The sequence below is a fragment of the Vicia villosa genome, linkage group LG2 (genome assembly GCF_029867415.1).
Source record: "Vicia villosa cultivar HV-30 ecotype Madison, WI linkage group LG2, Vvil1.0, whole genome shotgun sequence".
NCBI classification, from domain to species: Eukaryota; Viridiplantae; Streptophyta; class Magnoliopsida; order Fabales; family Fabaceae; genus Vicia; species Vicia villosa.
In genome coordinates this window covers 136,414,809-136,486,317 of record NC_081181.1, presented here as the reverse complement: position 1 = coordinate 136,486,317, position 71,509 = coordinate 136,414,809, and the positions used below count along the sequence as shown (strand labels likewise).

At 34.0% G+C, this 71,509-nt stretch overlaps 2 protein-coding genes and 1 pseudogene across 2 annotated transcripts; 1 reads left to right on the top strand and 2 right to left on the bottom strand.

Moving 5' to 3' along the window:
- Positions 1–16,318: 16,318 nt before the first annotated feature.
- Positions 16,319–17,252, bottom strand: LOC131650117 (uncharacterized). The gene is made up of 2 exons (XM_058919848.1): positions 17,041–17,252; positions 16,319–16,751 (listed from the first exon to the last, which is right to left on the bottom strand). Exons 1-2 carry the CDS (start codon positions 17,250–17,252, stop codon positions 16,319–16,321), a joined length of 645 nt encoding a protein of 214 aa, XP_058775831.1.
- A 1,343-nt stretch (positions 17,253–18,595) lies between these two features.
- Positions 18,596–19,789, bottom strand: LOC131650116 (uncharacterized). Its single transcript, XM_058919847.1, has one exon. The coding sequence runs from the start codon at positions 19,787–19,789 to the stop codon at positions 18,596–18,598; it is 1,194 nt and encodes a 397-aa protein (XP_058775830.1).
- Positions 19,790–34,917: 15,128 nt separating this feature from the next.
- LOC131650115 (uncharacterized) lies at positions 34,918–37,978 on the top strand (annotated as a pseudogene).
- The last annotated feature ends 33,531 nt before the right edge of the window (positions 37,979–71,509 follow it).

Here is a 71,509-nt window from a genome sequence, read left to right as displayed (position 1 = left end):
TCCACAATTTGTTATCTGTTGTATGAGGTTGTATCTTCCTCACATAGGATCTCAGATGTAGTTTCGGGCAAGAAACTCCATCATATTTTGCAAAGACAAGAACTTTGAATTTTGGAGGGATAACAACATCCGAGATGAGCCCCAGATCATTGAAATCTAAGCCAGGTACTTTTTGTATCTCCATAGCTTTCATACGGTCTTCCAGCTTTTGGTATTTGTCATCATCCGGTTCGTCCCCAGAATGATCATCTTCTTCATTTGAAGAGAGAGGGGGTTTAGCAGAACCCTGGTTGCTTTGATTGTCTTCTTGTTCACCATCACCGACTGTTTCAGGGATCGGTGGCTTTTTGAACTTTTTGACTGGGATTTTGATCTTCCTTTTCAGGTGACTCACGCCTACAGATCCTTTGGGATTCTTTTTCTTCTTGATTATCAGGGCTTTCAGTTCTTGCTGCCCCTTTGCCAGTTCCAGAATTGCCACTTGAACTTGGGCATTCTGTTCTTCGAGATTCTTGATGCTTGTCTCAGATTCCATCTCTTCTGACTGAAATAAACAACGAGGAGATGAGAAATCCGTCATGAGAACCTGCTATGCAATGTGTATGATTGGATGTAATGTATATGTATGAAATGTATATGCAATGTATATGAATGCAATGTATGCAATGCATGAAATGAAATGTGCGTGCAATGTTTCAAGGATCTTAGAGTTTAGATTTGTTAAAGAAGAAACAAACGTTAGTTAATCAATTTATTTTTTTTTTCTTTGCCTCATTTGGGCTTACAAGACAGAAATAAAATAAATGATTCTTCAGGTCTCCCTTGGACGCTTTCTCTTTGCCCCCAGGAATGTGTTGATCTGCCGTTCTTCTTGAAGCTGTCCGGTGAGCTCCAATATCCGTCTCTCATAGTCCTGACAGTGTGCTTTGAAGGTGTCTCTTTCCTCTTTGAGTTGAACCCAAGATTTTTGCAACTCTTCTAGGTCAGTTGGCATATCCGGGTGTAGAATAACTTGAGGTTCGTATCCTTCGACCTCTGGCTCAATAGTCACAGGTAGAATAGCGGGATATGGCATAATGAGTTTCTGAGCATGAGTGCGGACCCATCTGAGGTAAGGTTCCATAGGGATAGAATTCCATTGCCCCAAAGTTTTGCTTTCTATTCTATAGACACTGTCCCATGCATGTATGAACCTTCGTCGGTGTCTATGAGAATCATTCTCGTAATCAAACACAATGCCACAGATAATCATGTCATGAGGACCGTTGCTCCTTGCATATCCGAATTGGCGTAGAGCTAAAGAGGGATTGTAAGTGATGCCTCCTTTGATGCCAAGGAGTGGCACATTAGGGTACTCTCCACAATGATCAATGATAGTAATGTCTCTTTGAAAGAAGTTGTTCCACCGGATATCTGAATGAGACAAAGACATAATCCTGCGAGACCATTGCATTCTTTGTTCATTTCTCAACACTGATCGGGGAAGATGAAATGTAAACCACCTAGCCAGTAGTGGTATACAGCACATGAGAGTTCCTCGTTTCTTCATGGTACGAGTGTGTAGAGAATGTAGAATGTCTCCCAGTAATGTTGGTACCCGGGTTACGGATTAGGAAAAGGTTGATGATGTGTACACTTATGAACTGGTCGGGATTAGGGAATAAAACCAACCCATAGATCAAAAGTGCCATAACTTCCTCAAAAGATGGATAACTTTTGTTTTCTAGCAGTAGTCGAGCTTTTTCCAATAAGAACTTGGCAAGCAAACCCTTAACTCCACTCTTTGTTTCCCAATTGGACTCGATTTCTGCTTTTCGCAGATGTAAAGCAGCAGCAATGACTTCAGGTTTTGGAATCCTTTCTAAACCAGTGAAAGGTAATTGATTTCGAACAGGCAATCCCATTAGTTCAGAGAATTCTTCCAAAGTGGGTACCAACTGGTAATCAGGAAAGGTGAAGCAATGATGTTCTGGGTCAAAGAACTGGAACAGGACCCGTATCATGTCTTCTTCAAATTTTGAGGTAACCAAATGGAGTAAGTGACCATGCCTTTCGGTGAATTGAACATTCCTGGGGAATCCTGACACTAAGTCTTTTAGCTCAGATGGTACCGTTGAGATGTTGATTCGGATGTAATCTCGGGTGGCGGGAGCCATTACCTGCAAAAACAAAGGTAAACTCTTTGATCCTTGAAGTGTTTTGTGAGAAAATGATATGCTTATGATGCAAACATGTGGCACACAAAAACAAATCAAACAATAGCCTTAGGTTTAAAGGCTTGCATGGAGCTGATAGGTGATACCCTCCCCACTGAAGTTGAGTTGGTTAAAACCTGTCCTAGAATAGCATTCGGGTTCTATGATCCTTGGAAGTAACATCTCAATACGGCGCTCGAGCGGCCGATCAAAATATTCCTCGAGGATAACTAACTTCGATCAATTTCAAAGCTAGCCACTTAATAGGCCACAAGTCAAGTTCAACTAAAAAGGTTCTAAGACAAATTAGTGTTTAATGACATTTCGGAAGCCTAATATACTCCTTGATCGTTTTCAAGGGACATCAGTATAAACCAAAGTATCACACTAACGATGACTACCAGATCAACCGTATCGGTACATGCCGTACAGTTTCCTTGGTCTATTGTCATATACTTAAGGTATCTCGAGATTCGGGTTAGAATCTTTCACACAAGCAAAATACCCAAACAAACCTTTGAAAAATAGAGCAATCAAGTCAAACAATTGAAAACATCGAAGTAATCTATTCTCTTAAGGTAACCCCTTTTGAAAACATTTTGTTTTTGAAAGTATGTCCCCAGCAGAGTCGCCAGTTCTGTGGACCTCCGTTTTTTCTCGGGCCATACCTCTGAGCTGTAGAGATACGTGAACTGACTCTTTTTTATCGCTTATGGTTTCGCATTTTTTTGAAAATTCACAGAGTCGCCACCGACCTTTTATTTTATCCAATTAAGGAAAGGTTTATAAAAGAAACAGAAAAAAGACCTTTAAGAAATTCTGGGTAAGGGGGTAGGTTATACAAAGGGAAGGTGTTAGCACCCTTTGTATCCATGGGCTCTTAAGTTTGCTTAGCTCACTTGTTTTTCGATCATTTTTCAATTGCTTTAGAATGCTCATATGTGGTTTCAAATACCTTTGTAAATTGAATCTGTAATGATCCTTGTGCGGATGTATACAAAAATTTTTGTTTATCTTTCGAAAGATGTTTTGAAAAGAACGTTAACTTTGTAATGATCCGTGTTTGGATGTATACAAAATATTGTCTTTTTGGAAAGTTTTGTTTTGAAAAACAATAGTGTATGAGAATTTTGTTTGTTTTGATTTGAGCAAGCAAACTAGGAGGTCTACCCTGAGTTGTAAGGTCTTTATCCTGATTTCCTTTAAAAATCTATCCTTTCACCGGATACAAACAAAAGGTTCGATTTTGTACTCGAAACAGTGGAATTTTGACTTTGATTTTGAAAAGAATGAGAAGGGATTACCTTAAGAGGTGCAAGTGTGATTGTGTTTGGATTCAGATATTTTATCTTTGAAGTTAGTGATCTAACGGTTCAATTTTATCTTTGACATACACGCAGTTTATATTTGCTGGAAATTAAAATGCGGAAATGTAAAGTGCGGAAAGTAAATCTACGCTATTACATCGATTGTGCAGGAAATGTAAACTAGCCTATTTACATGAATTTGACATCCTATACATTTATCTAGGAATTTAAATTGCAAGAAAAATAAAAGGCATGTTTTTGGATTTTTTTTATGATTGATTTTAATTATAATTAATGCATGATTAATTAAATTAAAATGAGAAAAAAAATGAAAATAAAAATTTAAACCTAGAAATTAAGTTCAAAATATGTACAAAATATTTGTCAATTAATTTTAAAACAAAACTAATTTTTTGGAATTTTTGAAATTGATTTGAAATTGATTAAGCTAATTAAAACATAATTATGCAAATAATTATACAAATAATTAAAACTTAAAGAAAAAATTATCCTAAATATGTACAAAATTAGTTTATAACATATAAACAATATTTAATATAAAGAACAATTTTTTTTATGATTTTTTGATTGGTTCGAATAATTAAAAAGCAAATATATAAATATATACTAATTAATTATGCAAAATATTGAAATTTTGAAGAAAAATAAAATATTTTTATTTCAGAAAATAATATATTATTTTAGAAACTTAAAAATATTTTTTGTGTATTTTTTGGATTTTTAAAACTATTTTTAATTAATTTTGCAAATAAATTAAAATAAAATAGAAAAATAAATAAAGCAGTGATCATGTGTGGTAATTTATGATGGGTTATGGTGTGGCTGCGTTTTTTTGATGCGTTAGATCAGATTACTAGGAGATCTTGTGGCTCAGATTTAAAGTAACATGATGCACATGGATAGAGGGACAACATGTGATCATGCTGATTTTGAGAGTCCAACGTGGGACCCACGTGCAGTTGACCAACGAATGAGAGGGAGTAAATCTGCCACGCGTGCTGGTCAAAGATTCCACCTTACTATTCATCTTCTTCTTCATATTACCTGCGGATTTTGCTGCAGATTTACCTGCGGATTTTCCTGCGGATTTTTCTTTCTTTTTCCATGCTTTTGAACGACCTACAAAATGAAAATAAAAAAGAACAAAGGCCACCCAGATCACCTAATTGGACCCTTCTGAACATGATAGCGTCGTTAGTTTTTCCATTTGAAGCTTGTATCATGGAGAACGAAAGCTTCACATGTTTGAAGCTCAAAAATGGTGGAGCTTCAAAACCACGTTAAAGCTTGCATGTGATCACTCAAACCTACTCTATATCATGCCATGAGTCCATGCAAGTGGTTAGTTTTCATTTTAATCAAGCATGCATAGGAAAATGAAAGTTATATGTGTATGTTCATGAAAAACACCATACATATGTTACGACTCTCATGGGACCACACAAAGAGTTTATTCTTACTCTATATTATTTTAGAAGATAATTGGAAGTGTTTGTTTGTATTGATAATGGTTGGAAACCACAAAATGAAAATTACAAAGTTTTGGAATTTTTTGAGAATTTTTGTGAGTTTCTTTGCTATGCTTTTGTCTATTTCGTGGCCCCTCTGTTGTTGGAGTATGCTAGCCTTTATATAAGCCATGGAGTGCTTAAAAACTAAGCTAAGAAGCCTTAATTGTCTTTGTTGGAATCTTGACTTTTCAAGCTTAAAATTTAAGCCACCATTGCTTGATCTCCACACCTCTTGCCTTAGGCTTTCCTTGCTGCATAATTAAGTCACATGTGGAGGCTTTAGCTTAGAAAATAAGCTATGCCTTATCCTTCCTTTTTTTCCTTTTTTAATTTAATCTTAAATGATAAAATTAAATCAAAAAATGGAGAAAAATGTTATGGGCTTGGTCTTGGTCGTGGGAGGCCCATAATAACATGGAAATGATGTTTGAACCATGAAAACTTGGCCCCATTTGGAAAAAATACATTTTTGAGCAATGTTGATTTCATGCATTTTCCCAAAATTTAGCCAACTTCAACAAGGTGTAAATCCCTCAATTTTTGTCATATGAAGGAGATCTTGCACTTTTTGGAAACCTCAAAGAGTCCTCTAACCAATGCCTTTGGTCTCATGTCAAAATTATTTTTGATGCTCCTTGTGTGTCCTTTTGAAAAAAGTGTCTTTTTGTTGAATTTGAAAATGACCTGTAATGTCTTTGGTCATATTTTTCAAATGGTGAATGCAATGACCATGGGATCAATTGCATGTGAAAGATAATTGAATTTCCTTCAACATGAGCTTTGGTTTGAATTTTTGGGATTAAGGATGAGAGAGTTATGACCAGTCAAAGTTGAGTTGACTTTTCAGGCAAAAACCCTAATTTTGAATCTTAGGGTTTTGTTGATTTTTGATCTTTCCTTGATGAATTATGATCATCCAATGATCAAATGATGAATCCTTTGACAAAATATGGACTTTGACAAAAAATTTCATTTTTGACTGTCTGTTGACTTTTTTGGTCAAACGGGTCGTCTGTTGACTGTTTGAGCTGCTGACGGTGCGTCTGAGTGAATTGAAGTTTGAAAATTTGTATGATGATACTTTGAGATATATGGATGTGCATGAAATCAATTTGAGGTCTCAAAAGCTTGTTTCTCCTGTAAAAACAAGAAAACCCTAGTCAGGGACTGTTTGTGTAGGAGACAATTAAGCGTACCTGATTTTTGTGCAGTGTTGAGTCTCTGCTAATCGCGTGATATTCAGAAGACTTCTAGAACAAAAATCTTGGAATTTTGAATTGTAAAAGATTGATTTGATTGATGGTACAAAACACTGAGAATTGTACTGCCAACAGTTTGGCTGTCAACTGACTGTTCAGGTATTGACGTAGCAGTTAGAGTGAAAAATCAACAGTCAAAGTTAATTTTCTTTTTTGTTGTTTTTGTTTTATGTGAAAAATGAAAGTTTATTTACATGACTTGTTAAAAAACACAGACATAATAGATAACTATTATTTACTGTTACCAGTACAGTCTGAGTTTCCTGATTCTGCGCCTGCAAAAAAATTTTAACTCTGTACCAATTGTGTCAGTACTATTTATCTGTAAATAAATAAAATAGCATGTGTGAAGTAATAAACAGTATTTGGCGTTTGCGTAAGAATAAATTCGACTGCAAGCCAAATTACTGTATAAGAAAAATTCTAAAAACTAAGTATTTCATATGTCAGGATATTTGTTGAAATAAAAATCCATGATTATATGAGACTCTTAATTTTCAGATTGGAGTTTTCTTGAAAAAAGATGCGGCCAAATTTTGGGGTATAACAGTAGTGTTAGAAAATTAGGTTAAAACCCACAAGAGAAAAAATCCCAAATTTTGTCATTTTAGAAATTAGTAACAATAAAATAATAATAATAATTAGTGTAATAATATTGAATAATATTTATAATTAGAATAAATAATAACTATTAGTATAATAATATTTATGTTAATAAATGATAAATTAGACTAAGTTAGTATATTTATTTTGATTAAAAGAGAGTTAGTTAAATAATCAATTAAAATTGATATATTAAACTAATAATTTATAAAAAAAAAAAGATTTAATCTAACAATTTATAATAAACCCAAGTAAAGTCCTATATTTTTTGAAAAAAATATGTATATAAATGTTTTTTAAAAAACATGCATTAATTTATTAGTTATATTTACCCAAAAAATAATAAAAACCTATTAGTTAGTAAAAAATGTATGTTAAAAATGCACAAATAAAAAGCTGATTTTAGTGGGCCAATGTTAAATTGGGTCCACACAAATGTTCCACACACCCCAATTTGAGAATAAACCCCGTGTAAAAATAAATTTAGATGGAAACCGATAGAATAAAAGACAGGGTAAATTTTGGAGTATGACACCATAAAATAGGAGCATTTCCTAGGAATATACACCAGCCAGTAGTAGATTTTCCTGTGTCCGGACATCGTGCCCAATCGGCATCGCTATATGCTTGGAGTTTGATTGATGAATTAATAGGAAAAAATAAACCACGCTTTGGAGTGCCAAGGAGGTATCTAATGATTCGTTGTACCGCTGATAGATGGAAATGTCGTGGATCTTGCATGAACTTACTAACTATGTGTACAGCAAAAGAAATATTTGGGCGAGTGATAGTTACATAGATAAGACCTCCTACTAGTTTGCAATATTGAGTGGGATCATCAAGAAGGTCAACTTCATCTCTTCTATATTTAACATTAACTTCCATGGGAGTGTCTACAGGGACTGCATTTCTGAGTCCAGCTAGCTAGACCAAGTCATGAATATACTTTTGTTGATTTAGAAAAACACCTTCTTGATGATAATGCACCTTTAAACCCAAGAAATAAGTGAGATGGCTTAACTCTTTCATTTGAAAAGTTGAATGCAACAGGTGTTTAATTCTAAAAATACCATCTTGATCAGAACCGGTCACAAAATTTTCATCCACATAGACAAGAAGCACTACGATGCCTTTAGGAGTCCTTTGTAGGAAAAGAGATGGATCATACTGACTTTGATTGAATTCAAACCCAATTAGTGTCGATCAAAATTTTTCAAACCATACTCTTGGTGCCTGTTTCAATCCATATAAAGATCGTTTTAGTTTGCAAACAATATTAGGTGAAGGTGTAGGCATACCATTAGGAAGCTTGATGAAAACTTCCTCCTGAAGATCACTGTGGAGGAATGCATTTTTGACATCCATTTGATGTAGTGGCCAAGCTTGTGACACAATAATGGAAAGAATAGTGTACGACTGTCATCTTGGCAACCGAAGCAAACATCTCATCATAGTCTAGTCTGTATTCTTGCTTATTTCCAAGCACAACTAAACGAGCCTTGTATCTATCTATGGATCCATCCGAATGCAGCTTTATGGAGAACACAAACTTGCTGCCTAAAGGTTTAACAGATGAGGGACATGGCACTATATCCCAAGTTTGATTTTCTTCCAGGGAAAGAAGTTATGTTTCAATAGCTTTCTGCCAATAATCATTCTCTATGGCCTGTTTATAAGATGAAGGAATAGGAATAGAAGATAATGATGCTGTCATGCAATTGAAATACCTTTTCGGGGGTTTTCTGCATGATCTGCATCGTAGAGGAGCTGGTTCTGGTTCTTCTTTTACTAGACTAGCAGCCAAGGAATCTTCTTGAGGGGGGGCATCTCTTGGTTGATTTTGAGTGGCAGTACTACGTATTTTTTAGGTTAAGAGAGGTTAATAAGATTGTTGACCTGAATGAGAGTTAGAAAACAGTGGCAAAATAGAAACTGGAGACGAGACGAGATCATGATGTGATGCAAAAATATATATATTTTCTTGGAAAATGACATTTCTAGATACACGAATCCTACGAAGGTTAGGATCATAACATAGAAAGCCCTTTTGATGAGGAGAATATCCGAGAAAAGCAAATTCAACAGATTGTGCAGTGAGCTTAGTGCGTTCTTGTGGAGTAAGATGGACATAACACACACAACTGAAGATTCGAAGGGTGGAGTAATTTGGTGTGTGACCATATAACCGAATGAAAGGGGATTCATTACCTATTGATGGAGATGGGATTCTTTTATAAGATGGACAGCGGTGGAAAGTGCTTCACACCAAAATCGTGAAGGCACGTGAGACTCCAACAAAAGGGTACGAACAACATCGAGCAAAGGTTTTTTCTTTCCGCTACTCCATTTTGTTATGGAGTTAAGGGGCATGACCTTTGAGATACAATGCCATTGGATTGCGAAAATTCATGAAATGAGTGTGACATGTATTCCCCTCCATAGAGAAATATTTTTACTTTTGATGAAAATTGGGTCTGAACATAAGCATGAAAAAATTTGAAAGCAGAAAAGACTTCGTCTTTTGATCGCAAAAAATAGACCAACGTGAATTGACTATAATCATCAATAAAAGTTACAAAATATTTGTAATTAGCATGAGATATAACTGGTGCCACGCCCCAAGCATCACTGTGGATGATATCAAAAACTTGTGTTACATTAGACTGATGTGTTGGAAAAGGCAAAATTTTACTTTTACCAAGCTTGCAAGGAATAGAATTAAAATTAACAGAATTAAGAGATGGAATTTGTTTATTTCCAAGAAAACTAGATTTTAGCAGGTCATGGAGTACTTTTGTGTTTGGATGTTCAAGATGCTTATGCCACACTTGGTAATCATCTGAGGTTATTTCATCTGGTACTTGGTATTGAGCTTGCTTGATTTGTCAATCCAAAAAATGAGAAATCTACATTGACTTCTTTATGTCAAGTGTTGGCTTCTTATTTGCTTAGATTTTCAAAATCTTCTCCCTTTTTCAAAATCATCTTTTGTTTGTAAAATTCTTTTAAAAACTTTCTTTAAAACATTGTTTGCCCTTTATGGCCCCTTCTTTAAAATCTCTTTTCAAAGTTTAGACATAAATGATTATTTTAGTGGAGATGTAATCCCCCAAAAGGTCTTGATATTAATTGATATGATGGATTCTTTTTCAGTTGAAAGAGCTAGTGACATACTTGTTGATTTATCCAAGTTTAAGCCCTTCTTTCATTTGTAATGCAAAGATTCCATTTGTTCTCATGTTCAAAAATGATTGGCTAAGTTTTCTCTCCTATGATAACCAAGTGTCTATCCTATTTTTAAATCAAAATCTTTTTGTTTCCCTCTTAAGTGGAACTACATTTGCTCTGACTTCTCCGTTGCACTGAGGAGATATGTAGGTACAAGATGTAATGTTTTGCCGAGCATGTTTTAAAACCAACCCCTTTCTTTTGCACACAATTTCTTTTCTTTTAATTTATACAGATTTTCAAAAAGGTTCCTGTGGAGTACCATAGATGTGAGGGGTGCTAATATCTTCCCCTCACATAACTAACCATCGTACCTAAGATTTCTGTTTTTATTAGTTTTGATTTAAAACTTCTTTGGGTTTATTTCGCTATTTTCCTATTTTCTTTGAAAACAATAATGCGCGGTGGCAACTTTCACCAAAATAATGAATCAAGTCAATCAATGGCTTTGATCTCAATTTTTTTCCGTTACAATAGTACAATGAGAAAGTCAGAGTCTTCTTAGTTCGGCGCTTTGTTGGTTGGTTGGTTTTAATTTATGCAACAACAAAAAAGTTGTCTTAGTTTAGAATTAGATGCATGGGACAAAAAAATGAGATTTGATGATTTGAGTGAATTTTTGTTTTGTGAAAAGAAAGACTTTTGATTTTTCGAATGATATAATTAGTGACCTATATACAGATGTGATTTATGAAGAAAAGAAGTTAGTGAAGTATGGACAAGGTATTGTAAATTATTCACAAGTGATTATGATGAGACTATATTAGTTTATTTACAAAATGAATTAATTTCACTAAGAAGACATAAAGATATATTTTTGGAATTAAAACAATACTAAATTAATAAATAAAATAAAAAAGATAAAGGAATGTAGAAAATGAGATGGGTTAGAAGTGAATAAAGTGTAGAAAAGAATATGAACGTGTAAGTCTAGTAAAAGAGGAGAGATATGATTTCAAGCCCAATACTCTAACTTCATCTAACTTCATCTATGGTTGTGGAAAAGTCAACAATACCCTTTTTAATTTTTTGCCATCACATTAAAATTGTGGTTATTTGGTCTTTGCACAATAAAGTTTTTAGTTTTATTATTAAAATAATACAACTCTCATATTTTATCAAACTTACCAAATCTCTCTTCATTCTCTATTTTTTTTCTCTTACATCACTTTTTCACTTCTTTCTTCCACAAAAAAAATCTATTATTGATTTTTTTTTATATATGAAAAATAATATTTATGATCGAATAATTTTTTACTCAAAAATGGTATACGGGAAAAAATTATTCAAAAAATCTATTATTAATCTAAATATTTTTATATACAAAAATTTAATATTGATCCAAATATTTTTGTAAATAATACCTAAATAAAAATAATATTTGTATACGGAAAAAAATCATTTATTTACAAAAAAATTGTATTTATAATTCAAATATTTTTTATTCAAAAATGGTATAGGGGAAAAAATCTACTATTGATCTAAATATTTTTATATACGAAATTTACTATTCATCCAAATATTTTTGTAAATGATACCTAAAATAAAATGAAGTCCGTATACGGGGAAAAATCTATTATTGATCTAAATATTTTTTATATACGAAAAATGTAATTTATGATCCAAATATTTTTTACTCAAAAATGGCATAGGTCAAAAAATCTATTATTGATCTAAATATTTTTATATACGAAAATTTAATATTGATCCAAATATTTTTGTAAATGATACCTAAATAAAAATAATATTTGTACACGGAAAAAAATCAATTATTTACAAAAAAAAATGTATTTATAATTCAAATTTTTTTATTCAAAAATGGTATAGGGAAAAAATTTACTATTGATCTAAATATTTTTATATACGAAATTTACTATTGGTCCAAATATTTTTGTAAACAATACCTAAAATAAAATGAAGTCCGTATACGGGAAAAAAATCTATTATTGATCTAAATATTTTTTATATACGAAAAATGTTATTTATGATCCAAATATTTTTTATTTAAAAATGGCATACGTTAAACATTAGGGTTGAATTTTTTTTATGAGCCCATGAATCTAAATTTTGTTAAATCTTCCCACGACCTTTAAGGTGGTGGTTCCTTTCGGCTAGATGATTCTAGCATGGAGGTTGTGTCTACAAACTTCAACTCAGGTATAGTTTTGCTTCTATGTCTTCTTTGATGACCGGTTGAAGGATTTGTCTAGATACATTATTTATTTAATGTATCTATAAAGAGAATCTTTTCTTATAAATGGGACCAGAAGAAGTATTTATTTTTAATTTCTAATTTAGATAAAGAAAGTTGATATAAAAAATCAACAAATTATTATTTTATGAGTCAATGTAATATGACCTTTCAAAAATGGTCAAAAAGTAGACTTTTATTATTTTTTAGAATGTTTTCATTTAATGTGCTTTTAATATTGTATTACTACCTTCGGTCTCATTTATAAGAAAAGATTCTCTTTTTAGATACATTGAATAAATAATGTATCGGGACAATATGTTGTCTAGATACATTATTTATTTAATATATCTATAAAAGGAATCTTTTCTTATAAATGAGACTAGAGGTAGTATAATATTTAATATTTTTATTTATATTGTATCATACTAATTATAATATTTATTAGAGATTAATTGTGATATACTAACGATGCAAATCCTGTTACATAATTACTGCATCATAATTGTGATATACTAACGATGCAAATCCTGTTACATTGTTACATAATTACTGCATCATAATAATTAAAAAACATAAATATTAATATAAATTAGTTGACAACATAAAATCTTTTTACATTATTGGTGCATTCTAGTTAAATTTTATTAGTTATATTATAACATAATTTTTTTTTATTGTTTTGTTTACAAATACTTGTTTTTTTTTCAAAAATAGCGCATTATTTTTGGAATTTTGTTATCGTAGAATTTATCTAAATTCTATGATTATATTTCCTTATATTATTTGAAATATTACGTCGAAATTAACTTATTCTCATCGTAGAATTTATCTAAATTCTATGACTATGCCATGACTTAAGAAAAATAGAAATAAAAAATATATAGTAATAAAAAAAGAAAAAAATAGGTAAAACATCCATTTTCCTCCTTTATTTTTTGTCGTGTTCCTTGTATTTTTCTTTAGTTTTTTTGTTTAAATAGACGATTTAGCAACTGATTTAAAAAAAAAAAGTTGTCGCTAGTTAGATAAAAAGAATTAAAATAACATATTTTAAAAGTTAGGGAACCAACGTTATAAAAAAATTAAGGGATAAATCTAAACCCAGAATATAATTCAGAGATCAAAATTAAATATTTTATAAAAAAATATAATAATAAAAGAAAAGGTAAAACTTTGACCAATAATATCTTGTTTTTAATTTTCATTTAAAATAAAGTTTTAAATTAGATTCTACGAATTCCTTATACAGATTATTACTATGTTATCTTAATAAAAAAATTATATTTTTATTAACTAACCACAAAAATATCTATACGTTGCATCTGTTGATAAATAGAATACTAGTAAACAATTATAAAAAAAATCCAAGAGTGATAAAAGTTGTTGTCAATATTATGCTGTAAAACACTTCTATCAAAATCAGTGAAAAAATTTTAAATTAACATGATCATATTAAAAAAAAACCATTTTTTATCATTTGAAATAATATATGTAAATTTCACTAGATTAGTGAGAAATTATCACTAACTAAAAGTATAAATAAAACTCAAATAAATATGTTTTTCAAAAGTCTAAATTTATACCATTGTAATACAATTACATAGTTTAAATTATTTTAAATATGATAATATTCTCTTAAATATCACACTATATAGTTTTTTTTTAATAGGCAATGGAATTAAACAAGGAAGTATAAGGGGTATTCTGCCCAAAAACAAAACGGAAAGCTCCTACAATTAAAAACAAACGAGCGGCAGAATATTTCAAATATGAAAATTACAAAGCTCCCCTAACTTATAGAAAGATAAAAGCCAATTAAAAAAAAAGGATTATATCCGACATACACTCAGAGAAACTAAATAACTCATTCTTGAAAATAATCGCATTACGCTTCAACCATAAACACCAAGTCGTGGCTAACCAAATCACCTCCATTATGGTCCTCTTGGACAAGCTCTTCACTTTTTCGCAAAAGAAGAAGAAACTGACAAACTCCTCAAAAGACAACTCTGGAATGTGGCCTATCCAAACAAACACCCTCCTCCAAATACGTGACGTTGCCTCCCATTCACCAAATAAATGTGATAAAGTTTCCTCTTCCGTCAAACACATGACACAAAGTAAGTCATTATTATCCACCAAAATTCCCCTCTTAAACAATTGATCTTTAGTTGCAATTCTTTTATGAATAGAACGCCAACCGAAAAAAAAGAATTTTAGAGGGAACTTTAACCTTCCACAAATTATTCAAAGCTTTAACCAAAGCCGGATTTAGGGGGCCCTGAAAGATTGGCCTTGAAACGATCATAACACGCCTTAACAGAGAACTCACCTGTCGAATTCTGTCTCCAAACAAAAGCATCCAAGGATCCCGCCTTCAGACACCGCTGTTGCAGCAGCAAAAACAAATATTGCATCAGAAAAGTGGGAACAGTGTTGTCAACTGCTAGCATCCGCTGCAGGTCCCACTTCCAGCCCTCAACCTCATAAAACTCGGCTTCAGCAACGCATAACAGGTGGTTGTCATCCGCCTGAAATAGCTCTGGGAAAGCCTCCATGATGGGCTGTTGATCCACCCAACAAGCATACCACAACAGGATATCCTCTCCATTCCCCACACAACAATCTACCGCCCCCGCAAAATGTTTGTCAAGCAAGAGTTCATAATTGTCAAAAAAGTAAAACATCTCTCCACCATATGGAGTCTTTCTTTCCCACCACAGATTTATCACCTATTAAAACCTTAAGTTTCACATTTCAATATCTAGCTTTAAGAATTCCACGCCATACCGCCTCGTTCTCGGATAAAATCCTCCACTTCCACTTGCTAATTAACGTCGCGTTCATGATTTCCACATTTTTTACTCCTAACCCACCTTCCTCTCTAGATTTACAAACGGTGTCCCAACACACCCAACGGATCGTTCTTTTGAGATCTCCCCCACCCCACAGAAAGTTGCTTTAAATTGACGGAATCTCTTTGAGCACCTTCGACGGAGCCTTATAGAAAGATAACGAATATATAGGAATAGCATTAAGCACTGAATTAATCAACACCACTCAACATGCTATGCTAAGGTTCTTTCCTCTCCAAATGGCAACCTCTTTCTTAAAAAAGAAATTAATTCTTTCCACATTGAAAGATTCCTAGGATTGCCACCCACTTTAACACCAAGGAACTTAAACGGTAATTTTCCCACTTTACACGAAAGAAATGTCGACGCTGCCTCTAAAAACCAATCTCCAACATTAATCCCATAAAGATTACTCTTGTGGAAATTTATCCCCAACCCCGACATTAACTCAAAACCCCTAAGAATGGCTTTCATACTCCATAAATTTGCGGTATCTCCCTCTGAAATAATAATAGTGTCATCCGCAAATTGGAGCATATCAACTTCCTCATTAAAATTAACCTTAAACCCCTGGAATTCCCCTATTTCTTTAGCCTTCCTCATTAGAGCCGTGAGGACTTCCATGACCAAAACAAATAAGAAAGGAGACAACGGATCTCCTTGACGAAAACCCTCCTCAACCTTGAAATCCTTAGTTTTATTTTCGTTAATAAGAACGGACATACTATTGGAAAAATTGAAACATTCCATCCATCTCATCCATCTAACACCAAATCCCATTCGGACTAGAACATATCTCACGAAATTCCAACTAACACGATCATAAGCCTTTTCAAAATCAATCTTTAACACCACACAACTTCTTTTATCCCTTTTGGCAAGATCCATCACCTCATTCACAACTAGGACTCCATCCGAAATACATCTACCCAGGACAAAAGTTGTTTCCCTATAACACATTTAATCTAGCCGCCAAGAGTTTTGCAATAATCTTATACAAACTACCAACGAGACAAATCGGCCTAAACTCGGACAATGATTGAGGATTTTTCACTTTAGGGATAAGAGTAATGAAAGAAGAAGTACAAGCTTTCGTAAGCCTTGCCTTCTCAGAAAAATCTGAAACAAGTCTACCAACATCACCTTTAACCACCTCCCAAATTACCTTTGAAAATTTCTAACGAAAAACCATCTGGCCCGGGACTTTTACTATCGTCATAAGCCCACACAGCTTCCCTAACCCCCTCTTCCGTAAACGGTCTCTCTAACCACTCGGCATCACCCCCACTCAAACTATTTAAATTTAAGTTTTCTGGAATAGGTCTCTCACTATTTTCTTCTTTGAAGAAAACTTGAAAGTAGCTAAAAACCTCACTCTTTATGTTTGCAACACCCTCGACCCTACCATTCCTTCCCTCCAAGGATGTAATCGAATTTCTTCTTAGTCTATCCTTAATAGAGTTGTGATAAAATCTTGAATTCTTGTCTCCCTCTTGCAACCAAAGTTGCCTAGATTTCAATTTAAGCATACACTCTTTCACATTTAAACTATTGCAAATATCCTTCGAAACCTCCTGCCTACTTCAAACCAAGACTTCCACATTACCACCAATGTTATCCACCAAAAAATTATCCAACACATTAAGATTTTCCACCTCCTCTTTAACTTTCATATCTATCCACCCAAACACCTCTCTATTCCAATCTCGAAGACGGAATTTCAATTGTCTATGTTTCTCATACAAAGTAAAATCCCCTTACCTTTGACATTCAACTTTCCTCATTCTTCCGAGATAAAAGTCTTGAAACCATCATGTTTGAACCACACATTATTAAACTAAAAGGTTTTGGGCCCCAATCAACTAACCCGATATTCAAACGGATCGGAGCATGATCCGAGATATTTCTATTCTCAATTCTTTGATCCACCACACCCCATTCGTCTAACATCTTTCTCGAAATCAAGAACCTATCAAGTCTACTCATTGCCTTCCCATTATCCTTAAACCAAGTAAACTTTCCTCCAACACAAGGTATGTCCAACAGCCCCATATTCTCTATGAAACCACGAAACTCCATCATTCCTATACTGTTAGTGTAGTGACCTTCCCCGATTCTTTCTTCCCTACACTAAACTTCATTAAAGTCTCTTACAATACACCACTCCTCAATTCCGCTTTTACTCTTCCTATCCAACAAAGAGCTCCATAACAACCTTCTTTCTACCGCACTACACGGAGCATACACATTCACAAGATTATAATAAGCGCCTTTCCAATTTATGTTAATACCGACGCACCCTTTCCCAATAAAGCTATAATTGAGAGACAGAGAATCTCTCCTCCATAGAATAACCATACCTCCCGACGCTCCTGCCGAATTGCAAGTCGTCCACTCCACCTCCTTACTACCCCAAAAAGCCCTTCCTAGAATCTCATTAAAACAAGGTATTTTGGTTTCTTGAATAAAACACACATCAATATTATTGGACTGAATCAAAAATCTAACTCTCTTCCTTTTTGAAGAAATGCCCCCTCCTCTTATATTATATGATAATAAATTCATAGTAACGAATTTGAAACCGTCTTCCTACCCTCCAATCCCTTTTTGTCTTTCAACTCCAAAACTTCTAAAAGTTTAATACTCATACTATCCTCTACGACACTAAAGACCCCCAATTTTGATATAGTGTTCCACAGATTCTTACCCACCTAAGAATTAGAATTTTGCTGCATTCTATTGTTGCAACGCATAATATCTGAATCAGATATAGAAGTGCAAGATAAAGACTCACCATTAGAGATGAAATCACCTTTTGAAGCAACAGCCTCCAAAACAGATCTACTGGTCTTCGTTTTGCTTCCATTCCTAGGCGCTATGCAGGCATAAAAAGAGGAAAAGATATCTCAACATTTCTCCCAAAATCCTTCGTAGGTTTCTTCCTTTTCTATTTGGCCGCTGTATTGGACTTTTCTCAAGAATACTCCTACAGGACAAATCAAAAGATAATGGGCCTAACTGCCCCATATCACCTTCCACCGGTCCATTTAGTTTTTCCAAAAGAAGAACCGCCTCTTCGGTCCCACCCTCCTTAAAATTATCGTACGACAAAATTCATTCCTTGGTCCCATCAGAATGAATACCTCCCTCCTTAAAATTATCTTTTTTACAAAACTCCATCATTGGTCCCACCAGAATGAATACTATCGGGTACACGTACTTTATATCTGTGTACTTGGTTCCAGACACGATATCATTGTTAGGAAAGTCAAAAGTCTCCTTTTTGCCTTTTGGCATCAAAAGCTCATTATTATGTGAAAACTGCACACTGTCACCTATACTTACAGAATGAGAGATCTCCTCCACCCTTTGCCCTACGTGAATAGTCGTTTTCACACTCCATGAATCCTCTAGCGGCTTGTCTACCTCGATATTACCCCTTTCCTAGCTTGAATCCTCCTCATATGAGTAAGCTCCCGCCGGGGGATCATACGATCCGATTCATCTTCTTCCAAGTTTCTCCGCACCGGCACCATTTCCTTTAGCAGGGAAGGGTCTTCTCTCATACTAACAAAGAACGATACTCCGTCGATAACAGCTTTAACTGTTACATTAATCACCTCCTTCCACCCGGATTTGATACATATCCTCGCTTCTTCCATGCTAGAACGGGCCACTGTAAGCTCATCATTTTTAACAAAGGTTCCTCTAGATTCTGCTAGTACTTTGAAGAAGTTTTCTCCCCACGCATGGCACGGAGTGCCCGATATTCTCAACCATAAGAGTCTTACTGAGTCCATATCATTTGGAGCCCAAGGTCTAATGGAACTAAACCACTGCTCCCACCACACTCTCCGCTCATCAATGAAAACCTCCACCTTTCCTAACACCAAGTCTTCAAGGATATAAAGATTAGGTCCCAATACAGTAAGCCTGATAGAGAAAAGACCTTCTTCATGAAAAATCTGCTTGAGATTCATAGCTACCCCAGGATCTTTCATAACTCTTGTACACGCCTTACTATACCGGTTATACTCCTCCTTCTCTGATGAAAAGAACACAGTTTTAACCTCCAACACATCATCACCAATGCTTGGGTTAGCTTTTCGATTATGAAGGACGTCTGCGAAAGATCTTTTGTCCACCCATGCCTTTGAACTTTTTCCTTGAAACTTTCCTCCCTTCACAACATTGGAAACCTCCTTACCAACCTCGTCTTTCTTCCACGAAAGCTGAACGGGATCCTTCACTTGTTTGTGAAACCTTGGCAAGTTTGCAAACAGCTTCCTACCCTCAAGAACCAAACTATCCAATTTGATGGCCAGCAACTTCTCATCCTCCACATTAAAGAACCGCACAAAACCGCACCGCCTCCCACGTTTATCCCATTTTGGAGGGATAACCACTTCATCAATTTCCCCCAACTCCTGGAGTTCAAACAGCAAATCCCTTGCCTTCCATTCGATCCAAAATTTCGTGAAGAAGAAAAATGTTACCACCGCACCCGCCACCTTCCTTCCTCCTCCCGCAACATCCCATTTTTCTTCTACAAACCTCCTATTAAACCTCCTTCCAACCTTCGTCCACCCCTCCCGTTGCTTGAGTATGGACCCCATACCACAAAAAACCTAAGGCGAAGAAGCTAGAGAGAAGAGAGTGTTTCTCTCTCTCTAACATTGTTTTATTATTTAATGGTGAATTTTTAATCCAAGTAATATAATTCAAGTATGACACAAATCAAAAGCAAAAAAAATATCACACTATATAGTTTTTTTAAATAAAATAACTTAATATGACAATTTTAATTTGTATCTTTGTGTAGACAAAAACAATTACACATTTATTTAATCATATTTTAAGAGTCTATAAAATGTAATTTAAAAATACTTTAAAAAATATATTTTAAATTTATGAAATATAATTCAAATTTAATTTATAAGATTTATTTAAAAGAAAATTTTAAATTATATCCTATGAATTCTTTATACAATTATTACTTTATTTTTAATATAAAAAACTAATATATTTTTTATTAACTAATCATAATCATAAAAAGTATGTCTATACGTTGCATATCTGGATAAATTGGAATGCTAGTAAAAAGAGAAAAAAAATTGAAAAGGAAATATGATCAATATTGGTGTCCCGGTTAATAAAAAGAGATTAAAATAATGCAAAGGTAACGCATTGCCGTGTAAATTAGTCTACTATCTAGCCATTAATGAAATATACCACCAGTCTACCAAAAATATCCTTCACTCTTTCAAAATTTACAAAGCAAAAAGGGTTATTTTGTCTTTTCATAATCAAATCAATATTTCAAACAAATGCCCAAGTGACATGTGTATTGACCATTGGATTTTTTCTTTGTCTCACATTTACTTTACATGTTCTTCTCCAATATTTTCACTTACATTTTAATTTGGAATTTTCTTTACCCACCTCCTTACTTTCTTGGTCACCCCTGGTGAAATCTCCAAAATACCCCCTGTTTCGGAAATGTATTTCCGAAAACGTCTTTTTTTTTATGAAAAAAACTGATTTCGGAAATGTACATCCGAAATAATGTTTTTTTTTCAGAAAATGGGTGAATTCGGAAGTGCATCTCCGAATTCACCCCCCCTTGGAAGAATTCGGAAATGTACTTCCGAAATAAGGTCTGGACAGAATAAAAATAACAAACAACTACGATTCAATTTATTTAACGGATGAAGATTACATTGATCACGTTACATAAGATTAAAGTTACATATTGTTAAACACGGGTAGGTGAGGATTAGTCAACACTTTCATAACGTCGGCCCCCGATCTTTGAAGTTTCGCATCCAACTCGATCGGACCCTTCGAAGAAAATCGGTCGAAAGTTGTCCACAAAACCGCTAAATCTTCGTCGTTCTTGATCTCAAAAGGTGTGAACTCAACGTCTCTGTCGTCATTAAGCGATGGTGAACGGTACTCGAGCTTGACAACCTTTCGATTTTCCGGATATTGCAATAGCGTGTTGAGCGACGTTATCAAGTCCGCAAACGGCGAGAAGCGGAATTGGAACGGCATCGGGTAGCCGCTGGTGAAGTAGACGAATGCTAGGTGGGGGTAGGTTTGTGTCATTTGTGTTTTGTGGTGTGAAGAGGATGAAGAAGAGTGTGTTGTATTTATAGACTTATTGGAGCAATAATGGCCAAAAAAACCTTATCCTGCATTCAGTGGAAGTTTCAGAAACGAACTTCCGAAATTGGTCTGAAAACATGTATATTTCGGAAGTTCATTTTCGAATTATGCAGAAACAGAGGTGGATTTTGCATTTTGTGCATTGCATTCTGATTTGTGTTAACAATACCAAAAGCATTCAAAATAAGCATAAAATATGCAATGACAACATAAAACATACTTATATTATATATGTATTGAATCGGTCCAATTTTACATGGTAAACGATAATACATACAAAAAAGACACGTACCGGTCATTACAAACAAAAAACGGCCCGGTAAAAACTAAAATTCGCCGAACCAATCGGTGGCGCCTAAATCTAAAATAGGTATGTTCTTCGACCGCTCTCTATTTTGCTCACGCTCTTGGCTCATCATTTCTTCAAACTCCGCCATTCTTAAAATGAAAGGATCCGGCCAAGTCTCCGCCTCATTTGAATGATGTGCCATCCATTGACAAGAAGTAGCCAGTATAGGACACCCCGGTTTCAAAAAGACTTGCACGAAGTGCCGCGATCTTAGATACCCGATGCATATGATGCGGCTCGACGCATCCAATGGCGGTCGACTATGAAGTGGAAAGAATGTCTCACATAGTCCAAATCTCGTCAAATCGACACACACCCGATCATATGCACTTGCTATTAGATGGCCCATATCGGGGAATGACATCCACTTCGAAATCGGAGCGATACCAGTAAGTGATGGAACAAGTTAATTATGAAGTTTCTCAAAGTTTTCTTGATTTTCATATAGTCGAGCGTAGATGTCCCGATGCGAAGTCAACTCCGAAAGAAGTTCCCGTCGAATCAAAGTGTGATTTTCTTCCCCTTTACCGAGCAAACCCGCAATGGCCCGATATCCACAATTGTCGTTGCCTCCAACATCAACTATGTTATCGATATATTTGTGCATAAAAAGTGGCATCTCATCAATGTAGATAATGGGTGATTTTTTGATCGGCGGTGTGCGAGGTGGCTTCGAAATACGGGCTCCTTTGTTACCACTACACTTGGACTTTGGTGTCGGTGAATCCGGGAACAATGCATCAACATGTTCAAAGTGTGAAGGAGATCGTTTTGTTGATGTGTCTTCTTGTGTATTTTTGGACTTTTTCGGTGCACCTTTCATTTTAACCGGTTGAGATGGCGATTTCAAATCGGTGGTCTCCGGAAATGCAATTTTTCGTAATTGTTCTTTTATGTGCATTTTCATTGTGTCATCCGCTTTAGCAAACTTATCCATTATCACTTCCAACTCGTCGGAGATGGTGATTTTGGAATCATTTTCTTTCGGCGGTTCAAAATCATCAAAACGAAGCTTCTTCCAATGGTCGATTACCTCATCCATGCGTATCGGTGAATTCAACTTCATTTTTTTGAAAGTATACAAGCACATGGAAGGCCGTATGTCTTTCTAATGGTGCACCCACATTTAGAACTATCCGGACCCGTTGTCTCCGCTCGCTTCGCTTCATGAAACATAAAATTCAAACCCGAACGGGATATGTTGTAAATCAATTGGGAGAATAGAATTTGGCCCTTAAACCGATGTTCCATAACCGTCTTGCTCCGACTGAACGATGTTTGAATTTTATTGTGTTGATTTTGGAGCATTTGGTTCACGGTGTCCCATCCCCGACACAAATCTCCCTTGCTATCACCCAACCACCTCTTCAAGACCGCATGTGTGCATTCAACTCGGTTAGTCGTGGTGCAACCAAGATGTCTTACTCGATCCGTCCAAGCACAAACATCTTTTTCCTTTACTTTGTCAAGGATGGTGGATTCGACATAATGACAAAAAGTCTTAATGGAAACGCACAAAGACCTAAAGTGTACCAATTTCTCGATATACACCTCTTCGGAGTGTGCATCTAAAATCTCCCTCCATTCGGCCATAATCCTATCCACCACAACACCGGCTTTGATAACTTTACCGTTTTCATCCGGCCTATCTTTTGTCCCAACCGCGGTTTTGAGCTTACTTCTCACGTTGCAAGTTATGTGATACCGGCAAAGTAATGCGGTCGATGTCGGGAAGACGGTATCGACTGCATTCATCAAAGCATTGTCCCGGTCGGTAACAATGACATTTGGCATAACCTTTTGATCAACCAACAAAGACTTGCATATTTCCAAAGCTCGTGTAAAGTTATCTTCTTTTTTACACTCCAAAAAAGCAAACCCGACCGAATATGTCTTGTCCGTCGAGGTCACACCGACAATCTCTAGAAGAGGAAGCTTATACTTGTTGGTCTTGTACGTCGAATCCATCACAAGAACGGTTGGAAATGTGTTGAACAATTTGATACTTTCGGGATGAGTCCAAAAAATGTCACGCACCGTAACTTTGTCCTCGGACGTTCGGAAGCTTGACATGTATTGGTTATCGCCTAATAGTTTCAAAAGTTGTTGCATTTCCGACCGAGGGCCCATTTTCAAGACTTTAAGATTGTGTCGTTCATTGTAAACTTGCTTGATATTTGAAACGATATCCGGTTTTTTACGCTTCAAATCGGCAAGTATGTTGCGAGGCGCCACTTTGACTATCGTTAAATCCGAAATCACATTCTTCTCTTTGCGGGACAAACGACACGCCATTGGATGCCCGTGTAACTTGGCATCCAAGGCATGATTATGAATTCCATAAATGACGGTTAAACGCCACAAATCATCAACCCTCCGAGTCCCGTGCAACTTAAACGGACACCCACACTTTCTCGATCCCGTGACTTCGTGTTTTAACACCCGGTTTATTTGTACATAACTCCCACCCCGCTCGCAATTCAAAACGACAAAAGCTTTCCGTCTACTATTTCCATTGTCGGACCTTAAAATAACAATTCCAAATCCAAGTTTACTAGCTTCGTTACGAACCCAATCAAGCAATTGTTCACGACTACCGAAGCTCCGATCATTTGTAAATTGTTGTCGTACATCAACCACATTGATCATAGATTTAACGTCGATAACCGGATCGTTATTAACGTTGACAACTTCCGGAACTACTACGTCATCATCGACAACATTGTCCGGATGCACCATACCTAACATATGCAAAAATTAGCAAAATTGGCTAAAACTGTTTTTTTACTGCCAGGGCTTATTTCGGAAGTACATTTCCGAAATTTGTTAGGTAACTTAATTCGGAAATGAACTTACGAACCATCGCAGTTTTCAGCAGAAATTTCTTCAATCAATGTAGTGAAATAGGGGATGAAATGAGAGATGTTTACCTCAAATTGTAGCTTTCTATGTTCCCTTTAACGTGATCAACGGTTTGAAACTTGATTTGGAGACGGAAAATGGATTGAGATTGATTGAGTTTTGGAGAGGGTTTGGAGGAGTTTTGGAGAAAAATGATGAAATAGTGAAGGAGGGAAAATTGTATATGCAGATTTATTTTCGGAAATGAACTTCCGAAATATTACTTGATTGTAAAAAATAACGTATTATTTGAATTTTCATGCATTTCGGAAATGCATCTCCGAAAACACCAATTTTTTGGTGTTTTCAGAAATGCATTTCCGAAGTCTAAAAAAATCTGGAAAAAAAAAACTTCGGAGATGCATCTCCGAAACAGGGGCAAATGGGAGATTTCGCTGGGGGTGACCTCCATAGGGAGGTGGGTAACGAAAAATTCTTTTAATTTTCGACCCTCAATTTTCTTTTTCCTTTTTATTTATTTAAAACATAAATAAATTAATAAATTGAATCTTTCTTAATGGAACGAAAAGGAATACGTAAAAATTCACTCAACCGAAAACATAATTATTTTATGATTATTAAAAAATTATTTTCAAATTTCTACTACGTGTCAATATCAACAAAATATATTTTTCATTTTAGCTAACAATTGTCTTTATTTGAGACACAAAATTCTTATTTTCAAGGTCAAAATTTTTATTTTTCTCACGGGACATTATCAGCAAAATATCTATTCTATTTTAATTAACAATTGTCTTTATTTGAGACACAAAATTCTTATTTTCAAATGTCAATTTTTCTATTTTTATTACGGGACGCTATCAACACGATACCTATTTTATTTTTATAAACAATTCTATATATATATATATATATATATATATATATATATATATATATATATATATATATATATATATATATATATATATATATTCATTACTACATAACATAATTATTTAGCTTTGTTATGATTTTTACAATATCTATCTCAAAATCATATTACATCTTCCTCATTATAACTTTGCACTTGTCTTTAATGTTATGGGACACAACAAGTTAAATCCAGGCAACAAAATATGTATAAATGTTAATTTGCATTTGATAAATAAATTGATCCTTTCAATGATAAAAAAATTTAAATATTAATATGTATTGCAATTTTTTCATTGTAATATGATTGAAAAACCGATTCCTTCTTACTCTCAAGATAATTTATCATTTAAAAGGTGTTGAGTTATCACTCATTTGCACATGTCTTTAATGTTAAAATGTGAATGAAATATTTTATGAAGTGTCATGAGACACAACCAATTTAATTCTAAGCATCTAAACATACAAACTTAACTCTCAATTTACAGTATAATTTTACACTACTAAATAATTTTTACCCGTGCAGACGCACGGGTATATTACTAGTTTTACTCTATATCAATAAAATTATAATATTTTGTCATGTTATATTAGTACATTTAAATTAAAACCTATCAGTATTTTTTATATGTCACTAATTTAGTGGATATTTTTAAATTTATTTTTAATTTAATTTCCTTTTTAATAGGAATCATGGGGTGGTTGTGATATTGAATGGTTGAGAGTCATTCTTACCTTTCTTGTTTTAATATTTTCTTAACATTAAGCATTTTCCTTAAATTATATTCTATGAATTCTTTATACAATTATTACTTTATTTTTAATATAAAAAACAAATATATTTTTTATTAACTAGTCATAAAAAGTCTGTCTATACGTTGCATATCTGGATAAATTGGAATGCTAGTAAAAAAGAAAAAATCAAAAAGGAAATATGACAAATATTGGTGTCCCAGATTAATAAAAAGAGACTAAGGTTTTGTTTGCGAGTTTGGAGGTAATGGGAGGGCTTTGAAAAATATGAAGGATTGAGTGGAAAAAATAGAAAGATTTTGGATATGAGGGTTTTGGAAGGTTTGATTTTATTCATAACACTAAAACCCCCTAATATGGAAAACTCAAAAATTGTATTGAATGAGGGTTTTGGAAGCAGTGCTTTAAAAACCGGACCGGTCATCGAATCGGTGAGGGTACTGGGTCACTGGTTTATCGGCCGAACCACTGGGTCACTGGTCGAACCGCACGACCAAACCGGATTAAACCGGATAACTCGATTGAATAGACCTGTCATTATATATGTATAAAACCGGTCGAACCGGATGATTCAGTCTCTAAAAAAATATAACTAGCTTTTAAATTTTTTAAAAATATCATATCATAAATTCACAATTTCATAACTTAAATTCAAATTTTAAACAAAGGTATCACACATAACAAAATAGTAAAAAATTACAAAGTCTAATTGCAAACAAAGTCTAATTACAACATAATCTAAACAAAGTCTAATTACAACATAATCTAATTGAATAGTTTATAACAAAATAACTCCAATGTGTACCAAATTTAATTCAAAATAGGATCCTCCTAAAAAGAAAATCAAATAAAATTCAATATGTTTATGCTATTTAAGAAAATTTATTAGCAAAGATAACAAATAGACAATAAAGTTTTTAATTTGTCACTAACGAAAAAAACTATGTGAGAATGCTATTTAAGTAATACACTACTAAATATATTTAAAAAAAAATTAAAAAAAAAAAGTTTAAAAGAAATGTTAAAAAAAAGTTTTAAAAAAAATTTTAAAAAAAAGTTTAAAAAAAAACAAAAAAAAAGCAATTAAACCGCCGGTTTTTCCAGTTCTCACCGGTTTGATGGCATATCCGATCCGACTATTGAACCAGACCGATTACCTGGCCGGTTCCCGGTTCGACCAGTCCGACCGGCCGGTCCGGTCCGGTTTTTAAAACACTGTTTGGAAGACTTACATAAATTTTTTAAATATATTTTAGGTTATTATAATATTCTGAAAATTAAAAATATAGTAATAATAATGACTCCTTTATCATTCTAAACAAAATTATTTTTTCAAAATATATCAAATATTTTCCTATATTTTTTTAAAATTTAGTTTTTGGAAGCCCTCTGCTCCAAACTCGCAAACAAAGTCTAAATGTAATACATTGTCGTATAAATTCACCCAACAAAATTATAATATTTTGTCATATCATATCGGTATTTTTAAATTAAAAGTGTAACTTAATTTTATACATATCTCTAATTAATTAGTTGACAATACAAAAATATTTTACAAACTTAGTACATACACTTTTTTCTCTTTATAAAATATATACTTCTTTCTCTTTATAAAATTTATTTCAAAAGTAATAATTTAACTTCCAAACTTCAAAAAATATATTTCAAAATAAATATATTTCAAATTCAATTTCCAAATTTCATTTTAAAGAAAGTTTTAAATTAGATTATATTAATTCTTCATACAGACTATTACTTTATTTATTCAATATAAAAAACAATAATATTTTAAGGTAGCTGACAGTGTAAACTTAACACCGTCAACCAATGAACCAATGAATGATGTGCATTTCACAAAATCATATTCACAAATATATATATGAATACCACAAAATCATCCATGTAAAAGTATAAAGTAACTTAATATTATCATCAATAGTTATCAAATTTTTTCTACATCTCACAACCATTTCCTTGATCACATCATTTTAAAAATATATCTTGATCCTCTTTAACTTTTCTTTATGACTTGAAAACACATTTATAAAATCATATCTTATCTCAATCTTTTTTCTCAAAAATTTACCAAAATCTTTTTTTAATGGGTCAGCCCGAAGCCCGCTTGGCCGGACCCGACCCAGCTCAGCCCATAAAAAACATAGGCCCGGTGGGCTGGCCCAAAAAGACGGGGTCGTCTTTTTTTAAGGTATTTTGCGGCCCGGCCCGCGCTAAATTGTAGGGCTTATGGGTCGGCCAAATGGGCCGAGCCCATTTTGACAGCTCTAATGGTAGGTTGATGGTTTCTTATTAAAAATTTAAATTGACAAATATTTAAAAAATTGGTCAAACCATTGAGTTGTCACTGATCGAACCACATGACTAAATCAAATTAAATCAGATAATTCAGTTGAATAAACCAATCTCTATAACAAATTTATATAGTTATTAGATCGGTCGAACCGAATAACTTGAATTCTAAAATAATCACAACACCTACAAAATTTGATAATATCATAATTTCACAAATTTCATTCTTTTAATTTTATTTTTAAACATAGTGACCACACACAACAAATAGTGCTAAATACAAATCAAATTTTGAAGAAAGTTTAATTGCAACAACTTATAAGTTTAATTATAACATAATAAAATAATTTATAGTTTAATTCTATAGAGAATTGTTCGAAATAAGTTTTGAACAAAATTTATTTATATTTTATTTTTATATTTTAATTTGTTTATCAAAAACATTGTCATTTTGTCTGAAGAAAAAAACAAGCATGTAACCTGGAGATTTTCTAAAACCTTTAGTTCGTCGGTTTTAATTGATTTTAGTCAATCTAATTTGATTTTTAAAATACCGACCGTGCATTTCCATTAAACTGATTTCTTTAAATGTGATTTGTTTCTCAAAACATTAAATTCTTTTATTAAAATGTCTTATCCAGACTAATTCTAAGTTTATATTCATTATAATATAATTAAAATGTTTAAATTATTTTAAATATGATAATATCCTCATAAAAATAATATTACATTATATAGTAATTTAAATGAGTTAGGTTCATATGACAATTTTAGTCTTATCTTTTGCAGACATAGAAAAAGAAAATTACACATTTATTTGCTCTATATTTTAAGAGCCTGTAATAGGATATTCAACAGTTTTGATGCATGTATACACTTTTTCAAATATTTTGTGTCAATTTTTTAAATATTAAAAATTGTTTCCATATAAAATTTATTTAACAAATTGACATTACAATGATTATATTCCTTTAGTACAAAAAAAGGTTTCCATTATATTAGAAATAAAAAACAAAAAAGCGTTGTATCCATAAAAAAAATATTAGTAATTGGGGGATGCATTTTGACAAAATATTGGTCAAGCATTCAATTTCTATAAAAATATAAATTTAGACATAAATTAAAATAATATCTAACTCTGTGTAGAGACCCTCAAATTTTTTTTCTTCTATAAATTTAAATTTTCTCTCATTTCATTTTTGCATTTCATATTTACATAAAAGAGAGAGTAAGAACTGTAGCTGCTGTGATAGTTCATTCTACTATCTACTCTCTATTGAGGTATATGTTTTTGACTAAACTTTTTATTTTATTTTCTTTGAAATTAGTAAAAAATCATTGAATAAAAATATAACATTCTTAGTTTTTGTATGTCTGTTTTTATTTTATTTTTCTTAATGATGTGCATTTATGCATGTAATTTGTGCTTCTTCTTTGTTTAATTTCAAAAATTAATTTATTAGTCAGTTATTAAATTAAATTTTATTTATTGATTTTATAGTCTGAAATATGTAAATGAAAATAAAAATTTTTGTATAAATTTATTTTTGTGTATGATTTTAGTTTTGATGTTCTAGAATTTGAGTTCTTGCCTTGTGAGAGTAAATTGAATATTATTTATTTATTACATAATATATTACATTTCCAAATTTAAACCACACCCGCAATATCTTTATCTATCATGTATGTATTTGTAATATAATATTCAAAAATTGGTATTTGTTCAATAAAGCACCTCTTAGCCGTTTGAACTTTTAGGATTAAACTTTTTATATAAAAAGGTATAAACTCCTTTTGAATTAGTATGAGAAATGCTTGATGGTTTGGTGATTGTTATTTGAGGAATGATATTACCACACCCAAATTTGACAATTACATCATATTTTTATACGGTTTAGTTTTTTATTTTATTTAATAATTATTTTTTTCACTTTTTCTAATGCAAATATGTACATGTCTTTGGTGTATTTTATTTGGTGTATGATAAGGTGTAAGAATATTGTTGTAGACATAGCACTCCTCTTGTTATTTTGAGTTAAAATATTGAGGTTTGAAATTCAAATATAGCATGTGTTATATTTGAGAAACCCTGTCAATTGGGTAAGTTGCACGTTATTAAAAAAAATAAAAAATAAAAAATAAAAAATAAAAGTTTAATATTTTATAATTGAGAAAATTCATCATACAATAGAATAAAGCAAGATGAGTTCTTTGGCAAGTTTGCCAAGTGTCATCATCTTAAAAGTTTTACTATTTTAAAACATGCTATTAGTAGTAATCTTACTATATTTAACTTAATTATTTTATTATTATTTAATTTATTATTTTTTAATTCTTCCAATGCTCTCTGCCATTAATTATTCTCATATGAGCGTGACGTTTGAATTTTTTAACAGCAACAAATGCTTCAATGATTCCAGTCTAAATTCAATCAATGCATGTCCACCCTAATTAATGTTTTCTACCTTCCCAATTCCAACCTTTCAGATTCGGGCCATCTTCCATCCTATAAAGATGTGCAAATTGGATATACTCTTACTCTACATTTTGCAGTTTCGTTTTTTCAATCATTTTTGCTGTATGGTCACCTTCATTATTTCTTATTATTTCATTTATGTATATGATTGATTACAAACTGAATTCTAAATTCGTGCTATGTGTTTATATTTCAATTATTTTAGGTAATTTCCTGATTGCAAGAAGCATTTTGCAGCCCAAGTTCTTCTGAAACTATGATTTTGCTAGAGATGTATAGCAATTTTGTGTTATTTCACAGTAATGAATAGAAGAAGACAGTTTTGAAGCTTCTTGATCTTGAGAATGTTCATTCATTGTTTGATGAATTGGCGAATTGGTATTCATTGTATTCAACCCTTTAGACCTGATTAAGAGCCAAATCTCATAACACAACAAATTCAGAAACACCACAAACTCAGAAGAAGAATAAGGACAACATTTCATATCCAGAAGAGGATTCAGAAGGAAAGAGGATCCAGAAGAAGAATTTCATTTTATTACTCAATTTCATGTTTTACCTTTTGCAATCACGATTGATGTAACCTATAATGCTCATAATAATGTGAATGAATTAGGGTAAGGGTTGTTGGGTTTTTATCTGTTTTATTTTTGTTTGATGATGGTGTTTGATTTGGGTAATCAAAAGAGATGAGGGCTTAAATATGATTTTGTTCGGTGATAAGAGAAAAGAAGGGAAAAAAACGTGAGATTAGAGATTTAAGAGAGATAAGTGTGGAAGGGATAACAAGAGGAAGGAGAGGAATTAAGCGTGAGAGACAGGGAAGTGGGATGTTTAAGCAGACAGAGAATTTTGTTTATTGAGTTGATTAATTGAGATTTAGAGAAACAAGAAAAGTACAAAGAGGCAGCCGTATTTTTGTTCAATCTAGGGTTTTTGGTTCAACCCTTACTCATGCAAAGTCATTTGGGACTTGAGCAATCTGAAATACATCATAAGAAGTTTTGAGTTGTGAAGAAGTTTTTTTGTTTTTTCATCGAATAGTTCACTGAAATGTAACCATTACTATGTTTTATAAATATTAAATGAGATCATTATCATTATGATTAAATGAAATAATTATTAAATGAGACAATTATCATTATTTATGGTAAAATATTTATAAGTTGTCATAAGTAATGTGTAATATTAATTAAATATTATTATTTTTATTTAAAATTATTAGATATGCAAAATAATGTTAGAAGATTTAATTAGTTTTACTTTGGATTTAAAGTTGATTATTATGGTAATTACTTTTCTTAAATGAATTATTTTATAGATTTCAAAAGTTAAAATATCTTGCTCCCATCTCAAATGAAGAAAATATATATACAAAAGATTATTGTGCTTTCAATAAAGAGAATACATTATTAAAAATATATACTCTTTATTCTAAAATATTTATAAAATTTCAATAAAATATAAAACGTAAAAATTAATTTGGTTTCATCAAATAATTGAAAAGATTAAACAATTATATTTATTATCAATTGTGTTTATTAAAATGGATTAACAATTTCTATAAATATTATTATGATTTTCAATTTTTTAATAATTATTACAATTTTTTTACATTTATAATAAGTGATTCTTAGAATTTTATCGAGTAACGAGAGAATAATTATTTAAATTTCTAATATAAAGTTTTAAATCTTTTTTAAAGTATTCCCATGGATTATTATTATTAAAATTTGTGTGGATTTTTCCTATTACATGTTTATTTTTATTAAAGAAAAAAAATCATTATGATAGACAAAAATGATTATTGACTTTGATCACTCTAAGATTCAGTGTTTTGTAATTTTTTTAATTTTACTTTTAAATTAGTTACATTGAATTTTTTAAATTATAAATGTGTAATAAATTTCATTAAATATATTTATTATGCATTATCAAAATATTTTGAATTTTTGTTTATTAAGGTTTAAGTATTCATATTATACCTGAATTAATTTTCTTTAATTTTTAAATGGACTGTTATGGAAATTTTTGTGTCATTATTGTTAAAATAATATGCTGCTGAAATTAAAAATTGGAGAATTAATTATTTTCCATGTATCATGAGTGATTTTATATATAAAAAGATTATAATTCTTAAATAATTAGACAACATGCTTCTAAAATAAATATATTTTTAATAAATAATTATATTGATGATTATATAATAATTATATTGTTGGTAAAAGACTTAAAAACTGCAAAAATAATTATTTATTTATTTTAAAAAATATGTGAAAATATTATTAAGAGAGTATATATTTTATCTTTATTAGAATTAAATGTCTTATTTGTAAAAAATTAAATCAATTATTTAATATTTATGATATATTTTATTTTAATTTTAGGCATATGCAAATCAAATAAAATAGAGTATATTTTTTAAATTGTGCTGTTTTACTAAAAAATAAATATATTATTTGTAAAAGACCTAAAAAGTGTAAATGAGTTTAAGTTATAAAAGACAAATTAATATTTTATGTTGTATTTTAATATGAAGAAGAAAAAACGATTTATAAATAGTGAAATTAAATTTGAAGATGACAATCATGATGACAATCATTCATAATAAAAAAAAGTTAGATGAGAACTTTATACTTGAAATGGCAAATAAACCAGAAAATTTATAGTTAATTTGTCACTCTTCTTTCTTGATCAGTATGTATGAAGGTTCAATTGATCTCCTACCCTCACCTCACCTTATAGTGAATATTGTAGATTGTTTATAATGGTTCAATCAATTTCCAGTGATACAATCAAATTTTTCTTTACGGTAGATATTATATAATCATTGCTTATTAAATAGTATTAAATTATTTATTTCATTTTTACTACTAATAACTTATCCATTTTTATATTATCATAACTTCATTTGTAAATCGTAAATAATTATAAAATTATTATTTATTTCATTTGAACTACTAATAACTTATCCATTTTTATATTATCATAACTTCATTTATAAATCATAAATAATTATAAAGTAATTTTTTTAGCATAAAATTTTATCCCGTGCCTTGCACGGGTTAACAGACTAGTACATTTATAATCTTAAAGATTTTGGTGAATAAGTGATATCTCTTTTATTTATTTAGGTGAATTTTTTACTTTTATACTGTCTCATAATAAGTGTTTCGTTGATATTTTTCTATCTCTCAAAATAATTGTCTCTTTAGAATACCAATGCAATATTTATTATTTTTTTCCCACTATTATACTCTTATATATTAACTTTCACGTTTTTCAACAACTCCACTACCTATAATAAATAAGAGTATTTTAGTAAATGATACTAACTTTATCATTAAAATTAACGAATCTAATCATTTTCTTAAAAATCGCATAAATTTCAAATAAGACACTTATTACGAATTTTTGACTTAATATAAATGTTTTTTTCCTCTTAATGACCCAACACATATCTATTTAAACTCAAATTTTAATTGAGACAGATGTAATTTGATTATTTATGTCATTTTATTTAATAATTTTTCTTTTAGTTCTATTAAAAAAATTGAAGATAGAGATGAATGTTTTAAAATTACACTATAATAAAGTTGATCAAAGATGTGTATCGTTCCTTGGATATATATATATATATATATATATATATATATATATATATATATATATATATATATATATATATATATATATATATATATATATATATATATATATATATATATATATATATATATATATATATATATATATATATATATATATATAGTTGAACATTGATACAATATTCACATAAGTAATAAATGATTGTTTTTAATTTTTTAAGTTATTATTATTATCATCTATTTGTAAGATGTATCAGAATTGATATATAATTGTTCTTTGGCGTGCATGCAGTTAAGAGGCTAGCAAGAATGGTTTATCAATTTCGTTTAGGAAATTGGAATGAAGACGATAGTCCAACTCGTGAACATGATGCTAGAGCTCTAAGATATTTGTTGGCCTCTAATTCTTCCTCTTCAGCTGCTTTCAACAATCGTTCAGGATTAACTGAAACCAATGATCAAGTTGTTCCTAATAATATTATGCAAAACAATCCTCTTCACCCCACATATATTCCTCTTCACTCAAATACAACAAGCACTACTACTAGTCACACTACAAATAATAATCATTATCCTTCTTCTATGGTACTTCCAACAACCACAAATATTAGTAATTATAATGACAATGAAACTCCTCCTTCTTCTGATTGGGCCCCTCCGAGACTCTTTGGTTCATCTCCCACTTTAGTTCCTACTTCCAGAAGAAGTACTCCTCGGTATATCAATACAACACACCGACCATCATCTATGTATCCAAGTATTACACAACTTGGAACAACTCCATCAAATCATCAAGTTCAAAGTAGAGAAGGAAATAATGATAATGATAATAATAATAATAATAATAATAATAATAATAATAATAATAATAATAATAATAATAATGGTAGTTCTACTTCATTCAATAATGGTAGAAATAACAACGTTCCTGCATCTGCTATTGTTACTTCTTCTAGTACTAGTAATAACAATATTGTTAGAGACGGAAATAATAATGGTAATTCTACTTCATTCAGTAATGGTAGAAACACCAACGTTGTTGCATCTCCTATTGTTACTTCTACTGGTACTCGTAATGCTTCATTCAAGAGAAGTAGACCACCAAATTTTGAGAGAGGAGAGAGTTCAAATCAAGGTTCACAAATGGGTGGAACCATAAGAAGACGCACAAATCCTCCTCCTACTTTTCAGCAAGAAAGTGTGAACAATAATAACATGTCTTCAGTTCCTTCAACTCTGTTATCAACGCGATACAACAACAATAGTAATAACGTCTTTTCAAGTAGGTTAAGACAACAAGTGAACCAATCTGGTGTAAGTGCGACACAAAATTCTATTACAGGTGGTTATCGCATAATTAACCAATATCTTGTACATGCTGGTCCAACAGGTTTTTTTGATGATACACCATCATATAATATCCCAACTCAATCTATCATTGATCAGGATGTTTCTCTATTCATGTTTCCTTATCAACAAGAGACTCATCAGATTAACTTCACCATGCCCCGAAGAACTGAACTTGTGTATGCTTCTACATTTGTAGCATCTTTAAATCCTTCTGCAATGACAGGAGGAATACCTCAGGCTACAATGAGTACATCATATTTTCAAAGAAATAATAATTTCTTATCTTTTGGAGCAGGCTCAACTTCTTCGTCTCGAATTTTAGGTTGGGGGTTTAATGGTTTTAACAATAATAACAATAACAACATCAACAACTTGGATTTATTTGATTCTATACAACATAGAATTGATGATACATTTGTTCATAGAACCATAAATATTCAACAATATGTAAGGCTTTTACCAGGAGGTCGTGTGAGTCGATTTTTCGCTCCATCTATTGTTCCTGTACTGTCTAATAGTTATGTACCACAACAATCACAACCGTCTTCTTATCCATCAACAAGTAGTTACCGCCTAAACCCTCACCCACCTCCTCCTGAACCAGCGGTTAGTATTGATGTAGAATATGGCCAGTATATGCAGATGGGTACATCAGTGGCTAGATCAGAGAATCATCGTCTCGATAATAACCATATTCTCATCTCAACTTCTCCCGAACTAAGGGCTCAAAGAAACAGACTTAGGGATGAGGTATTTTCACAACACTTTCTTAATTATTTCTTTAAAATATTTTGGTTGAGGATTGGTACCAATTAATTTAACGTCAATAATATACTAAATTTTCAAATATTCTGGATTTGTTTACCATAAATATATATGTATGCACGTGCGTGGAAGTTTAATACTGCAGATGATTGGAAATAATGATTAAGTTGTTAGAAATCTATCTTAATTGGTATTATAATGTTTATTAACAGTATATGTAATAGGTTTTTAGCTTCATACAACAACTGCACACTGGAGGCTCCGTGCGTATAGAGGTAAACAAATTTTTATACAATGTACATTTTTTTAAAAAAAAATCTTATGCTAAATTATTTTTAATATTATTATAACAAGTCATTTTAAACACATACTTCACTTTATTTTCATGTATCTTACAAATTTGTGACACAGGACTTGCTGATATTGAATTATTCAATTGTGCTAAATGTACTTGATTCTCAAGAACTTGTGGACATGCTACATAATATAGACAATTGGCCATACGAGGTAAACAATTATTGTATATTTATTAATGTATAATTTATTATTTATTTTCATGTATTTCTTACTCAATTTAGTATTTCGTCATCATTCACCATGTTCGAATTTTCAAATTAAATTTAGAATAATTAAGTAAATTTCAATTTTAATTTAGAATAAATATGTAAAGCTAGACGTGAGCTTAATCATGATTACTAGACAACATTCAATTAAAAATAATAAATTAAACTATTGTATAGGTGATTTCAGTCCTTGAAGAACACAACGGGGGGGTCGAGACAGGGCTCACTGAAGAGTAGATTCTCACATATATTGAGACGGAAACTCATGTATCAAATCCTAATGAATCAAATACACAAAACAAAACATGCACAATTTGTCAGGTGAGGTCAACTACATGTTTCTTATCTTTATAAAATAAATTTTTTTATTTTGTCACTAATTATTATAAATTCTTAAAAGAGTTTTAAAAAAAATAATATGTTACTTCTTATAAACTGATTTTGTAAAGATGAATTAAATTTAATGTTAAATAAAAAAATTAATGCATGATCATGTTCACTTCTCATAATCTACCTTTCATTCTTGTGCTTATTAGGAATATTATGTGGAAGGGGAAATCATTGAAAGATTGGATTGCAGACACATATATCACCTTGAATGCATCAAACAATGGTTATTGTTGGAGAATGCATGTCCAATCTGTAAGGAGCGGGCTCTAGAAGTTGATGAAGATGAGGATGAAAGTGATTGATCATTGGTTTCATGTTGTCTCTCTCAACTCTTTTTTTTGTGATGAGTCTTTGACTGGTGTTTTTAGTTTATTATGTTTTTTTGTTGGTTGAATTATTGAAGGCTTCTTTACTATGTAATTTGGTTTACAAGTTAGAAAGGCATTCTAAACATTATTTCTCATTTCGTTTGAATGATTTTTTATTTATGGAGACTCACTTAGACAATCATGTTGCATACTATTTGCTATAACTTTTTACTTTGAAATTGTTGAATTTAAAGTACCTTCATTTTTGTTGATATATAAATTGTTAGGAAAAGTTTTGTTGTTAACACCTTTAGGATTTCCTTATGAATAATATTTCTACAATAAAATGATTATAAGAGATACTCTAACACAGTTGGCCTACATTAAACTTATTGAAGAGAGCACATGAACCAATAAGCACATGAACCAATAACTGTAATAAAAAAAGGATTAAATATGATTTTGCTCCCTACAAAATTACCAATTTTGAGTTTTACCTTATAAAAAATTATGTTTTAGTCCCTACAAAATTAGTTATGCACTTAGTTTTAGTCCCTGTAGAATGGCTAAATCGTCATGCAAAAAACAATTTTATAAGGACTAAAACATGAATTTTTTTATAAGGACTAAAAGTCAAAACTTGAGATATTTATAGAGACCAAAAACATATTTAAACCATTAAAAAATTTAAATGTGACTTTCTACATTTGGGTTTTATGATATATAAATCCAAAAGTCGTGCAATTGGATTATTTTTTTGTTTTCTTGATGCACCGTTATGTTAGACATTTCTACTTATACTCTTGACTCTAAATTATCTACATTTTCAATATATATATATATATGTGTGTGTGTGTGTGTGTGTCTGTGTGTGTGTGTGTGTGTGTGTGTGTGTGTGTGTGTGTGTGTGGGTGTACATGAACCATAATTGGTGTTGATGGGTGATGTAGGACTCTAGAATCAGTGATGTTGATCTCTAGGGCGGTGGCGCGGGGTGGACCTGCAAGGTTAACACTCCAACGTCCAAGTCAGTTACAAAGTCAAAGATGAGTATATATGTTAGATAATCTTGATTGGTCTTGGGCATGATTGGTCCCTTGTACTTGGGCTTTTGTCGACCCATTATAGTTACCCCCAAGGCTTGTCGATTGTTTACTGGTCGGGAAGTCTTTCATATTCGTGGCCTATATATGACTATCATGTCCGACCATGGTGAGAAGTATGAAGGGCATTCAGTAGTTACAAAAGCGATGGGGAACAATCACATTAAATGTTCTCCCATCATTGAGTGCACTTGGCGATTGTCCCTAGGGCATTTGAGTGCACTTGAGTTAAGTTATGGCGATTGTTCCTAGAGCATTTGAGTGCACTTGAGTTAAGTTGTATTTCCTATGTGAAATATGATCGTTGATTTGTAACTTATTGTCATATCCCAAAATTTTCCCTCCTATACATCTCCATACTCAAGAAGTTCCTCAAGGGTTTATTAGACAAACCCTCTCCTAAGCAATCAACCCACAACTAGGGTTTTGCTTCTCTCAAGGTAAAATCAGGCTCTAAGGCCTCAAGTGGACTGCAGGGCATCTCTTATGATTCAAATTATCCTCGTACCAAGTTTCAAGCCTCACAGTACAAGTTGGCTCAATCAACAACTCAAATGATCAACAGTCGACTAGTTTGACCTGAATGTCAACTGTGGTCAACATATAGTCAAAAGTCAAGATTTTTGGTCAACATCCTTCTAATAATCTCTTCTCCATCAGGGTCTATCCAAACTCACCATCTCCGATAAGGGTTGGCACTCACAGCTGAGCTTGGTCAAATGGTACATCGGAGGTTTTATCCATCTCTCTTATCCTCGGTCAGGGTACATCAAGATTAATCACTCAAATGGTTCTCATCCCCAAGCGGTAATCAAAAATCCCCAGCGGAATATCCTCGAACAGAAGAGGGGGATCCTCAGTACAACCATGTTATCATCATTTCCATCATCTCCTTAAACGAATAAGGATTTATTTTTCCAATCAAAGTTTGCTACACGGAGTTATCAATGTGCTTCAAATTTATGTCCACGCATCTCTCATCCAGCTACATAAGTTGTGTCCATGCATCATTCATAATCCCTCATGGTAAATACATGCATAACATACAAAATTCACATTTATTTGGAGAACTTCATTACACAATACAATACATGCATCATGACATTGCATAAAACTAATATTGCTTTTTCAGTTTATTTCTACAATCAAATGAACATTATCTTCTAGATATAATGCAGAGATAATCAAGTCAACAATTTAATTCTGAAAATCATTCTAGATGAAGATTTAGTTCTGATGCTTAATTCTGGTTATCCCCTAGAGATAGTTCAGAGATGATCAAGATACAGATTTAGTTCTGATGCGTAATTCTGGATGTTCTCCAGAGATAGTTCATAGATAATCAATGAAGAGATTTAGTTCTAATGATTAGTTTTGGGTATTCTCCAGAGATAGTTCAGAGATGATCAAGATACAGATTTAGTTCTGATGCTTAATTCTGGATGTTCTCCAGAGATAGTTCAAAGATAATCAATCCAGAGATTTAGTTCTGATGCTTAATTCTGGATGTTCTCCGAAGATAGTTCAGAGATAATCAATGCAGAGATTTAGTTCTGATGCTTAGTTCTGGGTATTCTCCCGAGATAGTTCAGAGATGATTAAGACGGATATTTAGTTCTGACACTTAGTTTTGGATGTTCTCCAGAGATAGATGATCAACATACTGATTTAGTTCTGATACTTAATTTTGGATATTTTCCAGAGATAGTTCAGAGATGAACAAGATACAGAGATTTAATTCTGACACTTAGTTTTGGACATTTTCTAGAGATAGTTAAGAGATAATCAAGAAACGAGGCAGATATAATCAAAGATTCATTATGACACTCCACAATACAGCTACTGGGTATAGTTCGTTACAGACTCATCCCGATATATGTTTTCAGATATAGTCTAATGTACGACTCATCCTGATACTCACATCATCCACAAAATATCACCCATCAGATATAATCAAGCCGAAGATTCATTCTAACGAGTTTTTACCTTCCAAATCTCAGCAAATAACTTATCAACTCTAACAAGCAAGCATTACCTTCAGATAAGGTCTAATGAAGGACTCGTTCTGATATTCTTCCTCAGATATGGTCTAATGTATGACTCGTTCTGGCACCTACTTTCAGATATGGTCTAATGAAATATTCGTCCTGATATTCTTCCTCATATATGGTCTAATGTACGACTCGTTCTGACATTCTTCTTTAGATATGGTCTAGTGAATGACCCGTTCTGGCATTCTCCATCAGATATGGTGTAATGTATGACTCGTTCTAATATTCTTCTTAGGATATGGTCTAATGAAAGATCGTTCTGGTATCCTTCTTCAAATACAATCTAATAAATGACACGTTAGGTTACTCACTCCTTCAAATGAAGTCTAATGTACGACTCACTCTTTCAAATGAAGTCTAATGTACGACTCATTCCAATACCTCCTTCTGATATCTTCAGACACGGTCTAGTGTAGGACCAATTTCGACATCCTCTGTTAGATGGCATCTTTAAGCCCATCCCCGATAACATTCTATCAACACCTGGATGGCATCTGTAAGCCCATCTCCGGCATAAGTTACTGCATCAGCAAGGGCAAATTTCTGGGTACTTTAGTGTTCAATCCTCTCCCACCTTCAGATTACAATAGGCAAACAAGCCAATCTACCTCTCCAGTTTTAAGAATATTGAACAGGGGAATTTGTCATACCCCAAAATTTGTCCTCCTATACATCTCCATACTCAAGAAATTCCTCAAGGGTTGATTAGACAAACCCTCTCCTAAGCAATCAACCCACAACTAGGGTTTTGCTTCTCTCAAGGTAAAATCAGGCTCTAAGGCCTCGAGTGGAATGTAGGGCATCTTTAATGATTCTAAGTATCCTCGTACCAAGTTTCAAGCCTCATAGTACAAGTTGTCTCAGTCAACAGCTGAAATGATCAATAGTCGACTAGTTTAACCTGAAAGTCAACTGTGGTCAACATACAGTCAAAAGTCAAGATTTTTTGTCAACATCCTTCACTTGAAGTTGTTAGAACAAGATTAAGAATCTATGTTCAGAATATGGTTTTGATGATAACGAACATGTATTGTGAAGTAACAATTTTATTACTAATGGTTTTATTTAGTGTGCAGATATTATGTTATAAACCTTATACTGGATTCATCAGGATAAGAGTACAACAACCACATCTGAAACATCTAGAAGATTGGCAAAGCTAAAACATCATTCATCAGATGTTCTGATTAAGAAAATATCAAGCAAAGCCAAAGATCACAAATCAGAAGAGAAGCAACAATCTAAGACAAGACTACTCAGAAGAACAAGCAATATCAAAGTCTACATACAACAGTCTCAATCAGAAAGTACATCAGTAGCTGCAAGGAAATAAAGCTACAAGAAGCTTTTCAAACATCAGAAGATCACGCAAGTATGAAGATCAGAAGTTCTAAAGTAACAAGTTCTGAAAGTTACGATACAGTGACATATAACATACAAACATCAGTAGAAGTCACACGCGAATCAGAAGATCATCTACAGCTCAGCATACAAATTGAATAAAACATAAAGAGCCTAGAATCCTAGGGAAGAATCGTTATAAACATCATCATAAGCAAAACGGTTGCAACATTAAATGGATCAACTCCCAAGGCCAAAAGAAGAAGCAAGCCACATGCAGAGGATTGGAAAGACAAGTTTAACCAAAGAAGCACGCCATCAACATGCTGAAGATAAGGTTCTACCAAGAACGACACTTGTCACAAAAGGCTCAATCTAGATGAAGCTTTCAAAGCAACATCTAAACAAAACTCAATGGCTAGATTCTAACGGTAACACTCACCAAGCTATAAATAGAACAAATCTTCGAACTTGAAGTGCATGGAGTAACCACAGCATATGGAATCCATCCACTTTACTCAGAGTGAAACATCAATATATCCAGATTAAAGAGTGAGTGAACATCCATTCCTTGAATGGATCCAGAAGTCAAAAAGGAGAAATATCAAGTAAGAATCATCCATGGAGATAAGAGGAAAGTGTGCAACCAAAGAAATATTCCACACAAAAGAAGAAGAAAGAATCTGCAGAATGCACCTGTGCATTTGTAGATGAAGAAGTTAAGCATGAACACTTGATTCAAGAAATAAGAAGTCATGCATCAGAAGTTACACAAGAGGCAATTTACACGAAGTGTATGATGAATCAAGGATGTTGATATACATACATCAGCCTATCAAGAAGGAGAGCTCAAGAACAGACTAGAAGATCTTGCTAATAAGCAGCATGCTCCATTGGTGAATTAAGCTAAATGTCAACAAGAAGAAGATACGCAAAGAAGAAAGATCAAACAAATGAAGTATCATCTGCTTTTAAAGAGCAAATTGATCTACATGCAAAAGTTGATGATGAAGACTGAATCAGAGAAACAGAAAGTAAAATCCAATATTCTGATCTCAGAAGTAGAAAGAAGAAATCTATTCACAAGAAACAATCAAACGCAGAGCTGCTGCTCCGTATATGCTTATTCAGATGAATAGAAGATGGTCTTACAAGAAGGAGTTAGTTCAAATAGAAAAACTTTAATCTCCATTCTCGATGAGAAACAACAGAAGACAAAGAAGCAATCAACGCAAAAGCAGATGCTCTAACTTGCTTAATGAAGACTTGAAGATAAAGATCGAGTTGAAGAAGAAATCAACACATGTAGCTAATGCTCATACTTCACTTATCAACAAGAAGCAAAGATCTAGTCAGAAGATACAGACAAGAAGAATTCAAAGATCATACATCCACTTTAAGTGATTAGTTGTCTTGTATCAATGGTTTGTAATGTATAATATCTGCTTATCTAGAAGCACAACATTAAGTCCAATCTAAATTGGAAAAGACTCCTTAAGCAGCCGAGTCAGGGCGGTAATACTTAAGAAGACAATGGTTGCGATCATTGTGGGAAGTTAGTCACTCGCGTGAAGCTTGTGCATGATTAGTCACAGTGGTTAGACTGTGCAGGGTTCCTGGGTCAATGGATGTTATATCTCGCAGAGATCACTGAACGGGTCATTGTCTAGATGGTAAGTCACAGCAGTTGGCTGTGCAGGTTGTTAGTCACGACGGAGGTTCGTGTAGTTGTAATCATGGTTTGATTATAGTGGATTAAGACCTCTGTTGAGAGGCAAATCACTTGAAGAAGGTGGACTGGAGGTAGCCTTAGTTAGAAGGTGAACCAGGATAAAAATAAATGTGTCTTTTACTTTTTGCACGTATCATTTTAACATAGAACTTCCAAGCTTTAATCTGCAGAACTGTACTGAACAAGTCAGAAGTTCTGATATCCTTTAGAATTTAAAATGAAGATTTTATTGGTTATGTATTCTTCATGCTTCTGCAACATCAAAGCATAATCCAATATATAAGTAAACAAGAGAAAGAAAAGACGTTAATGAAAAGAAAGGGATTTAAAATTGATAAAGAACACAATTCAATCCCCCCCTTTCTTGTGTTTTTCTCCACCTTCAGAAGTAAGATTCATCATTTGATCAAGGGGTTGATCATGATTCATCAAGGAAAGTTCAGAAATCAATAAAACTCAAAGTTTCTAAATTAGGGTTTTTGAACTAAAAGTCAACTGAACTTTGACCAACCATAACTCTCACATGGTGAATCATAAATTTTCCAACCAAAGCTCATTCTCAAGTAAATTCAATTCTCTACAACTTTTATGTTGGGCCCAAGTTCAAGAAATGCTTCATTTAAGAGATATGGGCCAAAACATTACAGATACTTCTAGAAGTTCACAAAAAGTCATTTTTTGTCAGGAGCCATATCTTCAAGATAAAATCTTAAAATGCCAAAAAGGTTCCAAAATGGCTTGTAGAGGACATCTTGGGCTTTCCAAAAAGTCCTAGAACACTCCCATACCATAAAAATTGAAGGAGTTATGCATTGATGAAGTTGGTTAATTTTTGAAGGAGTGCATGAAGCAAATATTATACAATCTTGGAATTTTTCCAAATGGGCCTATCTTTTTATGTTTGAAACTTGCTTCTAACATGGTCCACGAGCTCTAAGCCCATTCATGCATTGTTCTATTATTTATTTTATTTATTTTGGATTTTTACTCATTTAAATTAAAATTAAATCAAAATAAATAAAATAAAATGCCAATTAATTGAAAGGAGGTGCACAGAATCTAATTTCTCAATCAAAATTAATCAGAGATTGAATCTTGTAAATCAAGCAAGTGATTGAAGGTGATTGGAACCACTACGCCAAAATTGATATTTTGTATCGCCTAATTTAATAGCACTTTTAAAGAAAGTGCTATTAAAAAGGAAAAAACACATATATAATAGCACTTTATGATCAGGCGCTATTATAAAATACAGACTATGTGATTTTAATAGCACTTTGTAGAAAAACACTATTATTAAACTTTAGTAAGATAGCACTTTTCTCAAAACGCTATTAATATTATACGCAAAGATATCACTTTTGGCAAAATGCTATTAATATTATACACAAAGATAGCACTTTCGATAAAACGCTATTATCTTTATTCACTAAGACATCACTTTTGTGAAACGTTAATATTAAAATATCTTATGTTAGCATTTATATGAAAAGCGCTATTGTTTTTATAATATATAATTAATAAAATTAAAAAAACAAAACATGTTTCTATGTTAGTATCCAGATGAAATCACTATTGTTTATATATTGTTTATACAATATATAATTAATTAAATAATTAAATAATTAACAAAATAAAATAAAACCAACACTTTTATTTGGCGTATACTTTTCAGATTGGCGCACAATTTTCGTCATTCACCACCAAAAAGCCCTAATCTTCTTCATCGTAACAACTGGCCGATTCTTCTTCATCTTCGACGTCATGTTCCAATAACCCCACCATCGATTCACCACGCTCAGCCATCGATACACCACTGTGTCGTCGATTCTCCCTCGCTAGCCACCGATTCTTCATTGTCATCTATCGATTCTCCACCAGAAATATTGAACGAACCCAACAACGTACTCTTCTCCATTCGTCGACCCAGAGTTCACGTACTCTTTGCCAAGATTCATCATCAGAAAAAGAGGAAATTACCTGAGACTGTACCGAAGTTGAAGTCTTCGTCGGAATATTCGAAGGTAGGTATACAATTTCTTCTTTATTTTGAGCTTTTTTCATTTATTTATTCTGTTTAAATCAGAAGTTTAGAAACATAGGGATTTTAGACTGAGATTTCTTCGATCCATGCTTGCGGTTGCAATAGCAGCGTGTTTTGTTTGCATCGGTGTCAGCAATTTTGGTCCTCTGCTCCGATTTGTTTCTTTGTTTTCTTTTGCTTTCGAAATTTTAATTTTGATGTTATATTTGTTGTGGAATTGATGGTTATGAGTGATAAAATTTGTGTTTTGTGAAAATTTGAAACGTTTGATAGTGATATTGTTGTTGTTAGAATGAAGGTGTAATGGTTGTGTTGTATACTTACATCTTTGGATTTGTTTTGATTAAGCAAAGTCAGTTCATTGAAAAGCTCAATATATGCTTTTAATATTTTGCAGGATACTATTAGTTCTTTTAAAGCTCAAACTTGATCACCAAAAGAGTGTTGCGGACAACCTTATCTCATATACACGCGTAAGCTAAATCGTTTACTTGCTTTATTTTTTATTTGGAATGTGCACATCTCTTGTTTGTTGAAATGCCTAATTGTTTATAATCTTAAATCTACCCACTTGTTATAAGAGAAATCCAATGGTTTATGGCATATTAAGTAGATAATATGAGATTTGAGTAACCTAGACATTACTTTAGGAAAATAGAGAGAAGGTGAGATAAATTGGGAAAGAACTTACAGACTAGAATAACTCAGCCAGAACCAAACAATGTGAGTGTAGTTTATGTAAAATCTTCTTTGAAAAATCATCTGACCTTACCAATTCAAATGTGATTGGAACGCCACAGATCACTATTGATCCATTTATGAAATTAAAAAATGACGCCTTGTCGGATCAATAGTGTTGAAGTGTAACATCAACTATAGTTTAATGAAAGATTAATGAGCTAGGTTTTCTGGTACACTTCTGTTGCATGTAGATACTTTTTGTCCCAAAGGCTCACAAAGAGACGCTTTGAATTATATATAAGTGTATAAATTTTAGTAAGTTAGTAATTGTTCATTTGTCTTCAACTATAGACTTTCTATGAGTGACTGTTTATACGATCCTGTGATAGGGTGTTTGCTGAGTGGATACTTGGTTGGTATCATATTTGTGTTTTTTGTAGTTTATGATTGAAGTTATATTGGCTTTTGTTGCAGTTATGATGGTTTAGTATCAAATAATCTAATTAATATCAACCCATGCTAATGAAGGAAGAGGTCCCTGCTGTAGTATTCAAATTGTTGCGTGGCTGTGCGGTACCACTTACAAAGGTATGTGTTATATTGAGTGGGTACTTTGATGGTGTCATATTTGTATTTATACAGTTTATGGCTTTAGTTATGATGGTTTAATATCTAATTGTCCAATTATTATTAACCAGTTCTAATGAAGGGAGAGCTTTCTACGGTAGTATTAGGAGGTAGCCGGTGTACCTCCTGATCCTTCTTTACTCACATGCCAAAGGTTTGCATTTTTTGCTTTCTCTCTATGTTAATTTAGATATTCTCGTGTCTTTTGGCAGGTGTTTTATACATAAAATCTAACTTGACTGGTTAAATAGTTTGAATAAGAACCATAGACTGTGGTTATGTCCGGGTTTCTAAGATTAAGGTGTTTATATCGTTAGCGTGTCGGTGTCGACATTGGACTTGCCTTTAACTTTTAAATGTTGGAGGGATACATACTTGGTTGGCCTACTTATCATTTATTTTGATTCCGTTAGTAGTGTGTCGGTGTAAGACGCTTATATGCCTTTAATTTTGAAATGTTTATGCTACATACTTGTTTTCTTATTTATCATAAGTTTTGAAGTCTTTGAGTTAGCATTCCTGTTTGCCTACTTATCGAAAAAAGAATTGATTCAGTTGATGTGAATATTGAAGCATTTATTTTTGAATTACTTGTTAATAGTACAATAATTTGATAGAGTCAAAGCAAGTATGTGAGACAATGATTATCTATATGATAGGATACATGGGGGTTGTATCTAATTGAGAGTAAAATTGAACTTTATTATGAATCTTATCTAATATAAAATTAAAATGTTGATGAGTGAAGATAATATAAGCATTTTGACCTTATGTACTACTCATGCAAGGATTATTGCGTACCAAGATATAATTAGAAATAGAATCATTAGAGAGAAAGTTGGCATACATATTTAGTTGTAGAAAAGATGATTAGTGTTGTTTTAGGTGGTTTTTGCACGCAGCACTAAAACCACATAGCACATAGTCAAATGGATACCAAGAAAAGTTATAGTTACAACCATTAACAAATATTTTGATTAAAATATTTATCAATAGACTTGATTTATGATAACATAATTTTGATATGATGTAGCCAATTATACTTGGTTGGAGAAATTTAGATTGTTCTTGACTTGATTTTTCAGTAGAGCTTACTAGATCTTTATGGGTCATGTATTTTGTAGTAATTCATTATAAGATTTGATTCATGATTCGGAATATACATATTTTGATATATGATTTAAATTTCGATTAGATAATCATGATCAGTTCCTATAGTTTTAAATATTTAGACTTTAAATTGTAACAGTTCCAATAGTTCCTTAATACATATATAATTTATAAACTTTTCTTCACTGTGGACTTTTAATATTTAGGCTTCATTTGACGAAAATATCATGAGCTGATTTGAATTTGTATTAAGACTATCATATATTTGAGTATGAAGAGATATACAGTTCAGTTAGAGAAGGGAAATGAAATCTAGAGAAAGCACTTTTGGAGAAGCATTAGTAGACTTGTCACTAAATAGTTTATTAGAAGCATTGACATGGCCTCACCTGCCGTAACGGTTACATCATGTTATCCGTCTTCTGTAATGTTGCGCTTAAAAAATATATTCTATAACTCTCGAAGTACTCCACTTGTACACCGGATTTTCTATGTCGCGTCAACTTATGTTATAATATTTGTAAAACAAGTAGATTTGGTTTAAAATGTTATTTGGTATTGATGGATTATAATATATATGCAATGAGTAAATTAAAGTGTTATTAGGTATTTAAATGAATGTATATTTTTGATATTTGCACACCAAAGAATAATTTTGTGTAAAAAAAACAGATTTATACTACAATAGCGTTTTTTAGAGAGTGTTGTTAATGAAACATCATATAATAGCACTTTTAAGAAAGAGCGCTATCAAACATGTGTCATATATTAGCGCTTTCTTTGGAAGTGCTATCAAACATGTGTCATATATTAGCGCTTTGTTTGAAAGTGCTATCAAACATGTGCTCTATAATAGCGCTTAATTTGAAAGTGCTATCAAAATCAAATCAAAAAATGCGCAAAATGTTCACTTCGGTAGCGCTTAAGCAAAAACGCTATTAAAAACTCGTACTTCAATAGCACTTTAAAAGTGCTATTAAACAAAAAATATTTACAATAGCGGCGCGGTTAATAGCGCTTTTAAGCGCTATCAAAAACAAAACAAAAACGCTATTTAATAACTTATTTGGCGTAATGATTGAGCAAAATTAGAAAGTTTTCATACAAGTTTCAAATCAAATCCCAATCATTCCAATAACCATGATTCTGATCCAAATTGTTGACCTAATTATTTCTACTATAAGTACATGACCTATTGCAATGCATTGGACGGAAGGGAGCTGGCTCAAGAACCCTAATTGAATTTTAAAAAATGTGGGATACTTGAAACTTACAGTCAAGGTTTTTTTTTTATTCAAGCCACTCCAAGTGTTCAGAAAGAGTCCTCGGTCCTTTCTGAAGCTAGTTGCATCTTCACCATTAATCATAGCCTTCAGAATCACAAGAATACAGTCAGGTTTGAGCCTCTAAACCTTACAAACAATTTCATTCGTTCTTGCATTATAAATAAGTATTGAATACATGATCATGTTCGTAATGATGTTTGCAATGTTCCTGGACCGTTTAATTTGATTTTAGTTGCAGGTACAGGGATATGCCATTGTTAGGGTTCATAAGCTCTGAATTTGGGGTTGTTAGTTAGAGACCAAATTAACCCAAATTGATTGCGTTTTCGTGTTCAGGGGGTATTTTCATTTGTACTAAGCTGATATTTGTGATTTATTTGGTTTATGTGATGAATTCGAAGCTTGCAGGGATTAGCTATGGAGGAAAACCATGGCTAAATCATGGGTAAATCGTGGGTAAAAATCCAGCCCAGCGAGTAAGACGAATAGTGTTGGGCGCGTAAATTACTTTTTAAATTTTTGAATATTCAAATTTTTTATTATTTTGATTGGTGTTGGTTTGTATGACACCAACTGCAGCTTGGCCAGATGGTAAGGGGGCGTTTTGTGAATAAGGTCAGGCCTGGGTTCGAACCCTACCCTTGAAAAGTTTTTTTACCAATTGCATGTTTGTTTCGTTTTAAGATCCAGCGTAGAAGGCCAATGCGTGTGCACGGTGCACCGATTCCTCTCAGCCACCAGATCCCCATGGCATTTGATCTAGCGCTTCTGAAGACGCTGCCCCATCATACACCTCCAAGGTTGCACCCCACTGAATCCCAGCGCTATTTGTTTATTTTATTTCTTATTTTCAATTTCTCTTTTTAGTTTTACTTATTTAACCATAAACCCTAAATTTTTATTATTAACCTAAAATTAACCATTTTAATTAATTAGTTAGAAGTAGGTTTTGTCAATTAATTTAATTTAATCATAGGATTTAATTAATTAATTTAGGATAAATAATTTAGGTTTAATCTTAATTTAATGTTAATTCCTATTAGTTAAATAATTAGGATTTAGGATAATTAGGATTTAATTTAATTAGGATTAGGTTTTTTTTAGAATAGTTTTTTACTTAATTTAATTAGGTCTAGTCTTAACCCAAAAACCATAGAAAACCCTAAAAACGTATGTTAGGTAGGTGTTGCCCATTAACCTTGGTCTAGGTTTTTTTTAACCCATTAGGTTTTTTAACTGACTTAATTAATTAGGTTTTTAACCAGTAATTAATTAGATAATTTAGGTTTACAATCTTAGGTTTTTCTTACCTTAACCTTTTTTTTTTATTTTCCTTTCTCATCTCAATTTCTCGATCTCCTGGTTTTATTTTATCATATTTTTGTATCTGCTCCGGATTTGTAATAATAAGTAGTTAATTTTATTTCCCGCAAAATTTCTATTATGTAACTGCCCCAAAGCCTTGTAATAGTCGTAGGTTTTAATTTTCGCGCTTGTTTCTTCTATTATTATGTAACTGCCCCAAAGCCTTGTAACAGCGTAGGACTTTACTTTTCTGCTTTTACTTTCCGCCCCTATAAACTGCTATAAACTGTTTAGATGTATGTTAATAGGATTGTATGGAAAGACTAAAATCAATCTAGAATAACCCTAATTTTCAGGATTAAATAAATCAACCACTTTGTTCACACACACACACCTTTAGGGTAACCCTCTCTTCTGTTGCCTTTGGAATAATAGTCAAGTCCCTCGAGCGTAGGGATACCTTAGCAAATGCTGACTCCGATTTAAATCATCATAAAGATCATAGTCTCTACGAGTTCCCTACGATATAAATGATCTTGTCCCTCGATTAAATGATGATAGTCCCTTTGAGTTCTAAGATATCCTTGTTGCCTTTATGACTATTCACATCCAATGCATAGGACTTCCTACCCTTTTTATGGTATAGATAGCCCCTATGACTATTCGATGACCCTTCGATGTCCCGAATACATCCAATGAAAGGACTTCCCACTAACTAATGGTGTGGATAGTCTCTTTGAAGGATAGAAAAACACTTAGAAAGGGGGGGTTTGAATAAGTGTAGCTTTAAAAACTTGACAGATAAAAATAAATTGCACAGTTATTTTTATCCTGGTTCGTTGTTAACTAAACTACTCCAGTCCACCCCCGCAGAGATGATTTACCTCAACTGAGGATTTAATCCACTAATCGCACGGATTACAATGGTTTTCCACTTAGTCAGCAACTAAGTCTTCCAGAGTCTTCTGATCACACACTGATCACTCCAGGAACAACTGCTTAGATACCCTCTAAGACTTTTCTAGAGTATACTGATCCACACGATCACTCTAGTTACAACCTGCTTAGATAACCTCTAAGACTTCCTAGAGTATTCTGATCCACACGATCACTCTAGTTCCTTACAACTTAATGTAATCAATTCTAAGAGTATTACAAATGCTTCTTGAAAGCGATAATCACAAACTGTGATATTTCTCTTAACGTTTAAGCTTAATCTCACTAATATATTACAACAGCAATGTAGTGAGCTTTGATGAAGATGAAGATTCTGAGCTTTGAGTTTGAACAGAGTTTCAGCAAGTTAATAGGCGTTGTTTTGTTCAGGATCGTTAACCTTGCTTCTCATCAGAACTTCATATTTATAGGCGTTGGAGAAGATGACCGTTGAGTGCATTTAATGCTTTGCGTGTTCCGTACAGCATCGCATTTAATGTTATACGCTTTTGTCAACTACCTCGAGCCTTGTTCACGCTGTGTCTACTGACGTAGCCTTTAATAGCTTTTAACGTTCCTTTTGTCAGTCAGCGTAGCTTGCCACTTGTACTTCCTTCTGATCTGATGTTTGTGAATACAACGTTTGATTATCATCAGAGTCAAACAGCTTGGTGCAAAGCATCTTCTGATCTTCTGACCTTGAAGTGCTTCTGAGCGTGATACCATCAGAACTTCAGTGCTTCTGTTCTCTTGTTCTTCTGATGCTTCAATAGACCCATGTTCTGATTCTGCTTCGACCATCTTCTGATGTCTTGCCAGACCATATTCTGATGTTGCATGCTGAACCCTTTGAGACAAAGCTTCTGAGCGCTGAATTATGTGTACTCTTTATATATTTCCTGAAAGGGAAATTGCATTGGATTAGAGTACCATATAATCTTAAGCAAAATTCATATTATTGTTATCATCAAAACTAAGATAATTGATCAGAACAAATCTTGTTCTAACAATCTCCCCCTTTTTGATGATGACAAAAACATATATAAATGATATGAATTTGCGATCAGAAAGAACAGACGGCAAAAGACAAATTACACAGCTATAGCATAAGCATATGAATATGTCTCCCCCTGAGATTAACAATCTCCCCCTGAGATAAATAATCTCCCCCTGAAATAAATACTCGAAGAACTTTAACAAAAGACTTCCCTGATTATTTCGGTAGAGACGATCATATAAGCTTTTGTCTTCAGAGAATTCATAGCTTCTGACTTCTGCTTCCATAGGACAGCTTCAGAACTAGAATTTCTTTAGATCCCTAGAACACTCACAGCTTCTGATTCCTGCTTCCATCTAGGACAGCTTCAGAACTTGAATTTCTTTGATCTTCTGAACATTCACAGCTTCTGATTTCTGCTTCCATTCAGGACAGCTTCAGAACTTGAATTTCTTTGATCTTCAGAACATTCACAGCTTCTGATTTCTGCTTCCATCTAGGACAGCTTCAGAACTTGAGTTTTCTGGATCTTTAGAACATTCACAGCTTTGAATTTCTGCTTCCCTCGGATAGCTTCAGAGCTTTGAATTTCTACCAACATCACTTCATGCTAGATTTGTATCAGAACATTGTTGAATGTACCAGAGCATCATCAGAGCATCTCTACATCCTGAAATGTTACAGAACAAAAACTAAACGACAAAAGTCAGCATGAACGAGTCAGAACATAAAATGTATATTCGAACACATTATATGTATCAGAGCCATATAGGCTAAAATAATGTATCAGAGCAAATAGAATTTTGTCAGAACAAATAGACAAATATGGATCAAATTCTATTATCAGCGCTTCTGATTTATTCTTCTTTCTTGCTTCTGATCTCTGAAGCTTGACAGCACTCGGCTTGCTTCAGTTTCCATGGTTTTGCTTCTTGTGTTTGCTTTGAAGATTCTCTTCACTTCTTTATGCCTGCAAAACACTTAAACCATATAGAACTTGCAGTTCTTGTTAGAAAATGTGTGGGAGTTTTACCCAGCAACTGATAGATTAATCAAATCATTTATCATTTATCTTCTCCCCCTTTTTGTCATAACATCAAAAAGAATATTTCAAAAGATTCAGATGAATAAAACGACAAATAAAATTACTGGAATGTAAAAGCAAAGAAACTTTTCATTAAAAATCAAAAGATTACAAGAAAGGAATGCAGGAAAACAGATGCAACAAGGAGAGGAAACTACAAAGACCAAAAGACTAAGATCCTAGCCTACGCAAAATCCGCGCCAGAACATCATGAATCCCGTCAGTGCTTGTAGCTTGCCTTGTCATGAAGGAGCGAGCAAACGAGAAGCCAGCATAGCTTGATTCTGATGAAGAGTTTCCAAGGTCTCCATCAGAGCTGAGGTTTCACCAGAAGAGGAGGCACCAGAATTTCTGCCAAAAGTGACAGCAATCTCAGCAGGGTGATCTTCTGGAAGATCTTCAGCTTGTGCATCTTCCATTTCCTCATCTGAGTCTGACTCAGAAGTCGCCTTAGCATATTCTGGTTCAGGCAGCTCAGAAGTTCCAGCTTCCAACGCTTGAAGAATAGCTGCTAGGTTTGTTGGAGGAGTAGGACCAGCAACTTCAGCAGGATAAACCACTACTGGAAAGACCATGTGAGGTGCTTTTTCAGAAGGGTTCATTCTGAACCAGTTGAACAGCCACTGAAAATCTCCAGTCAGCACAGGAAACCATGGTCTCCACACCACGATATCTCTGCAGAGATTTTCTTCTTCCAACTCATTTGCTGGAATCTTTCCTTCAAGAACACTTCTGTTCCTGATGAGATGGTGATGGCTGCTTTCACCAACTTCCAACCGAAGACCACGAACACCAGGAGCTTCAGACATAATCCTTCTCTGAGTGTCTGTAGCCTTAGCCAGAAAATCCTGACGAAAGGTATTCCAAAGGTTGTTTGTAGCATACTCATCCAGATGGTTAAGGTGAGCAGCACCTAGAATCTACAACCAGCCATTTACATCAGAATGTAAAAGCTCCAGATATGATTGAGTGGTAGGGGTTGGAGGGTTGACAGTGAACCTGGAGTCGGGAAGAACAACGCTATAGGGATTAGGTGTTCTGGTGGGAAAAGGGTGTGAGAGAGATGAAGAAATATCTGATGGACGGGTTGAAGGAGAGGAGATATCAGATGGTGAAGAAGGTGGTTCCCAGAGAATGAATGAGGAGGAAGAGGTGGTGGAGGTCTTTGAAGAGGGAGGTGATTGAGGGGAACCGTCAAGGGGTTGATACACTTTGAGAGGGTCATAGGAGATCCTTACTCTTTTTGGTTTGGTTTCTGGTTCAGCAGATGCCTTTCTCTTTTGTTTCCGATCATTATCTTGATTCCCAGAGCTTGACGATGGATTCATGATGAATTTGCAGATATTGGAAACTGCTAGGGTTTATGATATGAATGCAAAGAGAGAGAACGAAAAAGAAACTGAATGCAAAGTGAGAGAAATATGAGAGGGAAAAGAAACGTTTGAAGAATATAAAAAGAAAACTGAAAGAGAGTAAATGATGAAAAGCATTTAATGTTACGTGACATGAGGAGAGATAATAATGACAAAAGACGTGATTTGCACAGTTACCTAAGTAGACGTCCCCTCAACTGCACGCACGCTTGTCCAGGAATAGTGAACACGTGTTTACCATCTGGATAGCCAGTTACAGCTGTTTTGCTTTTATAGAGATTCTGAATCAACTTAGACAATGAAACGTTAGTAATAACTGAATCACAATTTCTAATTGATTTCTATCAGATCTAAAAAAAATCATTTCAGAAGATACTCATACATAAGAACTTCTCATCTTCTCATTTTGAGCTTGTTTCTGAAGACCCATTTTGTACCAATTATATTGAATCCATCTGGTCTAGGAACAAGATCCCAAACATCATTCCTTGTAAACTGATTCAGTTCTTCTTGCATAGCAATTATCCAGTCTGGATCTTCTAAAGCATTATCAACAGAAGTTGGCTCGATCAGAGATACAAGACCTAATTGACAGTCTGCATTGTTCTTAAGGAATGCTCTTGTTCTGATTGGATCATCCTTCTTTCCAAGAATGACATCTTCTGAATGACCAGAGATGAGTCTGGATGATCTTCTGACAGATGGTTCTTCAGAAATGCTTAGATTCTCCAGAGAGGCTGATACTTGATCTTCAGATTCTTTGCTTCTGAGAAGCTCTGCTTCTGATGCGTTGCTTCTTGGCTCAACAACTTCTGATATATCAATATCACAATCTGCAAAATTATCAAACTGCTTTGGTTTTTCAGAACCAAGCTTATCATCAAACCTGATATTGATTGATTCTTCTACAATCAATGTTTCAGTATTGTATACTCTGTAGCCTTTTGAGCGTTCAGAATATCCAAGAAGGAAACATTTTTGTGCTTTGGAATCAAACTTACCAAGATGATCTTTAGTGTTCAGAATAAAGCATACACATCCAAAAGGATGGAAATATGAAATGTTGGGCTTTCTATTCTTCCACAGTTCATAAGGAGTCTTATTTAGAATAGGTCTGATAGAGATTCTATTCTGAATATAGCATGCAGTGTTTATTGCTTCTGCCCAGAAATGCTTAGCCATATTGGTTTCATTGATCATGGTTCTGGCCATTTCTTGCAGAGTCCTATTCTTTCGTTCTACAACCCCATTTTGCTGTGGAGTTCTAGGACAAGAGAAATCATGGGCAATACCATTTTCTTTGAAGAATTCTTCAAAGGATCTGTTCTCAAATTCACCACCATGATCACTTCTAACCTTTATGATTTTACACTCTTTTTCAGATTGAATCTGAATGCAGAAATCAAAGAACACTGAATGAGTTTCATCCTTGTGTTTCAAGAATTTTACCCATGTCCAGCGGCTATAATCATCTACGATGACTAATCCATATTTCTTCCCTCTGACAGATGCTGTTTTGACTGGGCCAAACAGATCAATGTGCAAGAGTTCTAATGGTCTTGAGGTAGAAACAACATTCTTGGACTTGAATGCAGGTTTGGAGAACTTGCCCTTCTGACATGCTTCACAAAGAGCATCCGATTTGAATTTCAGATTAGGGAGTCCTCTGACCAGATTCAGTTTGTTAATCTGAGAAATCTTTCTCAGACTAGCATGACCTAATCTTCTGTACCAGACCCACTGCTCTTCAGAAACAGACATAAGACAAGTCACCTTCTGACTCATAAGATCTTGCAGATCTGTCTTATAAATGTTGTTCTTCCTCTTGCCTGTAAATAGGATTGAGCCATCCTTCTGATTTACAGCCTTGCAAGACTCTTGATTAAAGATTATATCATAACCATTGTCACTCAATTGACTGATAGATAAGAGGTTATGTGTTAATCCTTCTACAAGAAGTACATTAGAAATGGAAGGAGAGTTACCAGACTTTATAGTTCCAGAGCCAATTATCTTGCCCTTCTGATTTCCTCCAAACTTGACTTCCCCTCCAGACTTAAGCACCAGGTCTTGGAACATAGACCTTCTTCCTGTCATGTGTCGTGAGCATCCAGAGTCCAGGTACCATGACATGTTGTGCTTTGTCCTTTTTGCAGTCAAGGATATCTGCAATAGGAATAATCTTATCCTTAGGTACCCACATTTTCTTGGGTCCTTTCTTGTTAGATTTTCTCAAGTTCTGATTGAACTTGGGTTTAACATTGTAAGCAATAGGAGGAACAGCATGATAATTTTTAATGTGAGTTTCATGATATTTCCTAGGTTGTGTCACATGCTTTTTGGTGTGTGTTATGTGAAAACTTTGAGCATGTGAAGTGTGCCTAATATCATGGGAGTGGCCATACTTGAACTGATCATACAATGGCTTGTATGTGAGTTTCATTTCATCAACAGGTTCAAGTTTGTATGGGGTTTCACCCTCAAAACCAATGCCGACTCTTTTGTTTCCAGACACAGCATATATCATAGAAGCTAGCTGACTTCTGCCAATACTTCTAGATAAGAACTTCCTGAAACTTAAATCATATTCCTTCAGAATATGGTTTAGACTAGGAGTGGATTTTTCTGAATCAGAAGGAGATCCAACATTATTGGATAATTTTAAAAGTTTTTCTTTTAATTCAGAATTTTCCAACTCAAGCTTCTTTGTTTCAAATTCAAATAGCTTTTTCAGCTTTTTGTATTTGAGACTAATCTGAGACTTGAGTTCCAGAAGTTCAGTTAGACCGGAAACTAACTCATCTCTAGTAAGTTCAGAAAATACCTCTTCAGAATCTGATTCTGATGTAGATTCTGATCCGTCATCTTCTGTCGCCATCAGCGCACAGTTGGCCTGCTCATCTTCAGAGTCTGAATCATCTTCTGACTCATCCCAGGTTGCCATAAGACCTTTCTTCTTATGAAACTTCTTCTTGGGATTTTCCTTCTGAAGATTTGGACATTCATTCTTGAAGTGTCCAGGCTCATTGCATTCATAGCACATGACCTTCTTCTTGTCAAATCTTCTGTCATCAGAAGATTCTCCACGTTCAAATTTCTTTGAACTTCTGAAGCCTCTGAACTTCCTTTGCTTGGTGTTCCAGAGTTGATTTAGCCTTCTGGAGATCAAAGACAGTTCATCTTCTTCTTCAGATTCTGATTCTTCAGGATCTTCTTCTCTAGCCTGAAAAGCGTTAGTGCATTTCTTGATATTGGATTTTAATGCAATAGACTTACCTTTCTTTTGAGGCTCATTTGCGTCCAGCTCTATTTCATGACTTCTCAAGGCACTGATAAGCTCTTCCAGAGAAACTTCATTCAGATTCTTTGCAATCTTGAATGCAGTCACCATAGGACCCCATCTTCTGGGTAAGCTTCTGATGATCTTCTTTACGTGATCAGCCTTGGTGTATCCCTTGTCAAGAACTCTCAATCCAGCAGTAAGAGTTTGAAATCTTGAAAACATCTTTTCAATGTCTTCATCATCCTCCATCTTGAAGGCTTCATACTTCTGGATTAAAGCTAGAGCTTTAGTCTCCTTGACTTGAGCATTTCCTTCATGAGTCATTTTCAAGGACTCATATATGTCATAGGCCGTTTCCCTGTTAGATATCTTCTCATACTCAGCATGAGAGATAGCATTCAGCAAAACAGTTCTGCATTTATGATGATTCCTGAAAAGCTTTTTCTGATCATCATTCATTTCTTGCCTTGTCAGCTTTACGCCTCTGGCATTTACTGGATGTTTGTAACCATCCATCAGAAGATCCCATAGATCACCATCTAGACCAAGAAAGTAACTTTCCAGTTTATCTTTCCAGTATTCAAAGTTTTCACCATCAAATACCGGCGGTCTAGTATAGCCATTGTTACCGTTGTATTGCTCAGCAGAGCCAGATGTAGATGCAGGTGTAGACTTTTCACTTTCATCAACCATCTTTTACTGAAGCGTTTTTCTCTTCCTGAATCTTTTCTAAACACGGTTAAGTGCTTGCACCTTAGAACCGGCGCTCTGATACCAATTGAAGGATAGAAAAACACTTAGAAAGGGGGGGTTTGAATAAGTGTAGCTTTAAAAACTTGACAGATAAAAATAAATTGCACAGTTATTTTTATCCTGGTTCGTTGTTAACTAAACTACTCCAGTCCACCCCCGCAGAGATGATTTACCTCAACTGAGGATTTAATCCACTAATCGCACGGATTACAATGGTTTTCCACTTAGTCAGCAACTAAGTCTTCCAGAGTCTTCTGATCACACACTGATCACTCCAGGAACAACTGCTTAGATACCCTCTAAGACTTTTCTAGAGTATACTGATCCACACGATCACTCTAGTTACAACCTGCTTAGATAACCTCTAAGACTTCCTAGAGTATTCTGATCCACACGATCACTCTAGTTCCTTACAACTTAATGTAATCAATTCTAAGAGTATTACAAATGCTTCTTGAAAGCGATAATCACAAACTGTGATATTTCTCTTAACGTTTAAGCTTAATCTCACTAATATATTACAACAGCAATGTAGTGAGCTTTGATGAAGATGAAGATTCTGAGCTTTGAGTTTGAACAGAGTTTCAGCAAGTTAATAGGCGTTGTTTTGTTCAGGATCGTTAACCTTGCTTCTCATCAGAACTTCATATTTATAGGCGTTGGAGAAGATGACCGTTGAGTGCATTTAATGCTTTGCGTGTTCCGTACAGCATCGCATTTAATGTTATACGCTTTTGTCAACTACCTCGAGCCTTGTTCACGCTGTGTCTACTGACGTAGCCTTTAATAGCTTTTAACGTTCCTTTTGTCAGTCAGCGTAGCTTGCCACTTGTACTTCCTTCTGATCTGATGTTTGTGAATACAACGTTTGATTATCATCAGAGTCAAACAGCTTGGTGCAAAGCATCTTCTGATCTTCTGACCTTGAAGTGCTTCTGAGCGTGATACCATCAGAACTTCAGTGCTTCTGTTCTCTTGTTCTTCTGATGCTTCAATAGACCCATGTTCTGATTCTGCTTCGACCATCTTCTGATGTCTTGCCAGACCATATTCTGATGTTGCATGCTGAACCCTTTGAGACAAAGCTTCTGAGCGCTGAATTATGTGTACTCTTTATATATTTCCTGAAAGGGAAATTGCATTGGATTAGAGTACCATATAATCTTAAGCAAAATTCATATTATTGTTATCATCAAAACTAAGATAATTGATCAGAACAAATCTTGTTCTAACAATCTCCCCCTTTTTGATGATGACAAAAACATATATAAATGATATGAATTTGCGATCAGAAAGAACAGACGGCAAAAGACAAATTACACAGCTATAGCATAAGCATATGAATATGTCTCCCCCTGAGATTAACAATCTCCCCCTGAGATAAATAATCTCCCCCTGAAATAAATACTCGAAGAACTTTAACAAAAGACTTCCCTGATTATTTCGGTAGAGACGATCATATAAGCTTTTGTCTTCAGAGAATTCATAGCTTCTGACTTCTGCTTCCATAGGACAGCTTCAGAACTAGAATTTCTTTAGATCCCTAGAACACTCACAGCTTCTGATTCCTGCTTCCATCTAGGACAGCTTCAGAACTTGAATTTCTTTGATCTTCTGAACATTCACAGCTTCTGATTTCTGCTTCCATTCAGGACAGCTTCAGAACTTGAATTTCTTTGATCTTCAGAACATTCACAGCTTCTGATTTCTGCTTCCATCTAGGACAGCTTCAGAACTTGAGTTTTCTGGATCTTTAGAACATTCACAGCTTTGAATTTCTGCTTCCCTCGGATAGCTTCAGAGCTTTGAATTTCTACCAACATCACTTCATGCTAGATTTGTATCAGAACATTGTTGAATGTACCAGAGCATCATCAGAGCATCTCTACATCCTGAAATGTTACAGAACAAAAACTAAACGACAAAAGTCAGCATGAACGAGTCAGAACATAAAATGTATATTCGAACACATTATATGTATCAGAGCCATATAGGCTAAAATAATGTATCAGAGCAAATAGAATTTTGTCAGAACAAATAGACAAATATGGATCAAATTCTATTATCAGCGCTTCTGATTTATTCTTCTTTCTTGCTTCTGATCTCTGAAGCTTGACAGCACTCGGCTTGCTTCAGTTTCCATGGTTTTGCTTCTTGTGTTTGCTTTGAAGATTCTCTTCACTTCTTTATGCCTGCAAAACACTTAAACCATATAGAACTTGCAGTTCTTGTTAGAAAATGTGTGGGAGTTTTACCCAGCAACTGATAGATTAATCAAATCATTTATCATTTATCTTCTCCCCCTTTTTGTCATAACATCAAAAAGAATATTTCAAAAGATTCAGATGAATAAAACGACAAATAAAATTACTGGAATGTAAAAGCAAAGAAACTTTTCATTAAAAATCAAAAGATTACAAGAAAGGAATGCAGGAAAACAGATGCAACAAGGAGAGGAAACTACAAAGACCAAAAGACTAAGATCCTAGCCTACGCAAAATCCGCGCCAGAACATCATGAATCCCGTCAGTGCTTGTAGCTTGCCTTGTCATGAAGGAGCGAGCAAACGAGAAGCCAGCATAGCTTGATTCTGATGAAGAGTTTCCAAGGTCTCCATCAGAGCTGAGGTTTCACCAGAAGAGGAGGCACCAGAATTTCTGCCAAAAGTGACAGCAATCTCAGCAGGGTGATCTTCTGGAAGATCTTCAGCTTGTGCATCTTCCATTTCCTCATCTGAGTCTGACTCAGAAGTCGCCTTAGCATATTCTGGTTCAGGCAGCTCAGAAGTTCCAGCTTCCAACGCTTGAAGAATAGCTGCTAGGTTTGTTGGAGGAGTAGGACCAGCAACTTCAGCAGGATAAACCACTACTGGAAAGACCATGTGAGGTGCTTTTTCAGAAGGGTTCATTCTGAACCAGTTGAACAGCCACTGAAAATCTCCAGTCAGCACAGGAAACCATGGTCTCCACACCACGATATCTCTGCAGAGATTTTCTTCTTCCAACTCATTTGCTGGAATCTTTCCTTCAAGAACACTTCTGTTCCTGATGAGATGGTGATGGCTGCTTTCACCAACTTCCAACCAAAGACCACGAACACCAGGAGCTTCAGACATAATCCTTCTCTGAGTGTCTGTAGCCTTAGCCAGAAAATCCTGACGAAAGGTATTCCAAAGGTTGTTTGTAGCATACTCATCCAGATGGTTAAGGTGAGCAGCACCTAGAATCTACAACCAGCCATTTACATCAGAATGTAAAAGCTCCAGATATGATTGAGTGGTAGGGGTTGGAGGGTTGACAGTGAACCTGGAGTCGGGAAGAACAACGCTATAGGGATTAGGTGTTCTGGTGGGAAAAGGGTGTGAGAGAGATGAAGAAATATCTGATGGACGGGTTGAAGGAGAGGAGATATCAGATGGTGAAGAAGGTGGTTCCCAGAGAATGAATGAGGAGGAAGAGGTGGTGGAGGTCTTTGAAGAGGGAGGTGATTGAGGGGAACCGTCAAGGGGTTGATACACTTTGAGAGGGTCATAGGAGATCCTTACTCTTTTTGGTTTGGTTTCTGGTTCAGCAGATGCCTTTCTCTTTTGTTTCCGATCATTATCTTGATTCCCAGAGCTTGACGATGGATTCATGATGAATTTGCAGATATTGGAAACTGCTAGGGTTTATGATATGAATGCAAAGAGAGAGAACGAAAAAGAAACTGAATGCAAAGTGAGAGAAATATGAGAGGGAAAAGAAACGTTTGAAGAATATAAAAAGAAAACTGAAAGAGAGTAAATGATGAAAAGCATTTAATGTTACGTGACATGAGGAGAGATAATAATGACAAAAGACGTGATTTGCACAGTTACCTAAGTAGACGTCCCCTCAACTGCACGCACGCTTGTCCAGGAATAGTGAACACGTGTTTACCATCTGGATAGCCAGTTACAGCTGTTTTGCTTTTATAGAGATTCTGAATCAACTTAGACAATGAAACGTTAGTAATAACTGAATCACAATTTCTAATTGATTTCTATCAGATCTAAAAAAAATCATTTCAGAAGATACTCATACATAAGAACTTCTCATCTTCTCATTTTGAGCTTGTTTCTGAAGACCCATTTTGTACCAATTATATTGAATCCATCTGGTCTAGGAACAAGATCCCAAACATCATTCCTTGTAAACTGATTCAGTTCTTCTTGCATAGCAATTATCCAGTCTGGATCTTCTAAAGCATTATCAACAGAAGTTGGCTCGATCAGAGATACAAGACCTAATTGACAGTCTGCATTGTTCTTAAGGAATGCTCTTGTTCTGATTGGATCATCCTTCTTTCCAAGAATGACATCTTCTGAATGACCAGAGATGAGTCTGGATGATCTTCTGACAGATGGTTCTTCAGAAATGCTTAGATTCTCCAGAGAGGCTGATACTTGATCTTCAGATTCTTTGCTTCTGAGAAGCTCTGCTTCTGATGCGTTGCTTCTTGGCTCAACAACTTCTGATATATCAATATCACAATCTGCAAAATTATCAAACTGCTTTGGTTTTTCAGAACCAAGCTTATCATCAAACCTGATATTGATTGATTCTTCTACAATCAATGTTTCAGTATTGTATACTCTGTAGCCTTTTGAGCGTTCAGAATATCCAAGAAGGAAACATTTTTGTGCTTTGGAATCAAACTTACCAAGATGATCTTTAGTGTTCAGAATAAAGCATACACATCCAAAAGGATGGAAATATGAAATGTTGGGCTTTCTATTCTTCCACAGTTCATAAGGAGTCTTATTTAGAATAGGTCTGATAGAGATTCTATTCTGAATATAGCATGCAGTGTTTATTGCTTCTGCCCAGAAATGCTTAGCCATATTGGTTTCATTGATCATGGTTCTGGCCATTTCTTGCAGAGTCCTATTCTTTCGTTCTACAACCCCATTTTGCTGTGGAGTTCTAGGACAAGAGAAATCATGGGCAATACCATTTTCTTTGAAGAATTCTTCAAAGGATCTGTTCTCAAATTCACCACCATGATCACTTCTAACCTTTATGATTTTACACTCTTTTTCAGATTGAATCTGAATGCAGAAATCAAAGAACACTGAATGAGTTTCATCCTTGTGTTTCAAGAATTTTACCCATGTCCAGCGGCTATAATCATCTACGATGACTAATCCATATTTCTTCCCTCTGACAGATGCTGTTTTGACTGGGCCAAACAGATCAATGTGCAAGAGTTCTAATGGTCTTGAGGTAGAAACAACATTCTTGGACTTGAATGCAGGTTTGGAGAACTTGCCCTTCTGACATGCTTCACAAAGAGCATCCGATTTGAATTTCAGATTAGGGAGTCCTCTGACCAGATTCAGTTTGTTAATCTGAGAAATCTTTCTCAGACTAGCATGACCTAATCTTCTGTACCAGACCCACTGCTCTTCAGAAACAGACATAAGACAAGTCACCTTCTGACTCATAAGATCTTGCAGATCTGTCTTATAAATGTTGTTCTTCCTCTTGCCTGTAAATAGGATTGAGCCATCCTTCTGATTTACAGCCTTGCAAGACTCTTGATTAAAGATTATATCATAACCATTGTCACTCAATTGACTGATAGATAAGAGGTTATGTGTTAATCCTTCTACAAGAAGTACATTAGAAATGGAAGGAGAGTTACCAGACTTTATAGTTCCAGAGCCAATTATCTTGCCCTTCTGATTTCCTCCAAACTTGACTTCCCCTCCAGACTTAAGCACCAGGTCTTGGAACATAGACCTTCTTCCTGTCATGTGTCGTGAGCATCCAGAGTCCAGGTACCATGACATGTTGTGCTTTGTCCTTTTTGCAGTCAAGGATATCTGCAATAGGAATAATCTTATCCTTAGGTACCCACATTTTCTTGGGTCCTTTCTTGTTAGATTTTCTCAAGTTCTGATTGAACTTGGGTTTAACATTGTAAGCAATAGGAGGAACAGCATGATAATTTTTAATGTGAGTTTCATGATATTTCCTAGGTTGTGTCACATGCTTTTTGGTGTGTGTTATGTGAAAACTTTGAGCATGTGAAGTGTGCCTAATATCATGGGAGTGGCCATACTTGAACTGATCATACAATGGCTTGTATGTGAGTTTCATTTCATCAACAGGTTCAAGTTTGTATGGGGTTTCACCCTCAAAACCAATGCCGACTCTTTTGTTTCCAGACACAGCATATATCATAGAAGCTAGCTGACTTCTGCCAATACTTCTAGATAAGAACTTCCTGAAACTTAAATCATATTCCTTCAGAATATGGTTTAGACTAGGAGTGGATTTTTCTGAATCAGAAGGAGATCCAACATTATTGGATAATTTTAAAAGTTTTTCTTTTAATTCAGAATTTTCCAACTCAAGCTTCTTTGTTTCAAATTCAAATAGCTTTTTCAGCTTTTTGTATTTGAGACTAATCTGAGACTTGAGTTCCAGAAGTTCAGTTAGACCGGAAACTAACTCATCTCTAGTAAGTTCAGAAAATACCTCTTCAGAATCTGATTCTGATGTAGATTCTGATCCGTCATCTTCTGTCGCCATCAGCGCACAGTTGGCCTGCTCATCTTCAGAGTATGAATCATCTTCTGACTCATCCCAGGTTGCCATAAGACCTTTCTTCTTATGAAACTTCTTCTTGGGATTTTCCTTCTGAAGATTTGGACATTCATTCTTGAAGTGTCCAGGCTCATTGCATTCATAGCACATGACCTTCTTCTTGTCAAATCTTCTGTCATCAGAAGATTCTCCACGTTCAAATTTCTTTGAACTTCTGAAGCCTCTGAACTTCCTTTGCTTGGTGTTCCAGAGTTGATTTAGCCTTCTGGAGATCAAAGACAGTTCATCTTCTTCTTCAGATTCTGATTCTTCAGGATCTTCTTCTCTAGCCTGAAAAGCGTTAGTGCATTTCTTGATATTGGATTTTAATGCAATAGACTTACCTTTCTTTTGAGGCTCATTTGCGTCCAGCTCTATTTCATGACTTCTCAAGGCACTGATAAGCTCTTCCAGAGAAACTTCATTCAGATTCTTTGCAATCTTGAATGCAGTCACCATAGGACCCCATCTTCTGGGTAAGCTTCTGATGATCTTCTTTACGTGATCAGCCTTGGTGTATCCCTTGTCAAGAACTCTCAATCCAGCAGTAAGAGTTTGAAATCTTGAAAACATCTTTTCAATGTCTTCATCATCCTCCATCTTGAAGGCTTCATACTTCTGGATTAAAGCTAGAGCTTTAGTCTCCTTGACTTGAGCATTTCCTTCATGAGTCATTTTCAAGGACTCATATATGTCATAGGCCGTTTCCCTGTTAGATATCTTCTCATACTCAGCATGAGAGATAGCATTCAGCAAAACAGTTCTGCATTTATGATGATTCCTGAAAAGCTTTTTCTGATCATCATTCATTTCTTGCCTTGTCAGCTTTACGCCTCTGGCATTTACTGGATGTTTGTAACCATCCATCAGAAGATCCCATAGATCACCATCTAGACCAAGAAAGTAACTTTCCAGTTTATCTTTCCAGTATTCAAAGTTTTCACCATCAAATACCGGCGGTCTAGTATAGCCATTGTTACCGTTGTATTGCTCAGCAGAGCCAGATGTAGATGCAGGTGTAGACTTTTCACTTTCATCAACCATCTTTTACTGAAGCGTTTTTCTCTTCCTGAATCTTTTCTAAACACGGTTAAGTGCTTGCACCTTAGAACCGGCGCTCTGATACCAATTGAAGGATAGAAAAACACTTAGAAAGGGGGGGTTTGAATAAGTGTAGCTTTAAAAACTTGACAGATAAAAATAAATTGCACAGTTATTTTTATCCTGGTTCGTTGTTAACTAAACTACTCCAGTCCACCCCCGCAGAGATGATTTACCTCAACTGAGGATTTAATCCACTAATCGCACGGATTACAATGGTTTTCCACTTAGTCAGCAACTAAGTCTTCCAGAGTCTTCTGATCACACACTGATCACTCCAGGAACAACTGCTTAGATACCCTCTAAGACTTTTCTAGAGTATACTGATCCACACGATCACTCTAGTTACAACCTGCTTAGATAACCTCTAAGACTTCCTAGACTATTCTGATCCACACGATCACTCTAGTTCCTTACAACTTAATGTAATCAATTCTAAGAGTATTACAAATGCTTCTTGAAAGCGATAATCACAAACTGTGATATTTCTCTTAACGTTTAAGCTTAATCTCACTAATATATTACAACAGCAATGTAGTGAGCTTTGATGAAGATGAAGATTCTGAGCTTTGAGTTTGAACAGAGTTTCAGCAAGTTAATAGGCGTTGTTTTGTTCAGGATCGTTAACCTTGCTTCTCATCAGAACTTCATATTTATAGGTGTTGGAGAAGATGACCGTTGAGTGCATTTAATGCTTTGCGTGTTCCGTACAGCATCGCATTTAATGTTATACGCTTTTGTCAACTACCTCGAGCCTTGTTCACGCTGTGTCTACTGACGTAGCCTTTAATAGCTTTTAACGTTCCTTTTGTCAGTCAGCGTAGCTTGCCACTTGTACTTCCTTCTGATCTGATGTTTGTGAATACAACGTTTGATTATCATCAGAGTCAAACAGCTTGGTGCAAAGCATCTTCTGATCTTCTGACCTTGAAGTGCTTCTGAGCGTGATACCATCAGAACTTCAGTGCTTCTGTTCTCTTGTTCTTCTGATGCTTCAATAGACCCATGTTCTGATTCTGCTTCGACCATCTTCTGATGTCTTGCCAGACCATGTTCTGATGTTGCATGCTGAACCCTTTGAGACAAAGCTTCTGAGCGCTGAATTATGTGTACTCTTTATATATTTCCTGAAAGGGAAATTGCATTGGATTAGAGTACCATATAATCTTAAGCAAAATTCATATTATTGTTATCATCAAAACTAAGATAATTGATCAGAACAAATCTTGTTCTAACACTCTTTCCCTTAACGAAAGGAAAAGAACAAGATATACCTTTAAACTTAGGGTAGGTAGTTATCAATTGCTTGCTCAATTCAAATCAAATTTCAAATTACTTCATACACCTCTTTTCAAAACAATTCCAAAAGGCTACACTTTATTTACAAAGTTAAAGTCCTTTTTAAATTTTTTTTCTAAACACACACTACACTCTTTCAAACAATTCAAACAAAAACAAGTGAGACCTTCCCTTTGTATAACCTACCCCCCGAACTCAATCTCTTTCAAAGGTATTTCCTGTTCTTTTTTCCTTTCCTATAATTGGATAAAATAAAAGTCGATGGCGACTCTTGCTATCCGCACATTTAAAAAAGTCAGTTCTCTCACCGTATTACACTTATCATTTTCTAAATATCTTGTTTGTTGCTTACTTTCCTCTTTATGTAAGGGCCTCTTGAGTTTTGACAGAACTTTAGCCATCCTAGAAAGTCAGTTTCTATTTACAAGAGTAATTCTTTTACTTCCCATGAGCATTTTCTTTAAGCGTTTGTCTTTCCCAGAAACAAAGCTTCCCATTTTGCATTTATCCTTCACCTTCTTTGCCAGATTCTACTGCACTTGTTGGCTTAAAGTACCACCTATAAAAATCCATTTGGAATGTCTCGATGTAACTTAGTTTATGACAAGGCTTATCACTCACTCATTGAGTTACAACATAAAACCTTTTGGGATACAGAGAAATTAAGTTTTAATTTTAAAACTACTAGTAGTGCAAGGTTGTTGTAACTCAATGAGTTAAAGGAACATTGGATGTTATCCTATGATAATGCTAAAATTCACAAGGCCAAAACAATAAAAAAAATGGCATGACAAAAATTGTAAAAAAAAAAAAAGTTAATGGAAGGACAATAAGTCATCCTTTATAACTCAAGGCTCAAACACTTTCCTATTGAAAATAGTTGGTCGGACCCATTTAAACTCATAAATATAAATCATTATGGGATTGTAGACCTCCTTAATGGAACAACATGAAATGAATTTAGAATTAATGTTAAAAGAGTGATAACTTATCTTGATGATCATTTATCTAAAGGACCACCATAGATCTTGATGAATCATAATTATGTCTAAAGTCAAACTAAAAGACTATAAACTAAGTGTTATCAGCAGGCGGCCTAAAATGTTTTTAATTTTAGTTTTCTAGGTATGTGATGTTGGTAGGTTATGATACAATATATCAAAATGGTGAACTCTTTCATGACATGACTCATGCACAAGAGACTTTTTGATCTCATTATTTTTGCAATTGATAGACAATATCTCAAAGATCATAATGTGCCAAGAAAGTATTCATTTGGAAGCTTGAGTCAAAATTTATGGCATGTTGAAGTTGGTAGAAAGAACTGTCTTGACACTTAAAAAAGTTCCAAGTCCAAAATGCCTTAAAATGACCTGTAATGTATCAATGAATTACATGGCCTTCCAGGCATGTTTAGAATCTGATCCTTGAAGAGAAATTTTAGATGGAATCATGAAGATTATTGTGCAAAAAGAATGAGCCTCAAATGATAAAAATTGAGCAAGTTATGATCCTAAGAAGTTGGACAAAAATCACTTGAAACTAGGTTAAAATTTCACTAAGTCCACAAATGACCTATAATGTTTTCAAATCTTTGATGATCTTCCAAGCATAATTGGCTCTTGACTTGTAAATAGAAATTGTATAGGATGACAAGAAGAGTTATTTTCCCATAGAAGCATTCGAAAATGTTGAAAAATGAAATAGTTACACTCTTTTGACCATAGACTTGAAAAAGTTGACTTTTTAGGTCAAACCACCTTGATCAAACTTGAGCCTTTTGGCATTTTCTTGTGATACAAGACACTATGATGCATATATGAACTCAAAATGAAGTCTTCTTAAATTGATTAAGATTGGATTTGGCCAAACTTGAGGTTACTTGATGGTGAAGGCGTGGAAATAAACACATGAATCTTTGACTTTCTTGAGAAAGAAGTAACCAACACTTGAGCAATATTTGATTAATTAATGATGAATGATGCTTAATAATGACATTACCTAAGATTATAGGCCACAAGTCAAGTTCAACTAAAAAGGTTCTAAGACAAATTAGTGTTTAATGACACTTCGGAAGCCTAATATACTCCTTGATCGTTTTCAAGGGACATCAGTATAAACCAAAGTATCGCACTAACGATGACTACCAGATCAACCGTACCGGTACATGCCGTACAGTTTCCTTGGTCTAATGTCATATACTTAAGGTATCTCGAGATTCGGGTTAGAATCTTTCACACAAGCAAAATACCCAAGCAAGCCTTTGAAAAAATAGAGCAATCAAGTCAATCAATTGAAAACATCGAAGTGATCTATTCTCTTAAGGTAACCCCTTTTGAAAACATTTTGTTTTTTTGAAAGTATCTCCCCAGCAGAGTCGCCAGTTCTGTGGACCTCCGATTTTTTTTAATAATACCGGGCCATACCTCTGATCTGTAGAGATACGTGAACTGACTCTTTTTTGTCGCTTAATGCTTTCGCATTTTGAAAATTCACAGAGTCGCCACCGACCTTTTATTTTATCCAATTAAGGAAAGGTTTATAAAAGACACAGAAAAAAGACCTTTAAGAAATTCTGGGTAAGGGGGTAGGTTATACAAAGGGAAGGTGTTAGCACCCTTTGTATCCATGGTTATCCATGGGCTCTTAAGTTTGCTTAGCTCACTTGTTTTTTGATCACTTTTCAATTGCTCTGAAATTGCTCATATGTGGTTTCAAATACCTTTGTAAATTGAATTTTGCAATAATCCGTGTGTGGATGTATACAAAATGCTTGTTTATCTTTCGAAAGATGTTTTGAAAAGAACG

What these genes read in the sequence shown, in the direction of transcription:
- LOC131650117 (XM_058919848.1), bottom strand. Translation starts at nt 17,252, where the DNA reads ATGGAGTTTCGTGGTTTCATAGAGAATATGGGGCTGTTGGACATACCT. An exon ending in CCGATCCGTTTGAATATCGG is followed by an intron (nt 16,752 to 17,040) that starts GTTAGTTGATTG and finishes GGTTTGAAGTAG; the next exon opens with GCAGGAGGTTTCGAAGGATA.
- LOC131650116 (XM_058919847.1), bottom strand. Translation starts at nt 19,789, where the DNA reads ATGGGGTCCATACTCAAGCAACGGGAGGGGTGGACGAAGGTTGGAAGG.